Source organism: Hordeum vulgare, chromosome 7H (genome assembly GCF_904849725.1).
Source record: "Hordeum vulgare subsp. vulgare chromosome 7H, MorexV3_pseudomolecules_assembly, whole genome shotgun sequence".
NCBI classification, from domain to species: Eukaryota; Viridiplantae; Streptophyta; class Magnoliopsida; order Poales; family Poaceae; genus Hordeum; species Hordeum vulgare.
Window position 1 is genome coordinate 83,064,784 of NC_058524.1, and position 72,089 is coordinate 83,136,872.

At 43.3% G+C, this 72,089-nt stretch overlaps 2 protein-coding genes across 2 annotated transcripts; both read right to left on the reverse strand.

The window, feature by feature from the left end:
• Positions 1 to 23,855: 23,855 nt before the first annotated feature.
• Positions 23,856 to 24,918, reverse strand: LOC123408570 (26.2 kDa heat shock protein, mitochondrial-like). Its single transcript, XM_045101646.1, has 2 exons — positions 24,634 to 24,918; positions 23,856 to 24,522 (listed from the first exon to the last, which is right to left on the reverse strand). The coding sequence occupies exons 1-2, from the start codon at positions 24,827 to 24,829 to the stop codon at positions 24,125 to 24,127; spliced, it is 594 nt and encodes a 197-aa protein (XP_044957581.1). The 5' UTR covers positions 24,830 to 24,918; the 3' UTR covers positions 23,856 to 24,124.
• Positions 24,919 to 48,779: 23,861 nt separating this feature from the next.
• On the reverse strand, positions 48,780 to 49,861 carry LOC123407923 (26.2 kDa heat shock protein, mitochondrial-like). The gene is made up of 2 exons (XM_045101164.1): positions 49,575 to 49,861; positions 48,780 to 49,462 (listed from the first exon to the last, which is right to left on the reverse strand). The coding sequence occupies exons 1-2, from the start codon at positions 49,777 to 49,779 to the stop codon at positions 49,041 to 49,043; spliced, it is 627 nt and encodes a 208-aa protein (XP_044957099.1). The 5' UTR covers positions 49,780 to 49,861; the 3' UTR covers positions 48,780 to 49,040.
• Positions 49,862 to 72,089: the final 22,228 nt, after the last annotated feature.

Consider the following 72,089-nt stretch of genomic DNA (forward strand, 5'->3'; position numbering starts at 1 on the left):
AAGTTAGAAAGGGTTAATTCTGGCTTGGTTAACCTTAGTTGTGACTCTCGCGGGAATGATGCTAGCAGATGTAGTCGACGGGTATGATTGGACTCTTGGCTAAAGGGGGATTCTCAAATTTCCAAACTCTACCCTCCCTTGGACCGTTTTTTTTAGTTTTGTAGAAAATAAACAAAAATGATGAAATCTTCAAAAAATAAAATCCTTTGAAATGTAGTTAGGTTTTAGTGTCTAGTTGATATAGAAATTTTGAGATATGAATTTTGACCGTTTTTGAAAAAAAACAAATGTAAAACAACCATAAATTTTGCATACGACGTAAAAAAAGTTATTTCAAAAAGAAGTTTTTTTTCTAGAAAAATAAGAAAAAATAATTTTATTTAAAAATATTAGGTTGTTTTCATTGAAATTCACTATTATTATTACTTATTTTGTTTATTTTAATAATTGTTTGAATTCAAAAAATTGAATCATGTGACATGATATCAAGACCCCACGTTGTTTAGGATTGATAGCTTACTATTGTGAGGAAAACAACAAGTGCAGACTTGGCAATTAGGGGCGGTAGAACCAGAAAGTTAAGCGTGCTCGGGCTGAAGTGTGACAACCCGAGACCGACGTTCCAGAAGATTCCCCTTTTATTACGTTTTCGTCGTGTGGCTTATTTGTCTGTCGCTCTCATCATCGCATCATGCGCATCATCTGCATTGCATCGGCATCCCGTTGCCGCGAGTTTTCAAAACTTGCATCCGTTATTAGTTGTCGGTTCTCTCCGTGTTCGTCGTTGCCCATGTTGAGCCCGACCACACTCGCACGCGCCCGCGGCATCGTAAAACCTTGTTTTTAAAAGTGTGTATAAAACTTTCTCTGATTGGGTTGAAACTTGGCGTGCGGTCTTGTTTAGTTGTAGGTAGGCCGCGTGCCAATTTTCGTCGCAATCAGAGTCCGTCTGGTACCCGAACGGTCGACCGTAGCGGCACCATCTTCGGTTATTCGTCGGACGTTTTTTCGGTGTTTTAAAATACGTTGCCAGGTGCCCGTTTTCCCTCTCTTCTATGGCTAGCCTACTCTACACGGCCACTTAACCCGTCCTTGCGTGCGAGACCGTTCGATTCCGATCGCGCGGTTGAAACCCGGGCGAAAAACTTCTAAAACTAGCGCCCCCATTGTTATAAATAGACCTCCCATGCCATTTTTAGACAGCAAACCCTAATCCCCTCAAAATCCGGGCCCCACCTACCCTCCAGCCGCCAGTCTCCTCCTCCCAGCCGTCGCGGGCCTGCCCGAGCCCATTTGAGGCCCGTCGGGCCCAGAACCGCCGTCGCGTGCCCGAGCCGCGCCTCCCGCTCCCTGGCGCGGCGCCTCTCCTCGCGGTGTTGCCGCACAGCCAAGCGACCCCGCGCCGAAGCTCCGCCCTCGCGCTGCTGCAGGTGACCGGAGCCGCGGCCGCCAGCGACCAGCCCGGTGCCTCCTTGCCGCCTCGCAACCCGAGCTCTGCCATCTCGCCATGGACGTCGCCGTCGGCCGAGCTCTCCGCGCCTCCTCTCCAGATCCGGCACCCCGTGGCCAGATCCGCCGCCGCCCCCTCGGATACCGTCGCCGGAGCCCTGCCTCGCCGGGGCCAAATCTCGTCTACACCTCTGCCCATGCGGGAACGAGAGGGCACGACGAGCACGCCCGCCCGCTCGCTCGCTATCGCGTGGGTCGGCCTCCCATGCCGGTGCCTCGGCCCAGCGACCAGCTCGCCCAACCAGGTCGGCCTCCTCCAGGCGCGCCCCAAGCCGAGTGCCCTGAGGCCCATCTCCAGTGCCAGGCCGGCCTCGCACTCGGCCTGCCTCTTCTCCTTCACCTGGGCCACGGCCCACCAAGGTGAGCTCCCGAGCGCCCTATCCCATGCCCACGGGCGTCAATTAGCTATTATGCTCTATCAGATCAGTCCCGAGTAGTGTATTTAGGTTTTTCTGCGAATTAGATTTTTCAGAATAATGCTAGATATTAAAACGCCCGTAACTTTTATTTCGTGTATCGGATCGGAACGAATTATATATGTAAATTGAATAGTTTTTCGCGTAGATTCATATTTTGCAAATTGCATGCATATTTGAAATGGTTTGGCTTGCCGTATGCCTAGTTTTGCGTGCTGTCCCAATAGGGGATTGTCCCGTATTTATTTTCGTGCGTGTCCGGATTGCTCAAATCCCGTAGGTTAAATGCTCATGTTATTAGGGACCTTTTGCCATGTATTTTAGAGTAGTTGTTTGCATTTTTGTATGTAGGTTCCATCGCTAGTACATTATATCATGTTTAGGACATATTCTCGCATATACGTGTGGCGTTAGTTTTATTTTGCAACCCCACATATTATACATGTTTTCGGGGTAGAAAAATCCATAAAATTTAACTGTGCATTTAGTTTTAGCTTTTGAGCAAGTTAGTGCATGTGATATTTTGCCATGTTGCCCTTTTGTTTATTTTGTGGGATTTAATCCGTGCATGGTATGAATGACTTGTCAACTAGAGATATGCCCTTGGATGTGTAGGCTAGCCTCTCGTAATTTTGGTTGCAATAGAAATCCATGTTTAGGTGTTGTTTGCTTGTTGCCAACATGCTAGAAAATACTGCTGATTTGGAGATGATGAAATATTTTTAAGCCTGAAATCTGTTATATTTTATTGTTGTCTTTTCATGAGTTTATCTGGTGTTATGTAGCTCTTTTGAGGTTGGTGCAATGGAGTTAGTTGTAGTCCTTAAGATTCTATAGTATGCTGTAAATTTTTATGCCATTTGGTGCCCTGTAGCATATAGTTTTGCTGCTGTCAATATGCCTTCATATCGTAAACTGCACTGTCAAAACTGATATTTTCACTAAGTCTGAAACTGTGTGTGAGATGCCATTTTGTGAGTTCTTTTCCTAGTGATCCATGCTTCCATGTTAGATGTAGTTAGTAGTATCTTGTAGTGCATCTTTCCCTCTACTGTCTCATGCCTTGTTTCAGCATTTTGCATTTGTGTAGCTTGTTGTTCGGGGTGTAGAAAATGACATGTTGTTGTTTTGGGCAGATTGTAGCTAATTCTTGTTTAGCTTGTAGTTGTTGAACCGTTGCTCTATTTTGACCGTGTCCTATATGAAACTTGCTTAGAATCTCGTGGAGTTTCATATTATCTTGCTAGTTGTATGTTTTGAAATGCTTGTGACTGTCGTTGCACACATATTGCATTCATGCCATCATATCTTGCATTGATCATATCTTTTGAACTGTAGCTCCGTTGGAGATGTTCTCTAACTATAAATTGATTGATACGACGTGTAGTATCATGTGACCTATTTAATTTGTTGTTTCATAAATATTTAAAATTGTTAGTTCAGATCTGGACAGACTTATAAATTAACATATGAGGTCGTCTCGGAGATGCTATATGTCGTTTCCAACATTATTTAAAATGCCTAGATAGGTAGATTAATAATGCTTAACCTCTTGCCATGTTTAATAACATTTCATATTGCCGTGTACCTAATCGGGATAGAACTAAATAATTCGTATGTGGAGTTTTGTCAATATGCAACTCGTTGCATATCGAACTTCACTTAACGTGTAGTGTTGATTGTTGTGAATTGCCAAGCCATGTCTTGCATATGTTCAACCGATCATGCATCATATGTGTATTGCATCTTGTCATGCATGTGTCGTGGTGAATATCGTGTGTTTAAACCAGTTTTTTCTGGTTTGCATCGTCTCGATAGAGTTCCGCAAGCGTGTCGGAAAGTGAGGACCCGTTCGACCACATCGGTTCGTCTGCTTCACGGAGTCGTTCTTCTTCCAAGCGGGATCTCAGGCAAGATGACCATTTCCCTAGATACCATTACTATCATTGCCATGCTAGTTTTATCATTTATATCGCTATGTCTCGCTGACTACCACCTGTTAAATATAAGCCTCTCAACATTGCCATGAAAACCTTCAACCTGTTCACAACCTAGCAAACCACTAATTGGCCATGTTACCGCTTGCTTAACCATCTGTTAGCGTTGCTAGTTGCAGGTGCGGTTGCTTCCATGTGATAACATGGGTTCCTTGTTATATCACCATATTAATGCTATTTAATTTAATGCACCTATATACTTGGTAAAAGGTGGAAGGCTCGGCCTTTCTAGCCTGGTGTTTTGTTCCACCTTTGCCCCCTTAGTTTCGGCTATCGGTGTTATGTTCCATAATTGAGCGCTCCTAACACGATCGGGGTTGTTATGGGGACCGCCTTGATAATTCGTCTTAGATTAAAGCTGGTCTGACAAGGCCCATCTTTGGTTTTACATTTTCCTATAACTAATAAAATTGCATAGGGACCCGCCGGCACCCGCGGAGTAATCAATCAACCCCCGGGCCAGTGCTCCGCATGAGTGTTGGTCCACCCACCTAGTAGTCGGCGGTGGCACCTCGGGGCAACTCAAGCGTTTGGATACCGTCCACTATGCATAGACGGTTGTGTCCTGAGAACGAGATACGTGGCTCCTATCGGGTTCGTCGACACACCGGGTGGCCTTGCTAGATTAGTTTTACCTTTTACGAAATATCTTGTGCATCGGGATTCCAGTGAAACTTTGGGTAATCTCAGAGTTGAGGTTTTCCACTAAGGAATCCGACGAAGTCACGAGTTTCGTGATCGAGGATTTCTATGCGGCTTGTGGTAATTTGTGATGGACTAGTTGGAGCACCCCTGTCGGGTTAAATCTTTTCGAAAGCCGTGCCCGCGGTTATGAGGCAACGTGGAAACTTTGTTTAACACTGGTTCTAGACAACTTAAAGTTAACTTAATTAAAACTTGCCAACTGAGTGCATAACCGTGACTGTCTCTTTCGTGAGCTCCTTCTCCGATCGAGGACACGGTGAGGTTATGTGTGACGTAAGTAGGTGTTCAGGATCATTAATTTGATCATTAATCGTTGACGTCCGTTATGCGTAGATCAACCCCCTCTTTATTCTTGTACTCCTAAGTTAGCCACCTCAAATGAATGCTTAGTCATTGCTGCAACCTCACCACTTAACCATACCTCACCTATTAAGCTTTGCTAGTCTTGATACCTTTAGAAATGATATTGCTGAGTCCCCTGTGGCTCACAGATTACTACAACACCAGTTGCAGGTACAGGTAAAGGTTATTTGACGCGAGCGCGTTGATTGTTCATTTGGAGTTTCTTCTTCTTCTTCATCATCGATCTAGGATGGGTTCCAGGCCGGTAGCCTGGGATAGCAAGGATGGACGTCGTTCTTTTCTCGTTTGTTTTCGTCCGTAGTCGGACCCCGCTCTTCTTCATGATATTTATGTATTGTACTGATATGACTCTGATGTACCTTGTGGCGAGTGTAAGCCAATTCCATATATCTCATCTTTTCAGTACATGTACTTGTAACGATATCCATTCTTGCGAAACGACGAGATGCGCTTCTATCCCTGTCGAGGCCCTCGCGCCAAAATAAGGATAGGATCGCATTTTGGGCGTTACATGAAGGAGTGAGAGGATGGGTGATTGGTCGAGAAGTTAGACGATTTAGAATAAGTCCTCGGTGGGGATGGGTGATTAGAGATTAAATTGTCAAATAATTCAAAGATTTGAAAATTGGAATAAAACATTAAAAAATCAAAAATAAAATCAAAAATAAAATTTGAAAAAAATTCAAAAACAAATCTACCTTTTCGGGTGAAACAAAAATAAACAGGTGGAGCCTTTAGTCCCGGTTCGTAATAAGAACCGTGACTAATACCCCTCCCCCCTCGCTCCAGGCCCCGCCACGTGCAGGACCATTAGCCCTAGTTCGGGGCCGAACCGGGGCTAGCATTAGTCCCAGTTGTTTAGTCCCGGTTCATGAACCAGGACTAATGGCCAAACCAAACCGGGGCTATAGGCCCTTTTCCTACTAGTGCATGCAACATTTCCCCTCCCCCCCTCGCTCCAAGCCCCGCCACATGGAGGACCATTAGCCCCGGTTCGTGGCCGAACCGGGGCTACCATTAGTCCGAGTTGTTTAGTCCCGGTTCGTGAACCGGGACTAATGGCCCAACCGAACCGGGGCTATAGGCCCTTTTCCTACTAGTGCATGCAACATTTTTCCCTGTGGTGATCGTTTAAATTTGCTACAATCGGTGTCCAAATTTGCTATATTTGTCCACTAAAAAAGCTGCATATACGTTTGGTTGCAACCTTAGTTCGTCGGATTTTTTTGCTACAACCGTGTTAATTTTTGCTACAACCGGCATCATTTTTTGCTGCAACCGTTCACTAAAAAAGTTGCATACACGTTCGTTAGAGTTGCAACCCGAGTTCACCGGATTGTTTTGCTACAACTCTTATTTTATTTTGCTACCACGCTTCATCAGCTTTGTTTTTTTTGTTACGACCACGTTGATATTTTTTTGCTACAACTATACTTTTGTTGCAATAGTGGACAAAAATTGCTGCATCATGGACGAAATTTGTTGCATCGAGAAATTTTACTGCATGGAGATCTAACGGTGCGGCCCGCGTGCAGCTAGCGGATCGGGCGGTCCGCGCGCGGCCGGCCGAAAGTTTTGACCGACGCGCCGGTGGAGAGCACTGCCATGGCAAATTAAGGCCCTGCTTGGTTCATAAGTCCTAGGACATTTTTTAGTCCCAACTTATATGTCCTAAGTCCCTAAAAAGTTCCTACATGTTTGGTTCCTAGAACTTAACATGGACTAAAAGATCATATTACAACTATAAGTCCCTATAAGACTCTCCTCGAGAGTCTTTATTTCTTAAGTCCCAAATACCCATTTTAAGTCTTTATAAGTCCCTCCTGTTTGGTTTAGATGGGCCTTAAAGGGACTTATAAGTTCTAAGTCCCTAATAAGTTGATGTAACCAAACACCACCTAATTAGTCCATATCATTGAAATAAGTCTGATTATGAGATCTGTAATTTACGTCTATATTTAATGGAGGTAGTTGGATCCGAACTGTGTAAATACGTAACACATTTGCCGTGGCAAATAACGAGCCGTGTGATTGATGGACTATGTGCAATACGTGGCTGATAAATATGTGGAGCAATCGACCAAAAAAAACAAGACGTCTGATTGATGGACTGTGTGTCCAACACGGTGTTCATTCATATGATGATATCCTTTTTTGTATGTTCATCGTTTCTAATAGAACACGTACGTTGTCAGGGGAACCACACAAGGATATGCATGACGTAAAACAAAACAAAAAAGAAGTATAAACATAGTACGTGGCAGGGAAAATACATTCAAGATTAGCTAAGTGTAAGGTTATTTATATGGGGGGGTGATCTGGGCCGGCCCAGATTTTCGGCCGGCCGCGCGCGGGCCGCAGGATCCACCAACCCCGCGCCGTCCGCACAGTTGGATCCGCATGCAACATTTTCCTCCCTATGCAGCAAAATTTTGATGCCATGCAATAATTTTTTTAACGGTTGCAACAAAAAACAAAATTTGTAGCAAAAAATTTATCTACGTGATCGTAACAAAAAAACGAAGCTGATGGTACGTGGTAGCAAAAGTCAAACACCGGTTGTAACAAAAATTTACGTGACGTGTATGCAACTTTTTAGTGAACGGTTGCAGCAAAACATGATGACGGTTGTAGCAAAATTTAACACGGTTGTAGCAAAAAGTAAAAAACATCGATTGTAGCAAAAAATCCGACGAACTAGAGTTGCAACCAAACGTATATGCAGCTTTTTTACTAAGACAAAATATAGTAAAAAAACGATTGCAGCAAAAATGACGCAGATTGCAACATATTTAGACGAAAAATGTTGCATCCATTGACCGAAGAAGCGCGGATGGGAAAAATGTTGCAAGGGCCCGCGCGCGCCAGGGGGCGACCGGCGCGTCGGTTCGGCCGGCGCGCGGGTGGGAAACGATTCCCTATTTATATTCATATACATCAATGAGTATAAATATATAAAATAGTAGAACTTATTTTACTATTTCCAATCAAAATAAGCATAAAATATACAAACATTTTGAAAAAATTATTTCTTAGATGATTCATCTCAATATTGTATGCCAAGGCTCAATTAGCTTCTAAAGGGTATATATGGACTTGTGTTGAAAAATATACCATTTTATTGAATTTCTAAGCAACATCTTTGTATGTACAAAATAACATTCAGTGTTACATTCTAAAGAATGTCCATGTGTAATATGTCATTTATTCACAACAGAGGGACAAACATATTTTGCGCCAATAATTTAAATAAGATGAATAAGGATTTTCACAAATTATAAAATACATTTTAGTTGGCTTGCCTACTAATGAAGATATTTTTTGTTTGGCATAAAATAATAAAACAGTTCTTCATACCATTAGAAAGATGGTCTAAACATCATCTAGCCATTTGTCAAGTGGACCCGGATAACTATTTGGACCATAAAATATTGAATTTCCTTGCAACTACAAACAGTCAATGCAAAAATTGTTACTACACAATAACCAAACATCACACACAATTTGCGCGATAGCTCATGGTGTGATTTTATATAAGGAGGAAACCGGAGCAAGAAAAACTTGGGACGTTGTAACTTAAGAACAAAACTCTAGTGTTTTCAATCAATAATCCAAACTCTATGATCGAAGCAAAACCAGATAGACGGGGCTCCATTTTTATAATCTATATTAGCTTATAAAATTCAGCTTCTCAAGAATTTAAGAGTCAATGGCATGTGTCTTACGTTAATTAGATTTCACTTCGACCTACTAATCAACTTGATTGCGTGTTATTCTTACTACTTATCTCTATAGTCCCCGTGGTTAAAAATATGCTTACAATTATGGTTTATAGTTCAAGCGGCCCAAAAGTTATATCTTGCTACAATTTCTTGTGCTATGGACATGGATGGAATTCCAATCATTCACTCACAAACTAAAAATAATGAGGCAATGGCAATATATTATTAGCATAGTATTTTTGGTGGCAATAGATAATCATTAGTTACTAATATATGATCTAAATATATGCAATACCATATATTTACTTCTCGGTTAATTTTGATACACTAAATAGGATGCCTTCGCATTTGCGAGGGCCGCCCTGCTCGTTTAGTTGAAAGATGATAGTAGGTCTGGGTCCGTAAACTGGGATTGTCCTCATTGATGCGCATAAGGCTTATGTCCTTAATGCACTGCTCGGTGTGCTGAACCTCGAGCGTCGTTTGTGGATGTTGCGAACATATGACATACACGTTTTTAATGACTATGTGATAGTCCAGTGCGTAATTCTTAACGACTTAGAATTGAGGCGCCAAAGACGTTTTGAACGTCACGGAACATATGAGATGTTCCAAGAGATGAAATTGGGATTTAATGCTCGTGTCCTTGTTGAGAGGTATGAGACCTCCGACAAGATTCTTTGTCTACAAAGTAAGGAAGAAAAGCTCAATCGTTGAGCATGTGCTCAGATTGTCTGGATGCTACAATCGCTTGAATCGAGTAGGAGTTGATCTTCCAGATAAGATAGGGATTGACATAGTTCTCCAAAGTCACTACCACCAAGCTACAGAGCTTCGTGATGAACTATAACATATCAGGGATAGAGTTGATGATCCTTGAGCTATTTGCGAATCAAGTACGAGCATCAACTGTTGATTGTTAGTAGAACAACTAGTTTTGAGAATGGTAAGGATTAAAAGGGATGCTTTATGAAATGGCAAACCAGTTGCCACTCTAGTAAAGAAAACCAAGGTTGAACCCAAACCCGAGACTAAGTGCTTCTGTTATTAGGGGAACGGTCACTAAGGCAGAACTACCCTAGATACTTGGTAGATGAGTAGGCTGGCAAAGTCAACAAAAGTATATTGGATATACGTGATATTGATGTGTAGCTTACTAGTACTCCTAGTAGCACCAGGGTATTAGATACCGGTTCAGTTACTAAGTGTTACTAACTCGAAATTATAGCTATGAATTAAACGGATACTAGCAAGGGTGAGGTGACGATGTGTGTTGGAAGTAATTCCAAGGTTGATGTGATCAACATCGCACGCTCCCTCTACCATCGGGATTAGTGTTAAACCTAAATAATTGTTATCTGGTGTTTGCGTTGAGCATAGACATGATTAGATTGTGTTTATCGCAATACGGTTATTCATTTAAAGAGAATAAGGGCTACTCTGTTTATTTGAATAATACCTTCAATGGTCTTGCACATAAAATGAATGGTTTATTGAATCTCGATCGTAGTGATACACATGTTCATAATATTGATGCCAAAAGATAAAAAGTAGTAATGATAGTACCACTTACTTGTGGCACTGCCGCTTGAGTCATATTGGTATAAAATGCATGAAGAATCTCCATGCTGATGGATCTTTGTACTCACTCATTTTTGAAACGTTTGAGACATGCAAACCATACCTATTGGTATAAATGCATGAAGAAACTCCATGCAGATGGATCGTTTGGACTCACTTGATTTTGAATCACTTGAGACATGCAAATCATATCACATGGGCAAGATGACTGAAGGCCTCGTTTCCACTGAGATGGAACAAGAAAGTAACTTGTTGGAAATAATACATTTTGATGTGTGCAGTCCTATGAGCGTTGAGGCACGCAGTGGATATCGTTATGTTCTTACTTCACAGATGATTTGAATAGATACTAGTAGTTTACTTAATGAAACACACGCCTGAATTATTGAAAGGTTCAAGTAATTTCAGAGTGAAGTTGAAAATCGTCGTGACAAGAGGATAAAATGTCTACGATATGATCATAGAGATGAATATCTGAGTTGCGAGTTTGGTACACAATTGAGACAATGTGAAAATTGTTTCACATCTCATGCCACCTGGAACACCATATTGTGATGGTGTGTCCAAACGTCATAGCCGCGCCCTATTTGATATGGTGCATACTATGATGTCTCTTATCAAATTACCACTATCGCTTATGGGTTAGGCATTAGAGACAACCGCATTTAATTTAAATAGGTCACCATGTAATTCCGTTGAGATGACACCGTATGAACTATGGTTTGGAGAAACCTAAGTTGTCCTTTCTTAAAAGTTTGGGGCTGCGATGCTTATGTGAAAAAGTTTTAGCATGATAAGCTCGAACCCAAAGTGGATAAATCCATCTTCATAGGACACCCAAAACAGTTGGGTATTCCTCCTATCTCAGATCCAAAAGCAAAGTGTTTGTTTCTAGAAACGAGTCCTTTCTCGAGGAAAAGTTATTCTCGAAAGAATTGAGTGGGAGGATGGTGGAACTTGATGAGGTTATTGAATCGTCACTTCAACCAGTATGTAGCAGGGCGAAGGAAGTTGTTCCTGTGGCGCCTATACCAATTGAAGTGGAAGCTAATGATAGTGATCATGAAACTTCGGATCAAGTTACTACAAACCTCGTAGGTCGACAGGGTCACGTACTGGTACATAGTGGTACGGTAACCTTGTCTTGAAGGTCATGTTGTTGGACAACAATGAACCTACGAGCTGTGGAGAAGCGATGGTGGGCCCGGATTTCGGCAAATGGTTGGACGCCATGAAATCCGAGAGAGAATCCATGTATGAATACAAAGTGTAGACTTTGGAAGAACTACTTGATGATCGTAATACTATTAAGTAGAGATGGATCTTTAAAAGGAAGAGAGACGATGATGGTGAAAATCACCATTAAGAAAACTCGACTTGCCGCAAAGATGTTTCCGACAAGTTCAAAGAGTTGACTATGATGAGACTTTCTCACTCGTAGTGATGCTAAAAGTTTGTTGGAATTATGTTAGCAGTTGTTGTATAATTTATGAAATCTTGTAGATAGGATGTCAAAAACATTGTTTTCTCGACGGTTTTCTTGAAGAAAGGTTGTATGTGATACAACTAGAAGGGTTTTTCGATCCTAAGGATGCTAGCAAGTATACAAGCTCCAACGATCCTTCTATGGACTGGAGCAAGCATCTCGGAGTTGGAATATACGCTTTGATGAGTTGATCAAAGTTTTGGTTTTATACAAAGTTTAGGAGAAACTTGTATTTCCAAACAAGTGAGTGGGAGCACTATAGAATTTCTGATGAGTATATGTGGTTGACATATTGTTGATCGGAAATAATGTAGAATCTATGGAAAGCATAAAGGGTTGTTTGAAAGGAGTTTTTCATAGGAAAGCCTGGATTAAGCTACTTGAACATTGAGCATCAAGATATATGGAGATAGATCAAAGAGCTTAATAGAACTTTCCGCAAAATGCATGCCTTGACAAGTTTTGAAGGAGTTCAAAATAGATCGGCAAAGAAGGAGTTCTTGGATGTGTTGTAAGGTGTGAATTTGAGTAAGACTCAAAGCCCGACCATGGCAGAAGAAAGAGAAAGGACAAAGGTTGTCCCCTATCCTTTAACCATAGGCTCTATAGTATGCTATGCTGTGTACCGCACCTGATGTGTGCCTTGCCGTGAATCTATCAAGGGGTACAAAAGTGATCCAGTAATGGATTACTGGACAGCGGTCAAAAGTTATCCTTAGTAACTAGTGGACTAAGGAATTTTTCTTGATTATGCAGGTGATAAAAGAGTTCGCCGTAAAGGGTTACGTTGATGCAATCTTTGACACTAATCCGGATAACTCTGAGTAGTAAACCGGATTCGTATTGTGGAGCAGTGATTTGGAATAGTTCCAAATGGCGCATGGTAGCAGCATCAATAGGATGGTATAGATATTTGTAAAGCACACACGGATCTGAAAGGTTTAGACATGTTGACTAAAACCTCTCTCACAAGCAAGACATCATCGAACCCCAGAACTATATGGGTGTTAGATTCATTACTCTCACATAGTGATGTGAAGTAGATTATTGACTCTCGTGCAAGTGGGAGACTGTTGGAAATATGCCCTAGAGGCAATAATAAGTTGGTTATTATTATATTTCCGTGTTCATGATAATCGTATATTATCCATGATAGAATTGTATTGCTTGGAAACTCAAATACATGTGTGGATACATAGACAACACACTGTCCCTAGTGAATCTCTAGTTGACTAGCTCGTTGATCAAAGATGGTCAAGGTTTCCTGGCCAAAGACAAGTGTTGTCACTTGATAACGGGATCACATCATTAGGAGAATTATGTGATGGACAAGACCCAAACTATGAATGTAGCATATGATCGTGTCACTTTGTTGCTACTGTTTTCTGCATGTCAAGTATACATACTTATGACCATCAGATCATGCAACTCGCTGACACCGGAGGAATGCCTTGTGTGTATCAAACATCGCAACGTTACTGGGTGACTATAAAGGTACTCTACAGGCATCTCTGAAGGTGTCCGTTGAGTTAGCATGGATCAAGACTCGGATTTGTCACTCCGTGTGACACAGAGGTATCTCGGGGCCCACTCGGTAATACAACATCACAAACAAGCCTTGCAAGCAATGTGACTAAAGATTTGGTCACAAGATCTTTTATTACGGAACGAGTAAAGAGACTTGCCGGTAACGAGATTGAAATAGGTATGGAGATACCGACGATCGAATCTCGGGCAAGTAACATACCAAAGGACAAAGGGAATGATATACGGGATTGTGTGAATCCTTGACATAGAGGTTCAACCGATAAGATCTTTGTAGTATACGTAGGATCCAATATGGACGTCCAGGTACTGCTATTGGATATTGATCGGAGAGTGTCTCGTTCATGTCTACATAGTTGTCGAACCCGCAGGGTGTGGACACTTAAGGTTCGGTGACATTTTCGGTATAGTTGAATTACTGATGTTGGTCACCGAATGTTGTTCGGAGTCCCGAATGAGATCAAGGACGTCACGAGGAGTTCTAGAATGGTCCGGAAACAAAGATTGATATATAGGAAGTCTGTTTTTGGATTCCAGAAAGGTTTCGGGCATTGCGGGCAGTGTGCTGGGAGTGACGAATGGGTTCTGGGGGTCCACCTAGTGGGCCCACCATTCCCTCAGAGGGCCACATAGACTTTGGGGTGGCGCAACAGCCCCTATTGGGAAGTCCAATCAACCAAATAAGGCCCATGAGGAAAAAGGTGGAAAATCCAAAAGAGGCGGACAAGTGGGAGAGGAGTCCTCCACCAAGTGGAATTGGAGGAGGACTCTTCCCTCCTTGCTTCGGCCGAACCAAGGGAGGCTTCCCTTGGTGGGCAAGCCTCCTCCCTCCTTCCTACTATATATACTAGAGGTTTTGAGGGTTTTTATACACAATTTTCAGCCAAGTGGTGCCCTCTCCTCTAGATCGTAGTTCTTCCTCTAGATCGTTTTTTAGCAGCACTTAGGCGAAGCCGTGCTGGAATAGATCCACCACCATCGTCGGCACGCCCGCACGCCGCCGGAGAACTCATCCACCTCTCCGCCCCTCTTGCTGGATCAAGAACGCAAGGATTGTCATCGAGTTGTACGTGTGCTGAATGTGGAGGTGTCGTCCGTTCGGCACTAGATCAGGATGGATCGCGATGGGATCGCGGGACGGATCGTGATGAGATCGCGGGACGGACTGCGATTTGGATCACGAAGATGTTCCACTACATCAATCGCGTTATATACGCTTGCGCTTAGCAATCTACAATGGTATGTAGATTCACTCTCCCTCTCGTAGATGATCATCACCATGGATAGGTATTGCGTGTGCGTAGGAAAATTTTAGTTTCCCATGCAATGTTCCCCAACAGCATGCCCGCCGAGTTGCTCCGCCCCCGCGCCTGCCAGCAGCCCCCATCACCATACCGCCTTGCACTACAAAGCCAAGGCATGCCGCCTCCCTGGCCCCGGTGACCTCGCCTCATGGCCGGCTCGCCCTGCCGCCGCCGCCCTCTGGTCGGACGTGAGCAGAGGGACGATGGGAGTCGCTCACTTGCTGTGGGCCACCCCTCCCGCGCGCCTGGGCCAACCTCGCTCGTGCATGGGCCGCGTCAAGCCCACCTGCACCTACTTCTCCAAGTCCAGCCAACATGAGCCTCTGCGCCAGCCTACCTCCTCGTCGGGCTATGGCCCATGGTGAGCCTCCAGTTCCACCTCTCTTTGACGCCCGAGTGTGTAATAGCTACCCAATGCCTAGTTCCTGTTTCAAATTTGGCACATGCATGTGTTTTTTCGTATTCCTGGACATGCATAAATTTCAGGAAATGCATAATTTTAAAAATGCCTATGACTAATTATCATTGCATCACACGTAAATATCATAGATATGCAAAATGCTTATAATTTTGTGTATATTACCAAAATGCCTTTTTCAACCATGTTAAAATGTTTAAACTTGTTGTTTAGTTACATTTCCATAGATATCATATTAAAACAGGTTGTCTCGTAATTAATTAACCGTGGCTCCGATTAAAATTATCACCATATGTAACTTGACCAGAAAAATGTGTAGAACAACATGGTAACATTTATTTTGGTGTTTAACAACTATAAAGTTTTGTTATAGGCAGAACAATTCCAAATCTTCATTTGCATACGGGGTTTTTCCGGAATTGTTATTTGTTGTTCCGACCTCATATAAACTTGCCTAGAATTTTATGTAGTCTCGTATTATCTTAGTGCATCCATTATTAACATGTTGCGGCTCTCATTTGTGTAAATTTTGCATTCATGGCACATCATCTTGTGTTGCTCATATCTTTCAGACCGTAACTCTTTTTTAAATGATCTATATATGTAAGTCGACTAGAATGCCGTGTAGAATCACATGGACCACTTTATTTTTCTGTTTAATGAATATAAAATATGTTTAGTTTAGATCTGGAGTAATTTCGAAATTAACATGTGGGGTCATTTCGAAAATGATATATGTTGTTTCCGACCTCCAGGGTGAAATCTTTGTGAGAGTCGTGCCCGCGATTATGTGGCAACTTCGAAACTTTGTTGTAGGATCAAAAGTATGTCTAGAGGAGGCGTGATTAGACTACTTGACAAGGTCAAAAATCAGCCTTTCCCCAATTTTAGTTGAGGGGCAGATTTGGCAGTTAAGGCAAGTCAAGTACACCCTACACATGCAGTTCTAAGAGTGTAGCAGCGGAATGTAAAACATGCAAGTGTAAACTATAGGAGTAAGGTAGGAAGATCAAACTCATGAGGTTGGCACAACGATTTTTGGCATGGTTCCGATAGGTGACACTATCGTTCGTCCATGTTAGTGGAGACTTGAACCCATGGAGGGTAAAGACTGCGAGAGTCCACGGAGGGCTCCACCCATGAAAGGTCCACAAAGAAGCGGCCTTGTATATTCCACCACGGCTTCTGTCCACGGAGGACTAGCCTTACTCATAGTAGATCTTCACGAAGTAGGCAATCTTCTTGCCCTTACAAACATCTTGGTTCAACTCCATAGCACGAAGTAGGAGGCTCCCAAGCGACACCTAACCAATCTAGGAGGCACCACCCTCCAAAAGGTAATAGATGTGGTAGAACAATGAACTCCTTGCTCTTGTGCTTCTAAAGATAGTCTCCTCAATAGAAAATCACTCTTTCACAGAATAGGCATGGGTAGGAGAGATTTACTTGGTGGAAAGCAGTTTAGGGAGGCTAGAGATCAAGTTTCAAATGATTCGATTGGAATATCTTGGTCTCAACACATGAGTAGGTGGTTCTGTCTCAGAATATGCATCTGGATATGAAGTGTGTGCTTTGAGTGCTTCTCCCACGAATGAGAGGTGGGTGAACGGGTATATATAAGCAGCACACAAAATCCAACTGTTACACCAAAAGTGGCAAACTCGGTGACACTGAAGTGGCAAACTCGGTGGTACCGACATGCACTAAAGGCAACAACTTTTAAATCTCCGTGAGACTGATATATGAAACTCGGAGGGCCCAGAAAAGTGACTAATGGTCACATGAGCAAACTCGGTGACACCGCTACTCAAACTCGGAAATTTCGATTTTGTGTATCGAAGCAACCGAAAATTGGTCACCCAAATTCGGTAGCACCAATATGATTTTCGGTTGCATCGATTTGGTGGAAGTGGCTAGGGTTTCTGTCTCAGGTCAAACTCGGTGGGTCCAAAATATGAAAGTTGGTGGCACCGAATTTGAGTATGTGGTTTTGGACACAGTGGTTATGTGGGAAAATGACTGAGTATTTTGGTGGCTAACTTTGAGCACTTGAGCAACCAGTTTGTTTTAATACATCGTTCCCTTTTAATAGTATTGGCTTTCCTATGGACTCAAAAGTGATTTCTGACAAATATAAAATGAATAGTCTTCTAGCTTGAAGCTTGAGCCAATCCTAATCCTTTCTTGCATCAAGGGGCATCTCCACATAAGCCTTTAGCCAAAGCATCTTTTGAACTTTTCTGAAATATACTTGGATAAACATATTCGTCCAGTGATGCATATGTTGTGATAATTTATCAAAACCACCCTAGGGAGCAATTGTGCTTTCATTTGTTTAACACTCGGTCATAGCAAACTTGAAGTAAACTTAATTAATATATGTCAACTGTGTGCGTAACCATGATTGTCTCTTCTCATGAGTTCTGCATCTACAAGAGGACATGATGGGGTTTTGTTTGGCGTAAGTAGGTGTTCATGATCACTTTAAGATCATTATTAGTTCACGTCCATTTATGCGTAGATCATCCCCCTCTTATTCTTGTACTCATAAGTTAGCCACCTCAAATAAATGCTTAGTTCCTTGCTACAACGTCACCACTTAACCATAACTCACCCATTAAGCTTTGCTAGTCTTGATACATTTGGAAAATGAGATTGTTGAGTCCCTATGGCTTACAGATTACTATAACAATAGTTGTAGGTAAAGGTAAAGCAATACTTTGATGTGAGCGCGATGATTGTTCTATTTGGAGTTTCTTCTTCTTCATCATCGATCTAGAATGGCTTCTAGACCGGCAGGATAGCAAGGATGGACGTCGTTCTTTATTGTTTGATTTCGTCTGTAGTCGGACCATGCTCTTCTACATGATGATTGAATGTATTGCTATATTGTATTGTTCATGTTGTAGCTTGTGGCAAGTCTAAGCCAATTCCATATATTCATATCTTTTGTATATGTACCTGTAATGATATCCATTCTTGTGAAACGATGAGATGCGCTTCTATCGCCTTCGAGGCCCTCATGCCAAAATAAGGATATGATCGCATCTTAGAAGTTACATACACGTCATGGACATAGCGGTAAAATATGTGATGATATTTTCCGGGTATTTGGCTACTACCGCAAAGATGAAATCGATAGAAAAGTTCCATGTTCGCTATGCTAGGGGCACGTGATAGACGAACGGACAACTTATCCGGGTTCGTCTCGTTTTTATGAGCAACTTTCATGTACAAAGTATTTTCATCGAATTACAGATTATTTTATATTATTTTTTAAAGTTCTATTATTATTCTGAAATTAAACATATTTATTTTAATTACGAAATGCTATTATGACATCAGCCTCACATCATGCTGACATCATCAGTCAACAGCCCTTGTTTGATTGCTCAAACTAACCAGTGGATCCCACATGCCATACTCTCAGGGTTTAAGAGGTTTTAAATTAAAAATATTAGTTTTAATTAATCTAATTAATTACCATAATTAACTATTCTACTCCGTGTGTTCTAAATACTTGTTGGGGGAGAACTAGACCAACAACAAGTATTGTGGTAGCCGGTCAAAAAAACAAGTATTGTGGTACACTCGGAGTAATTACTTAGACAAAACAATCATAGGTTAATTAAGTTAACTAATTAACTTATTAATTAATTAATTAATTATATTATTTTTAATATATTTTATTTGTTCTAACAGCGGTGTGCCCCATTTGTAATTGTGTGTGGGGGAGGGGGATTAGCCCTTGTGTGGGGGGGGTATCCCAAAAGATCTCACGGGGGCGGCCGGGTCCAGCCGAGCCATGGCCATGGCTGGAGGGACATCGAGGCCGAGCAAAGGCCAGGAGGGAAGCAGCCTCCATAGCCACCGGTCGCGGGGTGAGCCGCAGCCGGAGCAGTGGCGACGTCGGGCACGGGCGAGCGGGGGCATGGCCACGCGAGGCCGGGGTGCGGGGCGTGCGCCGCGGGAACAGAGGCGCGCCACGGCGAGCGGGGGCGGTGCAGCGCGAGGGGGGCTGCGTGGTGAGTGGGTGGCCGACGCCGGGGGTTCGTTGGAGCGGCTGGGAGGTGCAGTATGATGTCGGGAGGGGCGACCGGAGGGATGGAAGAGAGGTGGTGTGCTCACTGCTTTTGGTGAGTAGAGGGGGTGGCGAGGCCCAGGGAGGCCAACGGGGGAGAGGGGACGGGGAAGATCCGATGGTGGCCGGTGCCGGTGGTTGACGGTGTCCGAAGTGGCACGGGGCTTCGGCCGTTTGAGGGGGCACGACATGGAGAGTTGCCGCCGAACTCGGGTGGTGAGGAGAAGGAGGGAGTGGAGAAAGGTTTAGGGTTAGGAGGGGGAGTGGCTTATATAGGCTTGGGGTGAGTGACCGGCTGGGTGGGATTGGCTGGGTTGGTCGTGGGGGTGGCTAGGCCATGGCCGCGGGGGGAGGTTTTCCCTTTTTCTTTCTTTTTTCTTTTTTTATTTTTTTAGTGAGAAAACACTTTTCTAAAAATATGTCACTTTGACAAATATTAAAGTTATAATATTTGACAGTGCCACAAAATGTTATGGGTCCTTTTGAATTAATTTGAATACTTCATAATTTAAAAAGGAGATTTAATAATTGATTTTATCATTGTTTTGTTTATTTTGAGGCACGAGAAGACTTGATAAAATATGGTGTCATACTTTATAATTACCTTGTGAAATTTTGCAATCCAACCATGATTTTAGTTTTGAGGTTTGCAAAAAATTTAAATCCATATTTCAAAAGAATTTGACTTGCAAAGGAAAATGAATTAGAATTTGATTCCCAAAGTGATCAGACATGGATTAGCAAAATAAATTAGCTTAACCATCAAAATATTGTGCTAGCCGAGAAGGAGGACAGCAGCCGTTTTCCATTTTTTTTCTCTTTTAGGTGGATCCCACTTGTGACATGTTCATAAGTCACCATGCAAGGGTCACTCCAGCGAAAAAAGTTTTTTCCTCCATTCCTAAATATAAGGCTTTTTAGTGTTTTCACTAATGGACTACATACGATGTAAAATGAGTAAATCTACACTTTAAAATATATCTATATACATCCGTATGTAATTTTCTAGTGCAAACTCTAAAAAACTTGTATTAGGAACACAGGGAGTAGAATGTATGTAAGACACACAGCCAAAGCGTAGTGATTTAATAGAAGAAAGGAAGAAATGAACACCATCAAAAACGTTTTTGATGTAAAACTGAAAACCAATTAATGAAATAGAAGTGTAAAAATCCAAATTTCGTTGTATGCATTTCCAAGTTGCCTTTTCCGACTCCATACCAAAATTATGTTTGGTTTATCATCAAGAAAACCACAAAACAAAAAAAATTCACAAAGCACGAGATAAACAAACAAATTCCCATCTCATATGGTTGTTCGCACATAGAACGTTGCAACAACAAAATGAAACGGTTACTATTCTTAAGGCCTTTTTCGGTTAAGCCACTCCCTAGGTGGACTGGAGGGGATTTGTGGGGAATTTGATCTAGATGGGATTTAATCCCTCCAAATACGTGTCAATCCCACCCATATGTGATGGAACCAAACAAGGCCTAAAAGAAGTAAACAGAAAACATTCACTGAACCATCAAATCAGTTCATCACATTAAACATGAGAAATGTCGAATCATGAGAAATCAAGTCACACATGTGGATGTTCACGCAAAACCGTACAACTACAAGTTGAACAGAATATTCAAGGAACAACAAGCAAAAAACAACTAATCAGTAACTGCTCATTCACCAACTCGCTTCATGACGTCAAGCTTCGAGATCAATCGTTTTTTATTTAGAGAATATGCATGAAAGCAGTGCATCAGGCCAAACTAGAGACAACAACAAAGTTCACCACTAAATTAGGATACATGACCAAATTCACCACCAAATCAGTTCATCATACGCCAAACTTAAGGAGATCACCAAGGTTTCATGACCAAATTCACAACCAAATCAGTTCATCATAGGCAAACTTGAGGAAATCAACAGAATTTCATGACCAATTTCACCACCAAAGAAAGTTCATCACATGCCGAACTTGAGGAAATCAACAAGTTATTGACCCCCCCCCCCCCCAGAAAGAGAGTTCAACTCTAACGATTTCTAGTGATTTATGAACATCAAGTAAAAGAAAACCATAGCAACGATAAAACAATAACATGTTCCACCATCATATTTGCTTGCTGCTTCAAATCGATCATCTGCTTTAGTTTCTTGTTTATTTTCTTCAGTTCCCCATTCAGGTCCATCGTTGGATCGGTTGTGTCGGCCAAATGAGGGGCGGGTTCCATAGCAAGTGGCTTCCATCAAAATTGAGCTCTTGGGTTGATCCCTCCAATTTTAACCTCTCAACGTATTCATTGAGCCACTGAAATGCCCACATTTCTTCTGAACCTGAAAAGCGGGGCTCGGCAGCGCATCAACCATAGATTCACCGCCCAAAATTAACGAAAAAAAGAAAGAAATCGGAAGAAATTAGAACATACGATTGGTGAAGTACACAGATCTAACATGTCCCGGTTGTGGCCTCCTCAAGCATTTCACGAACTCGTGCCCACGGTTGCCATTTTCTTCCTTCACACAAGTCAAACGCTTCAGAGGTTCCATGCGCGGGCAATTGGGCCATCTTGTCAACCGTAGTGGACCATACTACCACCATGATTGGTGGGAGGTCGATATCGAGCTAGACATTACTTATGGGCCGATGTTGCCATGCTTCGTCTCCGGAAACGAGGAAGAAGAGGGTGGGGGAAAGGAAAGGGTAAGGGCAGGCAGAAAAGGGCCGACTCGGGCTCGTGGCTGGCTCGGGCATGCTGATAAGCACGGGCATGCTGATGTGGATAAGTTGTGGGTCCCGCAGGCATCTGAGTAATTTGTGGGTCCCGCGTTGATGTGGATAACCTGTGGGTCCGTGTCATAGCACAAATCGCTAATCCCTTGTGTCTTCCGTTTTACAGTTAAAGAGGATCATGTCGCATAGGAGCTATACTTGCCAACAAAAACGTTGCACGGGAGCTATTTTCATACACTATGTTGAATAATTTTCAATTTACATCAAAAACGTCGCACATGAGCTATTGACCCCGGCAAAGTATGAGATAAACAAATGTCCATCTCATTTACCTGAAACGGCTATTGTTCTTATAGGTAAACATGCAGGATAAACACAAATATTTCACGCAATAGCAAACAATAACCATGCATTAGTAACTGCCAATTGACCGCTAAATCAGCTCATCACGTCTTATTGAGGAAATCAACAAAGTCCCTAGGTCCGTCATGCATACTCAAATTCCCTTCCGTTTGTCTTGTCATGCCATATAACATTGTTCACACAACAACCGTCCAACAACAAACACGAACAGTTACTGTTCTGACAAACAAAGTACAGAAGATCAATACCACGTAATATTGAGGAACATACACAAATTCAACATAAATCAAGTAATCACGTAAAACTTCAGGTAAACAAGTTATTGACGCCCCTCCCCCCCCCCCCCCCCCCCAAAAAAAGAATTCATGAGCAGTTTGATTTTTTGTCCAAAAGAACCACTTGCTCAATCGAATTGCTAAAAAAGACGAGTTCCGATTGAAATTAATAGAAAAGACACTCGGATCGTGACGACACATGCGCCAACCGACATGTGGCACCTGCCGCCACGGACGGAGGCAGCAGCACTGCTCACATCATTGTTCATGTGAGGCCCGGTTTACAAGGGATGAAGAGTATTCTTAAAAAAAAGCAGAAAAATTAAAGAAAACTGAATTTCTTTTAGCAGCAAAGATGATCGAGTGTTCTAGCTGGGTGCAAAATTTCAGATTATTTGGTGTATTTTTTTCTGTTTTTTGGTTTTCTTCGAAAATACTGTTCATTTTTGGATGAATAGTAATGTCGACGTATCCGACTGATCAGTGTTGTCACCTCTAGGCGTGGCGTCAGGTGCCACGTTTCAGCTGACGCCTACCAACACGGTCGAGGAGGTCTTTTTTTATCAATTTCATATAAGGAGGGTCTTTTCTAGCAATTCGATTGTGCATGTGGTCTTTTTAACAAAAACTCGACCAATTTCACTACCAAATCAGTTCATTACCTCAGGTTAGAGAAAATTAATAAAGTTTAATGACGAATTTTCACCAGCAAAGTAGTTCACCATACGGTTTTTTTTTTTTAAATCAACAGAGTTCAGGATCAGCTTCTCCACCAAAGTACAGTTGATAATGTCACAAATAGGATAAACACAAAACATTCAGGGAACCACCAAATCAGTTCATCACATTATACGTACATGAGTAAATCAACGAAGTTACAGTTCTTAGAAAAACAAACAAACAGCCATCTGATGGGATTGTTCACGTAGAAGTTACTGTTCTTGCAAGAAGTTAAACTCCAGTTGTAACATCAATAGGATAAGCACACAAAATTCTTCAGAAACTCCATGACGTGATGAAATAGGATAAGCACACAAAATTCTTACTGTGGTGAAATAGGATAAGCACACAAAATTCACGGAACAGCAAGCAAAAATCATCAATCAGTAACTGGCTAACTGCCCGTTCACCAACTCCATGACGTCAAACTGGAGGGGATCAGTCAATTTTTCAGAGAGCTTAAAGCAAAAGCTGTAACTCCATGACGTCTAACTGTCCAGCTTTTTACAGAGAGCTTAAAGCAAAAGCAATGCAGATCAAGGACGAGAAAGGATAGACATGCGAGACTAACTTGAGACAATCAACAAAGATCATAACCAATTTCACTACTAGATTAGGCCAAACTTAAGGAGATCAACAAGGTTTCGTGACAAATTTTAGCACCAAATCAGTTCATGATATGCCAAACTTGAGGAAATCACCAGAATTTCATGACCAATTTCACCACCAAAGCAAGTTCATCACAAGCCGAACATAGAGGAAACTAACAGAGTTCATGACAGACTTCACCGCCAGACCACTACCTAGTCGAACTCGATCCAAGACGCTCAACGAAGCAAAACAAGGAAGAAAGACACCAAAACATGACCACATCAACAAGGCGTCCTCTATGAGCAGTGGAACAAGGAGGACTACTCGACCTTGACGTGGAAGACGTCCTTGCGCTCCTCCTCCAGCTTGAGCAGGGTGACCCAGAGCATGCCATTCTTCATCTCGGCCTTGATCTTGTCCATCTTGTAGGCGTCAGCGGGGATCTCGATGCGGTGGTTGTACCTCGGCACCGCGGAGTCGTTGTCGCCGTCCCAGGGCTGCTTCTCGCCCTCGCCCTTGATCACCAGGATGTTCTTGTCCGCGCGCACCTGGACGTGCTCCTTGGTCAGCCCCGGCATCGGCACCTTGAGGTACACCGCGCCGTCGTCCTCCTTGGCCACCCAGCGTCCGAGCCGCGACGCCCCAGCAGTGGAGGAGAGGCCGGTCTGAGAAAGCAGACGGGCGATGCCGGTCGGCGCGCCGAGCGGGTCGAACACGTCTGCAGAATCGACATCGAGGACGGCAAAAACAGATCAGAACCCTGCCTCGCGATGTGAAGAACGAACGCAAAAGGACGGCAGAGGAGAGGTCACAGGCGGGGAAGACATACCCTGCGAGAATAAGCTGGGGAGGACGAGGTTGCGGTCGTCGTCGTCGTCGTAGCGGATGGCCTCCTTGATTAGGGTGTTGTACGGGCGGCGGTCGGCGGTGATGGCGGTGGTGCTGAGGGGGCAGAAGGCCACGGGAGCACCGGACTTGAGGAGGCTGGCCGGCGCGGCATCCTTGCAAGCGACGGCGGAAGCCATGGTCTCTCTCTCTCTCTCTCTCTTCCCTCTCTTCTCTCTCCCTCTGCTTTCTCTCTCTCTCTCTCTCTCTCTCTCTGCGGTGATGAATTTGGATTCCTGTGGTGACTGGTGAGCGAGACGGGGTGCGAAATGGAGGGGGGTTTTGTAACGGAGGAGCGGGAGAGATTTCTTGGGGGAGGGGATGGTGAACTGGGTTTAGAAGCTTCTCGAGAGATCGGTTGGCGCCTCGAGCATTCCAGAAAGATCGGGAGGCCACTGCTGTACGATTCGTGCTGCTTGATGTACTACGATTAGGGTCACATGGGTGGTTCTAACTTTTGATCTGCTCAGCCATATGTTTTGCTTTTCAAAGTTGGACTACTTTTGCAATGAATTCCTGCCGTTTGGTGGACTTGATTCCTTCGGCCATATGTTTTGCTAGGCTCGCATTGAAGCAAAAGACAGCTGCATTTCATATGCCAATACATTGCCAACCTAATAACACTGTTTGGTTTGCTAAATTCTGCAAGTTCAGATTACACAAGGCTCCTAGGTCCGAAATGACAACATGAAAATAAATATGAAGTAATCGTACTATAAAACCGTGTTAAGTCTACACAATCTATCCTTGTATAATGAACCACTAAATCCAATGTTACACTCTTTTTCGAAAATAATATTGGGCAAACGTCATATTTGTAGCAAGTTCGAGCGAACATTCTACTATGCCATCAGATCAGACGCATGAATCTTAGCCCAGGAAGTATTACCACAGTAGATTCAAAACTCGTAAAATGGACATAAAAAATGGCGTGAACGCTATCCTAACCAAGCAGAGCCGATGGGCCCATCGGACTGGCCACTGGGTAAAGCATCCAAGTGGGAGATATAAGATTGAATCCCAAACCCTCCTTTTATTCTATTTTTAGTTATACAAGGTGCCAAAAATAATAAATATGGCAGATTCAATTAAAAAGTTAACTTACCATATGGCAAATTTTAACCATTTCTTTTGTAATATTCCACATGTCAAGTTTTTTTGTACACATGGAAAAAAGTATTACTTCTCATGGTTCCATAACAAATCATAATATTTTTTTAATTCCAAACATGGCAAACTTAGTCTTTTTGTAATGCTACCATGGCAAGCTTTGGGAATTTTTATCAATTATTTTCATGGTAATTTTGGAATTTGTTTTCTACTTTCGCACATGGCATTTTATTACTAAGAGGATGGCAATTTTATTATTATGTGGGCATGGGAATTTTATTATTGAGAGCAAGGCAATATTATTTATTTTTTTAGATCATACTAACTTCATGGGTGAGATTTCTATGTGTTTTGAAAATGAAAATATAGAGCAAGGCAAACTCCTTGTATGAATCTTTTGACTAATATGCAGACTTGACATGCACAATCTTATTTTCTGTTTTTGTTGGTTTATTTTTTTACATTTATATTGGCCTTTTTGCCATGTCACTATTTTTTTTGGTAGGCTACCATGGCATTTTGTTTGCACTTTTTCAATATTGTTGTCTATGCCTTTTTCAACATGAGAAAATATTTCGTTTTTAGTTGATGGCGTTTTTTTTTAAATTTCAGCTATTTGGGCCAAGCTCTTTTTTCCTCTGCACCATAATTATCTCGGCCAGGTTGGGGGTCACGCAAAAACACGCTTGTAGCAACTAAAAAGGTTTACTCGATCGTCCCTGTCCCAACACACGATTTGTTTCCTGGTGGGTTCCTGACGTCCGCGAGATATTGCGGTTCCTTTTCTAAGAAACACCAAGTGTGTTTACTTCGATCCCCCGGCTGCAATGGCATCTAGCTCGGTCAGGCTAGCGTCAGACTCTTCATCTTTTCCATGTTAGCAGTCGGTGGTCTCTGGTCTAGGCCTCTCACAGTCACGTGGCTCCTCTTGCTCCTCCTTGGGAGGCATTGCGCCACCTAGGGCGGAGGAGCCAACTCAATGGATGGCACACATGGAGGGCTAGAGGAAGCTTGGCAAAAGGGTCGATACATTCGACTAGAGGGGGTGAATAGGAGACTAGACATTTTAATCTCAGATGTTGATTTTAGGAAAAAGACGAATAAATAGAGTTCTCTAGATATATAATTAACTAGATGAACAATCCTATATGGCAAGCAAGCTCAAAGCAAAGTAAGCTAGGGAACAATATAATTGGCAAGCCTAAGAGCATACAAGCCAATGTAAAGTGCGGGAAAGGATTAACCACAAATGAGCCGAAGACATGAATTTTATCCCCGTGTTCACATTTCTTTTGGGAAGTGCTAATTTTCGTTGGAGCCATGCCCGAGCCATGACTTCTAGAACGCCACAAGAGACTCGTTGTATTCTCCTCGGGTCACCCCCTCTCTCCCTTCTGGAACACACCCTTCTCCTTTCTGGAACACACCTCTCTCCTTTTTGTTGATGATGGAGTCATGATCTCTCCTACACACCTAGACTCATCGATGTGACAATAAAATGAAATATTGTGCGGTAACGCTATATACCGGCAGATCCATAGTGACTCGTTGCCATTTGGAGATTAGTGCAACACGGTTTTGTATAAAAATCAAGTCATTTTGCTTAGGAAATACACAACAATACAAAAGGGACAGGGGTCCAGAACATCAACCTTTTATCAGGTGACAACGTGAAGCGTGAGAGAGGCGCACTGCATGCGCAAAGCATTGTCTCCCAACTAAAGACTTCGTTTATTTTTTCTCATATCAGTTTGAGTGACTCATAACTTCATAACCGATGTTCCAATTTTAAAATTTATATATTTGAACTCATGTTGCAAAGACCTTCCAAACAAGACCGATTTTTGATACTTTTTAAATGAGTTTGAAATTGATAAAACATATTTCATATATTTCACTCTATTGAAAACTTGTGAATAAAATGATTTCAATCAGTTTCACAAGCTGACATTTCAATTTTTGTATTTTATTTTCAATTTCAGAAGCTACATTTGACTTGCACTAACTTATTTCAAAGAAAATCACATTTATTTCAATTGCACATTTTTGAAATAACACAATTGACTCCTTTGAAATAAGCCATTAATCATTTTCAAATAATTAGTATCACATGCTGACGTTACATTTCACTCTTCACTAACTTGTTTCACAACAATCACAAATATTTGAACTGCACATTCTTGCAAAAACATATTTCACTCTTTTGAAATAAATTGTTACACATTTGTTAAATCAATTTCACGTGTTGACATTACATTCAATTTCCATTGGCTTTTTTCAAAACATTCACATCTACTTCAATTTATAAAAAAACATATTCCACTCTTTTGAAATAAACTATTACACGTTATCATATATAATCAGTTTCACATATTTGCTATGATTGCGCTCTTCACTCGCGTGATTCACAAAATCAAATCTATTTCAATTGCACATTTTTGTAAAAACATGTCTCACTCTTTTGAAATAAACTGTTACACATTTTCAAAAACTAAATTTCACATGTTCACTTTTCACTGGCTTGTTTCAAAAAAGACAAATCTATTTCAATTATGCATTTTTGAAATATAAACATAATTCTTTTGAAATAAACTGTTACACCTTTCTAAATATCAATTTCACAATTTGACATTTCAGAGTAACACATTTCACTTTTTCAAATTAGTCAAAATGTATCCAAGGTTGATCTTGTTCTAAAGGTCTTTGCGCAAGCAGTTTAAATATAAAAAACTTTTAAAAACAATCTTAAAGTTTAGAAGATACGAGTTATTTTAATTGTATACGATAAAAAAAGTCTACGGATTTGTTTGGGAGAGAGAGAATAACTATATTGACAAAAAGTAGTTGATGAGTACATGGCTACCTTGGATACGACAAAAAATATTAAATATTTGCATATTTGTGAGGTGATTTCTTATAATAATTATTTAATAATTTATTTATATTATCCGGAACAAAAATAGTTCACCTACTTTTACTCCATGCCTAAATGCAGAATTGTCGAACACTTGCACGAACCACATGTGAAGATAAAGAAAGAGGAAATAATTAGATGTTGTTCAAGAAATCATATCACATCAAAGAAAATGATTATGTGTTGTTCAAGAAGTTTTATCACGTCACTTTTAGCTCAAGAGAAGATAAAGTCCAAGTCTCTCATATTCTGGATTGAGATTCACACTGCACACACACCTGTCTCAAAACGTTAACAACGTTTGTATACGAACTCTGAATTGGGTTATTATTTTTTGTTTGAAAGTAGATTTTATCTACATTCCAACCCAACTGAAATCATTTTAAAATTAGTATGCAACATGGAGATAATGACGAAACAATCTGAGATTGCACCAGAATCCAAGTCAAACTATAACTTCAAAGGTGTTGCATCACCTCCACTTGGGTCCATGGGCCTTGTACGACCTAGGATTGGTCTTAGGCTGCCTTGGGATGTCCTCCCTCCTCCTTGCACGTCATCCTTTGCTCCTATATAAGTATATCAACCTATTAGCTTTTTGCTTGAGATTTGTTTAGTTAAAAGTTAGTCATTGCAACTATGTGTACTTCGTTTGTGTTCAACGACCAGACCAAAACCGCTTTTGAATCCCCATTCTTATCAATACTTCATATATATTCGCAATTTTCAGATTGTTTTTATCATATTCTTGCTTGTTCTTCGATTGCTAGCAGAAGAGACCTTCGTGGTCAGGTTGATCGTGCTCCGACGTGGTCAGTAACTTCTTGGAGTTGGTATAGCGATTGCTAAAGCGCAACATCATGCACGTTTGTAGTCGGATCGACAAAGTCGTCTCCACAAAATCGATAGCCACCATCTCATCGAAAGATCGGGACCCTCGCCTCTATCAAGTGGTATCAGTTTTCAGGTTGCTCGATGAGAATTTCCAGTTATACCTAGATTAGGTTTATTTTTCTTACCTATTGCCCAAGAAAAAGCCACAAAATAAGAGTTAAATCTATTCATCCTTTGTCCAAGCCAATCTGAGCCCTTACACTTTTCTTTTTAGTGCTTGCATAGTTGAATTATCGGTTGCATTGTCGTGTCAAGTTGTTGGTCTTAGTGTCTAGTTCCTTTAGAGTTTTGAGTTCAATTCACATTAGTCACACCACCGCTACATCGTCATCCCTCCCGTTCTCCCCCACCACCATACATCAATTTCATCACGTGCACCAATTGTTCATTGTCATTATCATACTTGAGGTCGTTCACATCTGTGCTTGATCCAATCTGCATCTTATTTGGTTGTTAGAGAGAAGAAAAAAAATAAGATAAAAAGAGAGACGAAAAAAATTAAAAAGTGAGAGAAAAAAGGGAGAAGAAAAAAAACAAATTTCAGATCTATCTAGACTCAATCCCGTATTTGAATTCGGATTGGAAACTCTTTTATGCAGTGTTCAGTAAAACAGGTGTTTCTTCCTCATCCGAAGCCTGTTTTGGCTCCACGAGTGCTCAAATTCGAGCTATCGACGAGCCGAATCTGAATAGTTCATCAAGCTAGTACATTATGTCACCTCCAAATCGGCTTCTAAATAGGACTTTTTGCACTTCAAAGGTCGCGAACACAGTTTGTCAATTATTTTTAGGTTCGTTCCCGAATTTTTTGACTCCTGATACGAAATCAAAATTGAGTGATTCTTTTTGTAGTGATAAGTTTGGGTCAGTGGAAATCTTGAGAAAAAATATCACAAAACATTTTTGAAGTAAAACCAAAAACCAATAACTGAAACAGAAGTGTAAAAGTCCAAATTTCGTTGTGTGCACACTCCCAAGTTGCCTTTTCGGACTGCATACCAAAATTATGGTTGGTTTATCATCAAGAAAATCACAAAAAAAATGAAATCACAAAGCACGCGAGATAAACAAGCAAATGCCCATCTCATATGGTTGTTCACACATAAACGCTACAACAACAAAATGAAACAGTTACTATTCTTACAAGAAGTAAACAGAAAACATTCACTGAACCATCAAATCAGTTCATCACATTAAACATGAGAAATATCGAAGCATGAGAAAGTCTGTTCACGCAAAACCGTACAACTACAAACTGAACAGAATATTCAGGGAACAGCAAGCAAAAAAACAATCAGTCAGTAACTGCCCATTCACCAACTCACTTCATGACGTCAAGCTAGGAGATCAATCATTTTATATTTAGAGAATAAGTATGAATGTTTAAAACAATATAGATCAAGAACGAGAAAAGATAGACTAGCTAGACTAGCTTAAGACAATCAAAACAGTTCATCAGGCAAAACTAGAGACAAGCAGCAAATTTTTTTTTTTTTGAAATGAGGCAAAAGACTTGCCATTCTCATTGTTTTTTTTAAATTGCCCCATTCAATAATGGAAAACGGGCCAAAAACGATACAATCCAACCCAAATGACATGGGTACCATCGGCTAACCTGGCCACCAACATGGAACAGAGAGCTGCAAAGAAGAGAAACATCCGCTGAAGAGTCGCAAATGTCATCGTCATCACCGGTTGCCCTTGAACGGACGACTCCGACTTCACTGTAGAGCTCCATCATTGAAGCCAACCCATAAACAGTTGCATAGAAGCCGAGACGGCACATACCAACACAAGGCCACACGCGCGAGCGACCGACAACTCCGATTTTGATGACGAGCCTCACAAGGGAAATATGCAAGACTTGCGCCGATCGTGCCCTCCGCCTCCGACCACTGAGTCTATGTCAACATCGCCGCATGGACCCGCTCCACCGCAGCTTCGACTTCAGAGGAACCAACAAACCCACGAAAGAGCACCATGAACATGTCGGGAAGAACCGACTACCAAAGTCCATGCCGCGACCCAAGCTCCTCCCGACGCCATCATCGTTGCCACAACAGGAACAAGCGCCCCGCCTCAGCAAACCACGCGGCCAAGATGCTGCCATCCACCGGTCTCCCCGTCGTGGCCGGCTCCGAGACGATGCCCAAGGAGGAGAAAGACGAGAAGACGCCTCATCATCCGATCCAGCAGATCTGAGCTATCCCTCCCGAGCCAACGTCATGGGAAGAGGGGCACACTCCAAGACGACGCTTCCAAGAAAGGTCGCGGCACCCGCGGGCGTCGCTGTCGTCGGCTCCGATGAGGATCAGACGAGAATTTCTCCTGGAGATGCACCAACCACCTAGCACCAACGACCAATGTCCACCAACCACCATCCCTGCTGAGAGCAAACTCACTCTCGACGCGGGATCCCTTGATCCACCACACCCGGACGCGCACCACCACCCCGGCCGTAGCCGCCGTCCACCACCACAGCATCAACATGACCACCACCACCGTAGCAACCAACTCTGCGTCGAAGGGGAAAAGCACCTAGGTCGAAGACCAGATCCAGATCGGAGTCACCCAAGCAAGCAGCATAAAAGCTAGCACTAGTAGAAAATAGGGCTTTGGTTCGGGCCTGGCCAGCCCATTAGTCCCGGTTCTTCACGAACCGGGACCCATGGGGGGCATTAGTCCCGGTTCATGAGCCCAAGGGGGCGGCCGGGGCATCGTGGGCATTGGTCCCGGTTCGTGTGGACCCATTTGTCCCGGTTCTAGGCACGAACCGGGACCAATGGGCCGTGCTCCTGGCCCACATCCATTGGTACCGGTTCATGCCTTGAACCGGTTTAGAAGGGGGGCTTTAGCCCCGGTTTATGCCACGAACCGGGACAAATAATTTGCCTATATATACCCATCGCCGCGGCAGAGCACTCTGTTTTTTTCTCGTCGGCGAGGGGAGGGCATTTGGGTGCTCTAGCTTACCTCCTATGCACATGAGGTGTTCGATGAAATGTCCGAGCCACACTAGTTAAGCTTTCTCCTCTCGAAGCTCGACCTCGGAGCTCCATTTTTCCCGAGATTTGTCTAGATTTAGCGGTCCGTCAAGCCCCGGCCCCGTTTTCACCGCTGGGGCACGTCCATGTGTACGTCCGCAATGTCGTGTGCAAGCTCCTCCGCAGACAGTGAGGTAAGTCGATTTGGATTTTCGGTTGACATTGGATTTGGGGATTTCTCATCTAGGGTTTCGCGGGATGGGCTGTAATATGCGCCTTTCTGGCTCGTAGGTGGATGGCTGCGGGATTGTGCAGTTCCAATCCGAATTTTTCATTCCCAATCCAAGTTTCTACGGCCTTGAGGAGCGCTCGAATCACCATTGCCCGGGGCATGGGCTAATTCCTGCTCGTCGTGTTTCTTGGGGTGGAGCAAGCACGGGAAGAAGGTTTTTGGGTTGTCCACTCGATGTAATTCCTCAAAACATCATTTGGTACTCTGTTTTCATCGATTTATTGCAAAGTTATGAATTTCACCTAATTATGTGAACTCTGATTTAATAGCTTCCTCATGAGTGTGATTGGGTTGTTTGGATTGACCCCCCTCCCACTGAGCTAGTGGGGCAAGCTTTTGAGGAGCTCCATGGTGGCCTTGAACGTAGTTGGATCAAAGCTAGTAGGATGGAGAAGAAGGTTATGGATCTGAACAATGAAAACAAGAAAATGCAATTGAAGTTGCAGAAAAGGAATGAGCTCATGGGGACAATGGGTTTTCTCTTTGTTCTTGGCATCATCATTGTGGCTAGTTTAGTTTCTATTTGATCTAAGCAAACCAATTAAGTGGAGTGTGTGTGTTATGTTTCTGCTAGTGTGTTGTGCCCTAGATGTAATTCTATCATTTGTGCACTGTTGTGAACTTGAACAAATGTAATGTTGTGCCCTAGATGTAATGGATATCATGTGTTGTGTTAAAATTGTCACCACTGCCAACTTGGAACCTTTTCAGAGTTCATTTCAAATGCTTTTCAATTTTATGGTCTTATAGCTCAAAATAATCAGTAAATGCATGAAAAATAACAAATGATGTCAGGAAGGGTTGTAAATTGTTGATGTGGCTTTGAATGGTGCATTTTGAACACAGAAAAATATGGAGTTCAAATAAGTTCAAAAAAATGAAATCCCTTTGTAACAGACGAGTTTCTGTATGAAAACAGTGGATCTGAATAATCTTGGGTACACTGACGAACCGTTCGTCCTAGCCAATGATGTGGCACTGGTTATCTATGTGAAGGACATGTCTACCATACCGAGAAAAAGAAAAAAATAAGGAAGCGAATACATCATACGATGAGCCAAAGCGTCACATAGTTCTTTCAGGAAAAAAGGACATCGTGGGAGTGGAGGGCAAGACAGACATGTCCGAAGATTATGAAAAGTTTTATGAAATTCCTCCCTTCAAAGTCAAGGCTGACCCAAGCATCCTGATAAATGATGAAGATTATCCATGGTTACGGCGCAATAAGGAAAGGACACAAGCGAAGAAAAAGTGAAGACTTTTTCCACAACTATTATGATGATACCATGCCAACTTTCAACCTTTTTGTAGTTCATTTGAAATGCATGTTGTAACAGACAAGTTTCCGTATGAAATCCTGATACTTCGAAAGAGATTGTTCGTTTTGTACACGAAGTGCATCCAATTTTTGCCGTAACCCTCTCAACTTTATTGCGTATGCTATGTGGATGAAATGATGATACCATGCCAAAATAAAAGATAGGCGCAATGCTCACCTGCACGTTGCTTAGCTTCAAGCCAACGTGTAGGTGAGCACTGCGCTTCTCCCTTCATCGTCTCTACGCTCAAGGCTTATAAACCGCTGTGAGTGCCTCTCGCTTGGCGAGGTGGGACTAAAAAACAGCTGCAGAAAGAATCAACTAAAAAACTCTTTTACCGGTTCATGCCACGAATCGGTACTAAAAGGTGCTCGTGGGGCCCCAGCCTTAAAACATGTACCAAATAAAATGCCTTTGTAACAGCCTTAGAACCGGTACTAAAGGAATCAACTAAAAAGCTTTTATAAACCTCTAGTATTATTGAAACTAAAATTATATAGAATTTTGTTACAAACTTTAATAGCAAAAAGAATTATCATAAAAGAAAATAAATAAGTAATTAGAATTTTCTTCAAAACATTAAAAGCAAAAAGAATTATCATAAAAGAAAATAAATAAGTAATTAGAATTTTGTTACGAACTTTAATAGCAAAAAGAATTATCGTAAAAGAAAATAAATAAGTAATTAGAAACAAAAAACAAAGCAAAAAATAGGAAAAAAAATTAAAAACAGTGCCACCACGGCCTGCATGTTGGGGAACGCCGCAAGGGAAACAAAAATTTTCCTACGCGCACGAAGACCTATCATGGTGATGTCCATCTACGAGAGGGGATGTGTGATCTACGTACCCTTGTAGACCGTACAGCAGAAGCGTTAGTGAACGCGGTTGATGTAGTGGAACGTCCTCACGTCCCTCGATCCGCCCCGCGATCAGTCCCACGATCTAGTGCCGAACGGACGGCACCTCCGCGTTCACCACACGTACAGCTCGACGATGATCTCGGCCTTCTTGATCCAGCAAGAGAGACGGAGAGGTAGAAGAGTTCTCCGGCAGCGTGACGGCGCTCCGGAGGTTGGTGATGATCTCGTCTCAGCAGGGCTCCACCCGAGCTCCGCAGAAACGCGATCTAGAGGAAAAACCGTGGAGGTATGTGGTCGGGCTGCCGTGGAAAAGTTGTCTCAAATCAGCCCTAAAACCTCCGTATATATAGGTGGGAGAGGGGGGACCTTGCCTTGGGGCTCAAGGAGCCCCAAGGGGGTCGACCGAGCCAAAGGGGGGAAGGACTCCCCCCCAAACCGAGTCCTACTTGGTTTGGTGGGTGGAGTCCTTCTTTCCTTTCCCACCTCCTCCTTTTTTTCTCTTTGATTTTTCTTCCAATGCGCATAGGAGCCTTTTGGGCTGTCCCACCAGCCCACTAAGGGCTGGTGCGCCACCCTCCAGGCCTATGGGCTTCCCCGGGGTGGGTTGCCCCCCCCCCCCGGTGAACTCCCGGAACCCATTCGTCATTCCCGGTACATTCCCGGTAACTCGAAAACCTTCCGGTAATCAAATGAGGTCATCCTATAAATCAATCTTCGTTTCCGGACCATTCCGGAAACCCTCGTGACATCCGTGATCTCATCCGGGACTCCGAACAACATTCGGTAACCAACCATATAACTCAAATACGCATAAAACAACGTCGAACCTTAAGTGTGCAGACCCTGCAGGTTCGAGAACTATGTAGACATGACCCGAGAGACTCCTCGGTCAATATCCAATAGCGGGACCTGGATGCCCATATTGGATCCTACATATTCTACGAAGATCTTATCGTTTGAACCTCAGTGCCAAGGATTCGTATAATCCCGTATGTCATTCCTTTGTCCTTCGGTATGTTACTTGCTCGAGATTCGATCGTCAGTATCCGCATACCTATTTCAATCTCGTTTACCGGCAAGTCTCTTTACTCGTTCCGTAATACAAGATCCCGCAACTTACACTAAGTTACATTGCTTGCAAGGCTTGTGTGTGATGTTGTATTACCGAGTGGGCCCCGAGATACCTCTCCGTCACACGGAGTGACAAATCCCAGTCTTGATCCATACTAACTCAACTAACACCTTCGGAGATACCTGTAGAGCATCTTTATAGTCACCCAGTTACGTTGCGACCTTTGATACACACAAAGCATTCCTCCGGTGTCAGTGAGTTATATGATATCATGGTCATAGGAATAAATACTTGACACGCAGAAAACAGTAGCAACAAAATGACACGATCAACATGCTACGTCTATTTGTTTGGGTCTAGTCCATCACGTGATTCTCCCAATGACGTGATCCTGTTATCAAGCAACAACACCTTGTTCATAATAAGAAGACACTGACTATCATCGATCAACTGGCTAGCCAACTAGAGGCATGCTAGGGACGGTGTTTTGTCTATGTATCCACACATGTAAATGAGTCTTCATTCAATACAATTATAGCATGGATAATAAACTATTATCTTGATACAGGAATTATAATAATAACTATATTTATTATTGCCTCTAGGGCATAATTCCAACAGTCTCCCACTTGCACTAGAGTCAATAATCTAGCCCTCACATCATCATGCGAATTACATTGTAATAAATCTAACACCCATACAGTTCTGGTGTTGATCATGCTTTGGCCGTGGAAGAGGTTTAGTCAGCAAGTCTGCTACATTCAGATCCGTGTGCACTTTGCATATATTTACGTCCTCTCCTTCGACGTAGTCGCGGATGAGGTTGAAGCGTCGTTTGATGTGTCTGGACTTCTTGTGAAACCGTGGTTCCTTTGCTAAGGCAATGGCACCCGTGTTGTCACAGAACAAGGTTATTGGATTCAGTGCGCTTGGCACCACTCCAAGATCCGTCATGAACTGCTTCATCCAGACACCCTCCTTAGCCGCCTCCGAGGCAGCCATGTACTCCGCTTCACATGTAGAATCTGCTACGACGCTTTGCTTGGAACTACACCAGCTTACCGCACCCCCATTAAGAATAAATATGTATCCGGTTTGCGACTTAGCGTCGTCCGGATCTGTGTCAAAGCTTGCATCAACGTAACCTTTTACGGCGAGCTCTTCGTCACCTCCATACACGAGAAACATCTCCTTAGACCTTTTCATGTACTTCAGGATATTCTTGACCGTTGTCCAGTGATCCACTCCTGGATTACTCTGGAACCTACCTGCCATACTTATGGCCAGGCTAACGTCCGGTCTAATGCACAACATTGCATACATGATAGAACCTATGGCTGAAGCATAGGGGATGGAGCGCATATGCTCTCTATCTTCATCAGTTGTTGGGCACTGAGTCTTACTCAATCTCGTACCTTGTAAAACTGGCAAGAACCCCTTCTTGGACTGTTCCATTTTGAACCTCTTCAAAACTTTATCAAGGTATGTGCTTTGTGAAAGTCCTATAAGGCGTTTTGATCTATCCCTATAGATCTTAATGCCTAGAATGTAAGCAGCTTCTCCTAGGTCCTTCATAGAGAAACTTTTATTCAAGTAATCCTTTATGCTCTCCAAAAACTCTACGTTGTTTCCAATCAGCAATATGTCATCCACATATAATATTAGAAACGCCACAGAGCTCCCACTCACTTTCTTGTAAATACAAGATTCTCCAACCACTTGTATAAACCAAATGCTTTCATCACCTCATCAAAGCGTTTGTTCCAACTCCGAGATGCTTGCACCAGTCCATAAATGGATCGTTGGAGCTTGCACACCTTGTTAGCATTCTTAGGATCGACAAAACCTTCGGGTTGCATCATATACAATTCTTCCTTAAGGAAACCGTTAAGGAACGCCGTTTTGACATCCATCTGCCAGATTTCATAACCGAAAAATGCAGCTATTGCTAACATGATTCTGACGGACTTAAGCATCGCTACGGGTGAGAATGTCTCATCGTAGTCAACTCCTTGAACTTGTGAAAAACCCTTTGCCACAAGTCGAGCTTTATAAACGGTCACATTGCCGTCAGCGTCCGTCTTCCTCTTAAAGATCCATTTGTTCTGAATAGCCTTGCGGCCCTCAGGCAGTACCTCCAAAGTCCACACTTTGTTCTCATACATGGATCCTATCTCGGACTTCATGGCTTCTAGCCATTTGTTGGAATCTGGGCCCACCATTGCTTCTTCATAATTTGCAGGTTCATTGTTGTCCAACAACATGATTGATAAGACGGGATTACTGTACCACTCTGGAGCAGCACGTGGTCTAGTCGACCTGCGTGGTTCGACAGAAACTTGAACCGGAGTTTCATGATCATCATCATTAACTTCCTCCTCAACCGGCGTCGCAACGACAGAGGTTTGCCCTTGCCCTGCGCCACCATCCAGAGGGATGAGAAATTCGACAACCTCGTCAAGTTCTATCTTCCTCCCACTCAATTCTCTCGAGAGAAACTCCTTCTCGAGAAAAGCTCCGTTTTTAGCAACAAACACTTTGCCCTCGGATTTGAGATAGAAGGTGTACCCAACTGTCTCTTTTGGGTAACCTATGAAGATGCACTTTTCCTCTTTGGGTTCCAGCTTTTCACGCTGAAGCTTTTTGACATAAGCATCACATCCCCAAACTTTAAGAAACGACAACTTTGGCCTTTTTCCATACCACAGTTCGTATGGTGTCGTCTCAACGGATTTTGATGGTGCCCTATTTAAAGTGAATGCAGTTGTTTCTAATGCATAACCCCAAAACGATAACGGCAAATCGGTAAGAGACATCATAGATCGCACCATCTCTAATAAAGTACGATTACGAAGTTCGGACACACCATTACGCTGTGGTGTTCCAGGCGGTGTCAGCTGTGAAACAATTCCACATTGTCTTAAGTGAGCACCAAACTCGAAACTCAGATATTGATCCCCACGATCAGACCGTAGGAACTTGATCTTCTTGTTACGATGATTTTCAACTTCACTCTGAAATTGCTTGAACTTTTCAAATGCTTCAGACTTGTGCTTCATTAAGTAGACATAACCATATCTACTCAAATCGTCAGTGAAGGTGAGAAAATAACAATATCCGCCGCGTGCCTCTACGCTCATCGGACCACACACATCGGTATGTATGATTTCCAACAAGTCACTTGCACGCTCCATTGTTCCGGAGAACGGAGTTTTAGTCATCTTGCCCATGAGGCATGGTTCGCACGTGTCAAGTGAATCAAAGTCAAGTGACTCCAAAAGTCCATCGGCATGGAGTTTCTTCATGCGCTTTACACCAATATGACCTAAGCGGCAGTGCCACAAAAATATGGCGCTATCATTGTTAACTCTAACTCTTTTGGTCTCAATGTTATGTATGTGTGTATTGCTATCAAGATTCAATATGAACAATCCTCTCACATTGGGTGCATGACCATAAAAGATGTTACTCATAGAAATAGAACAACCATTATTCTCTGACTTAAAAGAGTAACCGTCTCGCAATAAACAAGATCCAGATATAAAGTTCATGCTCAACGCAGGCACTAAATAACAATGATTCAAGTTCATAACTAATCCTGATGGTAACTGAAGTGAAACTGTGCCGACGGCGATTGCATCAACCTTGGAACCATTTCCTACGCGCATCGTCACTTCATCTTTCGCCAGCCTTCGTCTATTCCGCAGTTCCTATTTCGAGTTGCAAATATGAGCAACATAACCGGTATCGAATACCCAGGCACTACTACGAGAGCCGGTTAAGTACACATCAATAACATGTATATCAAATATACCTGATTTTTCTTTGGCCGCCTTCTTATCTGCCAGATACTTGGGGCAATTGCGCCTCCAGTGACCCATACCCTTGCAATAGTAACACTCTGTTTCAGGCTTAGGTACAGCTTTGGGTTTCTTCGTCGGATTGGCAACAGGCTTGCCGCTCTTCTTTGAATTACCCTTCTTGCCTTTGTCGTTTCTCTTGAAACTAGTGGTCTTATTCACCATCAACACTTGATGCTCTTTACGAAGTTCAGACTCTGCGACTTTCAGCATCGCAAACAACTCGCGGGGTGATTTGTTCATCCCTTGCATGTTGTAGTTCAACACAAAGCCTTTATAGCTTGGCGGCAATGATTGAAGGATTCTGTCAGTGATAGCCTCTTGCGGGAGTTCAATCCCCATCTCAGCTAGACGGTTTGAGTACCCAGACATTTTGAGCACATGTTCACTAACAGACGAGTTCTCCTCCATCTTGCAAGCATAGAATTTATCGGAGGTCTCATACCTCTCGATCCGTGCGTTCTTCTGAAAGATAAACTTCAACTCCTGGAACATCTCAAATGCTCCATGACGCTCAAAGCGACGTTGAAGTCCCGGTTCTAAGCCATACAAGACTGCACATTGAACTACGGAGTAGTCCTCCTTACGTGCTAACCAAGCGTTCTTAACATCCTGATCAGCCGTAGCGGGTGGTTCATCTCCTAGCGCAGCATTAAGGACATAATCCTTCTTCCCAGCTTGTAAGATTAGCTTAAGATTACGAGCCCAGTCTACAAAGTTGCTTCCATCATCTTTCAACTTAGCTTTCTCTAGGAACGTATTAAAATTCAGGGTGACTGTCGCGTGAGCCATGATCTACAACACAAATATATTCAAAGTGGACTTAGACTATGTTCAAGATAATTAGAGTTTAACTTAATCAAATTATTCGCTAAACTCCCACTCAAAAAGTACATCTCTCTAGTCATTTGAGTGGTTCATGATCCACTTACACTAGCTCAAGTCCGATCATCACGTGAGTTGAGTATAGTTTCAGTGGTAAGCATCCATATGCTAATCATATCATCTATATGATTCATGATCGACCTTTCGGTCTCATGTGTTCCGAGGCCATGTCTGCACATGCTAGGCTCGTCAAGCTTAACCCGAGTGTTCCGCGTGCGCAACTGTTTTGCACCCGTTGTATGTGAACGTTGAGTCTATCACACCCGATCATCACGTGGTGTCTCGAAACGACGAACTGTAGCAACGGTGCACAGTCGGGGAGAACACAAGTTCGTCTTGAAATTTTAGTGAGAGATCACCTCATAATGCTACCGTCGTTCTAAGCAAAATAAGGTGCATAAAAGGATTAACATCACATGCAATTCATAAGTGACATGATATGGCCATCATCACGTGCTTCTTGATCTCCATCACCAAAGCACCGGCACGATCTTCTTGTCACCGGCGCCACACCATGATCTCCATCAACGTGTCGCCATCGGGGTTGTCGTGGTACTCATGCTATTGCTACTAAAGCTACATCCTAGCAAAATAGTAAACGCATCTGCAAGCACAAACATTAGTATAAAGACAACCATGTGGCTCCTGCCGGTTGCCGTACCATCGACGTGCAAGTCGATATTATCTATTACAACATGATCATCTCATACATCCAATATATCACATCACATCGTTGGCCATATCACATCACAAGCATACCCTGCAAAAATAAGTTAGACGTCCTCTAATTTTGTTGTTGCATGTTTTACGTGGTGACCATGGGTATCTAGTAGGATCGCATCTTACTTACGCAAACACCACAACGGAGATATATGAGTTGCTATTTAACCTCATCCAAGGACCTCCTCGGTCAAATCCGATTCAACTAAAGTTGGATAAACCGACACTTGCCAGTCATCTTTGAGCAACGGGGTTACTCGTAGCGATGAAACCAGTCTCTCGTAAGCGTACGAGTAATGTCGGTCCAAGCCGCTTCAATCCAAAAATACCGCGGAATCAAGAAAAGACTAAGGAGGGCAGCAAAACGCACATCACCGCCCACAAAAACTTTTGTGTTCTACTCGAGAAGACATCTACGCATGAACCTAGCTCATGATGCCACTGTTGGGGAACGCCGCATGGGAAACAAAAATTTTCCTACTCGCACGAAGACCTATCATGGTGATGTCCATCTACGAGAGGGGATGTGTGATCTACGTACCCTAGTAGACCGTACCGCAGAAGCGTTAGTGAACGCGGTTGATGTAGTGGAACGCCCTCACGTCCCTCGATCCGCCCCGCGAACCGTCCCGCGATCAGTCCCACGATCTAGTGCCGAACGGACGGCACCTCCGCGTTCAGCACACGTACAGCTCGGCGATGATCTCGGCCTTCTTGATCCAGCAAGAAAGACGGAGAGGTAGAAGAGTTCTCCGGCAGCGTGACGGCGCTCCGGAGGTTGGTGATGATCTCGTCTCAGTAGGGCTCCGCCCAAGCTCCGCAGAAACGCGATCTAGAGGAAAAACCGTGGAGGTATGTGGTCAGGCTGCCGTGGAAAAGTCGTCTCAAATCAGCCCTAAAACCTCCGTATATATAGGTGGGAGAGGGGGGACCTTGCCTTGGGTCTCAAGGAGCCCCAAGGGGGTCGGCCGAGCCAAAGGGGGGAAGGACTCCCCCCCAAACCGAGTCCTACTTGGTTTGGTGGGTGGAGTCCTTCTTTCCTTTCCCACCTCCTCCTTTTTTTTTCTTTTCTCTTTGATTTTTCTTCCAATGCGCATAGGGCCCTTTTGGGCTGCCCCACCAGCCCACTAAGGGCTGGTGCGCCACCCTCAAGGCCTATGGGCTTCCCCGGGGTGGGTTGCCCCCCCCCCCCCCGGTGAACTCCCGAAACCCATTCGTCATTCCCGGTAACTCCGAAAACGGACTCCGAACAACATTCGGTAACCAACCATATAACTCAAATACGCATAAAACAACGTCGAACCTTAAGTGTGCAGACCCTGCGGGTTCGAGAACTATGTAGACATGACCCGAGAGACTCCTCGGTCAATATCCAATAGCGGGACCTGGATGCCCATATTGGATCCTACATATTCTACGAAGATCTTATCGTTTGAACCTCAGTGCCAAGGATTCATATAATCCCGTATGTCATTCCCTTTGTCCTTCGGTATGTTACTTGCCCGAGATTCGATCGTCAGTATCCGCATACCTATTTCAATCTCGTTTACCGGCAAGTCTCTTTACTCGTTCCGTAATACAAGATCCCGCAACTTACACTAAGTTACATTGTTTACAAGGCTTGTGTGTGATGCTGTATTACCGAGTGGGCCCCGAGATACCTCGCCGTCACACGGAGTGACAAATCCCAGTCTTGATCCATACTAACTCAACTAACACCTTCGGAGATACCTGTAGAGCATCTTTATAGTCACCGAGTTACGTTGCGACGTTTGATACACACAAAGTATTCCTCCGGTGTTAGTGAGTTATATGATCTCATGGTCATAGGAACAAATACTTGACACGCAGAAAACAGTAGCAACAAAATGACACGATCAACATGCTACGTCTATTAGTTTGGGTCTAGTCCATCACGTGATTCTCCTAATGACGTGATCCAGTTATCAAGCAACAACACCTTGTTCATAATCAGAAGACACTGACTATCTTTGATCAACTGGCTAGCCAACTAGAGGCTTGCTAGGGACAGTGTTTTGTCTATGCATCCACACATGTAAATGAGTCTTCATTCAATACAATTATAGCATGGATAATAAACGATTATCATGATACAGGAATTATAATAATAACTATATTTATTATTGCCTCTAGGGCATAATTCCAATACTGCATACGACTAGAAACCGATTACTAGCGCCAGGATGCAGGCCCGCAGTAGGCCCAATAGGCCCACAAGCATATAGAGTGATTTTAGGTCCGTAAGCCTGGAGTAGAGAGGAGCTCAAAGTGGTTGGTTCGGCAGGGCTTATAAACCACTCCGAGCCCCTCTCGGCTTGCGAGGTGGGACTAAACATAGCACCGCACCGCGCCAGCACACGCCTTTTGGTCCCGGTTGGTGCCACCAACCGGGACTAAAGGGGTGCATTGGTACCGGTTTGAGGCACCAACCGGGACCAAAGGTCTCTGTTTCCCGCCCTTTGGGCTGCTGAAAAGAGGCCTTTGGTCCTGGTTTGTGGCACCAACCGGGACCAAAGGTCTCTGTTTCCCGCCCTTTGGGCTGCTGAAAAGAGGCCTTTGGTCCCGGTTTGTGGCACCAACCGGGACTGAAGGGGTGCATTGGTCCCGGTTGGTGCCATGAACCGGGACCAATGCTGTGTCTATATAAGCAGCACTCGCGAAAATTTGGTTCAGTTCGTTCTTCCCCGCCGCCCGACGCCGCCAAGCTGCCCGTCCGTCTCCGCCTCATCGTCGCCGTCGTCGCCCCGCGCCGTCCCGCGCCGCCCCGATGTCGTCGCCGCCCCCCACCCCGTGCCCCGCGACGCCGCCGTCCCCTGCCCGTCGCCGCCCCGCCCCGGCCCGCGCTGCACCTCACCGTCGACCGTCGCCGCGCCGCCCCACCCCGCGCCGCACCTCGCCCTCGCCGTCGCCGTCCCCGACACCGTCGCCGTGAGCAAAGATTTTTTTTTCTGTTAAAAGATTTTTTTTTGATGATGTTATTGTTGAATATGCATGTTTGTATGTTCATATATATGCAAAGATCGAATATTTCAATTTTTTATGATTTTTTTCTGTTCATAGAATTTTTATGATTTTTTTCTCCTGTAATTTTGTTCATAGAATTTTAATGATTTTTTTTTCATAGTATTTTCTTTGTCAATTTATGTATATGTTCATATTGTGTATGTATAGGAAAATTGTGCATGATCAAAGTCACTTATGAATATGTTCATATTTAGGATAGAGGAAAAAGGAAAAAATAAGAAGAGAAAGTGTTAAATATAATTAGTTAGAAAAATAATAGAACTATAGTTAAACTAGTTTATTTTTAGTAAGTACTACTTTATTTTATTTATAGTAAGTGCTTCATATATAGTTGAACTAGCTAGTTGATTTAATAAACTACTTTATTTTACTATATATAGAAGTAGATTGTTTTTAGTAAGTACTACTTTATTTATTTATAGTAAGTGCTTAGTAGTTGAACTAGTTGATTTAATTAATAAAACTATTTTATTTAACTATATATAGAAGTAGTTCCCGCATCGACGTCGACTTGTTGTTATATATAATCGTGACACACTTTATTTAACTATGTATGATGATGATTAATTAGTAGGACTTGTTGTTATATATGATGATGCATGATGCGAGCATGAAGAGTTATTATATATATATGTTCAATTCTTTCGATATATATAGTGTGTCACGATTATATTGTTGTTTACACACATTTACCACATTAAAACAGGAAATGTCTGACGATGGATATTGCGAATGTGAATATTGCGGCGACTCTCGGGGTATGTGCGACATGCCTCACCTGCGAGACGATAGGTTCTTCAACATGAAGCTTGACGAGAACGGCGACATGTACCTCCCTTGCCATGCAAGAAGATATGTGTTGGAGAGGCTCGGTTTCGAAGACCACGAGAGAATTGAGACGATGAGCGCTAAGCTGAGGACTATACATGGTCACACATTTGTTATCCAAGTATTTAATTCAGTTTTTCAAACAGAATTTGGGTGCCCAAAGTGGGAAGCTCTTTGCAAGGCATATGGATTTCAGAAGGGAATGGAAATCACCTTCGATCTTCGTCCTGAAGATAATATGCCAGACAACATCGACATTTGGGTGGTTGTCGATGATATGCTTCCTGTTTTACCTCCATGTGAGTTTCTCAACCATATTTGTCAAGTAATTTGCATTTATATTTATAAATAGTTGGTGTAGTCAACCTGTTTTCCTCTCGCAATTTACATGTCATGTGGTGTTCATCGTCTATTAAAACTTTGGCCACACGTTGCAGGTTCCTAGTTATTGGGTCATAGTTATAATTATATCATGTTACATGTTGTACAAACAACAGCAACAACCCAAATTGTCCTTTGAATGATCGTAGCACATGTGGTCGTTTTGAATGGTTTATATAATGCCCACATTTTGTGGACAATTACAAATTTCTAAGTATCTTTGAAACATTAAATTATTACAAAATTTGGGTGGTTGTCGATGATATGTTTCCTGTTTTACCTCCATGTGAAGTAATTTGCATTTATATTTAGAAATAGTTGGTGTTCATCTATATACTAAATTTGTTAAATTATAATTTACAGCTTATTTCGTTGCTTCGACTGAATTACGAAAATTAATTGACACGACACACTACACGTATGGATCACATCTAACTTGGGAGGAGAAGGATGATCTTCTCCACTTTCTTGTTGCTGGTGTTCTGGCTTCTAGGGATACCTTCCCGTATCATTTTGGAATTGGCCAAAATTATTCATTTTACATGCCACTAGTGCATAGGTTGAGTCCAGATGACATTCGCCGAAATGTCTTGGTAAGAGTTTCCTAATTAAGTACGCTCCACTATTGCATAAATGGTGTTGATTACATTGCTAACTAGGTTATTATTATGTTCTTCAACAACAACTGCCACATGATGTAGTGCCTCCGTTAATGGACCCAGAAGGTCAAATGAGAATTAGAAGCCCGCTGAGGGCTGAGTTCTATGCTCCATACTTGATTAACTTCAAATCAAGATAAAAAAAGACTCCAAATTGAAGCATGGAAAGAAATAAAGAAGGTTCGCAAGCCACAAGTTGGAGACCGTTGGATCTCTGTGATTCATCATGGAGCCATAGGTCTTATTCTGTTTTATGACATTATATCTAAGAGCGAGGACTAGGTCTTATGAGAGACAAGTTATTATAGTTTATATTATTACTTGACATGATCGATTAATTAGGATGCATGATGCATACGATGACTATATATATATTATGATGTTTCTGTGTTTTATTTTATGTGTATCATATGATAACTTGATATATGATTAAGTTGATGATGAGTTGTTAGATGATCGATTAGAATACTATTGGCATTCGACGAAAATGATATGAAATGATATAGTGTAAAAAAGATGCATATATGTGCATGTAACTCGTGTCTACATTTTGTAAATATGTTCGACAAAGCACGACGGATGACCAAGCACGGAGATATATAAGAGAGGACATTTTTCTCTATTAGCTAGCTAATAACAACCTAAATTAACACCTAAACCAGCCCCTTTAAAAAAAACATCAGCTCCAGCCAGGTGCTGACGCATGGATGCCTTTTGGTCCCGGTTGGTGTCGTCAACCGGGACTAAAGGCCCCCCTGCCTGGCCTGGCCGCAGCGGCCACGTGGAGGCCCATCTGTCCTGGTTCGTGTAAGAACCGACACTAAAGGCAAAGGGCATTAGTAACGACCTTTTTGTCCCGGTTCCGAAACCGGGACAGAAGGTCCTTATGAACCGGGACAAAAGGCCCTTTTTCTACTAGTGTAGCAGGGCTGACACCCGCACACGCCGCGCGCGCCAGAGTCGTCGCGCCCATCATGCCCAGCCAGTTGTCGCGCCCGACTTGCGCCAGCCGCCGTCGCGCCCGACCATCGATCTGCGCCCCACGCGCACATCTGAAGCTTAGTGCCGCCGCACGCAGCTCATGACGCACGCCGTCCATGCCTAGGCCATGCGGGAGCTAGGACCGAGGCCGCCGCCCCGGCGCCCCACCGCACCACACCGCTCCCGAGAGCATGCGCACCGCCGCTTCCAGACGACCGAACATCCCCACCCACCCCACCCCCCTTTGGGAGCGAGGCCCGCCGCCACCGCGGCAGGGGCCAGCGGCAATGGCGGAGGGAGGAGAGGACGGGGGAGGGCCGGCGACGGGTGGCTAGATTTCCGTCGAGCCGCCCGAGCTAGGCGACGCAGGGTCGGGGAAGAATGCATGGTTCCTTTGAAATAGTGATAATCAAGAAAGTTCACCACTAAATTAGGATACATGACCAAATTCACCACCAAATCAGTTCATCATACGCCAAACTTAAGGAGATCACCAAGGTTTCATGACCGAATTCACAACCAAATCAGTTCATCATAGGCCAAACTTGAGGAAATCAACAGAATTTCATGACCAATTTCACCACCAAATAAAGTTCATCACATGCCGAACTTGAGGAAATCAACAAGTTATTGACCCCCCAAAAAAAGAGTTCATGACCAGTTTCACTATCAAATCAGTTAATTACCTCAAACTAGAGGAAATCAACAAAGTTTAATGACGAATTTTCACCAGCAAAGTAGTTCATGATGCTTTTTTTTTTTGGAAAATCAACAGAGTTCAGGATCAACTTCTCCACCAAAGTACAGTTGATAATGTCACAAATAGGATAAACACAAAACATTCAGGGAACCACCAAATCAGTTCATCACATTATACGTACATGAGTAAATCAACGAAGTTACAGTTCTTACAAAAACAAACAAACGGCCATCTGATGGGATTGTTCACGTAGAAGTTACTGTTCTTGCAAGAAGTTAAACTCAAGGATAAGCACACAAAATTCACGTAACAGCAAGCAAAAATCATCAGTTCACCAACTCCATGACGTCAAACTGGAGGGGATCAGTCAATTTTTCAGAGAGCTTAAAGCAAAAGCTGTAACTCCATGACGTCTAACTGCCCAGCTTTTTACAGAGAGCTTAAAGCAAAAGCAATGCAGATCAAGGACGAGAAAAGGTAAACATGCGAGACTAACTTGAGACAATCAACAAAGATCATGACCAAATTCACTACTAGATTAGGCCAGCATGCCAAACTGAAGATCAACAAGGTTTCATGACAAATTTTAGCACCAAATCAGTTCATGATATGCCAAACTTGAGGAAATCACCAGAATTTCATGACCAATTTCACCACCAAAGCAAGTTCATCACATGCCGAACATAGAGGAAACTAACAGAGTTCATGACAGACTTCACCGCCAGACCACTACCTAGTCGAACTCGATCCAAGACGCTCAACGAAACAAAACAAGGAAGAAAGACACCAAAACATGACCAAGGCGTCTCTCAGACTCTCCTCCATGAGCAGTACCACCACCAGGACTACTCGACCTTGACGTGGAAGACGTCCTTGCGCTCCTCCTCCTTCAGCTTGAGCAGGGTGACCCAGAGCATGCCATTCTTCATCTCGGCCTTGATCTTGTCCATCTTGTAGGCGTCAGCGGGGATCTCGATGCGGTGGTTGTACCTCGGCACCGCGAAGTCGTCGTCGCCGTCCCAGGGCCGCTTCTCGCCCTCGCCCTTGATCACCAGGATGTTCTTGTCCGCGCGCACCTGGACGTGCTCCTTGGTCAGCCCCGGCATCGGCACCTCGAGGTACACTGCGCCGTCGTCCTCCTTGGCCACCCAGCGCCTGAGCCGCGACGCCCCAGCAGTGGAGGAGAGGCCGGTCTGAGTTGCGACGCCCTCCATCAGAGACAGCAGACGGGCCATGCTGGTCGGCGCGCCGAGCGGGTCGAGCACGTCTGCAGAATCAACATCGAGGAGGGCAAAAGCAGATGAGAACACTGCCTCGCGATGTTTAAGAACGAACGCAAAGAAACGGCAGAGCAGAGGTCACAGGCGAGGAAGACATACCCTGCGAGAAGAAGCTGGGGATGACGAGGTCGCGGCCGCTGTAGTCGTCGGCGGCGGCGTAGCGGCTAAGCTCCTTGCCCTGGGTGCCGTACGGGCGGTGGTCAGCGGTGACGGCGGGGAATGGGAGCGCGCAGAAGGCCACGGGAGCGCCGGACTTGAGGAGGCTGGCCGGCGTGGCACCCTTGCAAGCGACTGCGGAAGCCATGGTCTCTCTCTTTGCTCTCTTCTCTCTCCCTCTTCTTTCTCTCTCTGCTGTGATGATTTTGGATTCTTGTGGTTGGCGAGACGGGGTGCGAAATGGAGGGGGTTTTGTAAGGGAGGAGCGGGAGAGATTTCTTGGGAGAGGGGATGGTCAAGTGGGTTTAGAAGGTTCCAGGGAGATCGGATGGGGCCTCGAGCCTTCCAGAAAGATCGGCAGGCCACTGCTTTACGATTCGTGCTGCCTGATGTACTACGATCGGAGGCTATGGATGAAGGTGATTATTGATCTGCTGTGGTACGCAACGCAAGAGAAGTTCCCGCGAGATCGGTTGAGTGATTTGCTTTCTAAAGCCGGGGGTGTGCGGTGTGCTTGGCGCTTGGCAATAAAGCAATCAACGCCAAAAAAAAAAGGTGCAATAATTCTTGTATTAATCAGGGATTACAATCACAGTTTTTGAATACTTTGAACTGCTTACCACATGTTCCATGTGGTGGGATTACAATCACTGTTGACAGCGTCCCAAACATCCTCCGGGACAAACGCAAACCAGCATACCGCAGTTCGGACATGAGACCTATCAAAACCAACGGATGACGAGAAGAATTCTGAATCAACACAGTTTTCTTCATAATTAAAAAAGGGCAAATGTACGCATTGTGAAAATTCAGGCAATTAACCGAACTTTCTTTGATGTCAAGACATACATGGCTTTATTTTATCCGCTGTTATTTAATACAATTTCCGTTAAAATGATATATTTTGTGTGTTTAAAGTGTAGAGTTTATGACCATTATCCCACAACTTGATGACATCTAACATCACACATTTTGGTGGATTCGCTACTCATAATTTAAGAAATAATAAAATAGAGTGAGGTAGGAACAACCACACATCTCTTCGGTTAATCGGACCAAAAAGATGTGAACAAGGCCTCCCATTCTTGGCCTGGTTGATTTATGTGCTTGCTTGGAATGGACACTAAACTGAACCGTTTTCACCTCTAAATAGATTTTGTGCTAAACACTTGGCTAGAAGAAAAACAAAACATACGCATGCGCACTTAAAAAAACATATGCATGCAGAATTCCGTGGCTCCGTGCACGCACAACGAAACAAAAGGCGTTGGTCAACGTAGTCACAAACGAAGTACCGCTGACGGTTACCAAGGGCTCCTTCGATCTTGCTAGCGATGGCGGCGCATCCCTAGTTTCCTCTGCTACGTTTGAGGACGGCGATCCCCACGATCCCGTTCCTCCTTTTTCTCCGCCGCTCCCGCACTCTGCTCTCTCCGACATCTACGCGCAGTCGTGTGTGGTCGTCCCCAAGATGGCGGAGGAGGAGGCGAACTATGGAGTTATTGTTCCTCGTGGTGCTTCGGCGCCAAGAGGAGATTTGTCGATCCGCGTTTTGGATCAGGCTGGCAAGGGTAAAGCGTTTGTTGCGAAGGAACCTGCATCATCTTCTGCAGGGGACAACGCTGCGGCGATGTTTGGTCGTCTCAACCTCACAACTCAGGAGTCTACGGCGTTTGTTCTCAACGAGGATGATGAAGATTACCCTGGCTGTCCGACATGGGTGCTAGTTGGAAAGGTTTTGGATCCTAACACTCTTCATATTTCAACGATCAAGGCTGCTCTTAGACCTGCGTGGGGTAACCCTAGGGGTCTGGAATTTCAACCGTTGGGAGCAAACAGATTTCTGGCTGAATTTGGGAGCAAGGCAGACAAGGATCGGGTGAGTGAGGGATCGCCATGGACGATTAGCAAGCACCGTATTTTGTTGAAGGAATTTGATCCGTCCCTCAAACCCAGTGATGTCTGCTTTGATACTATCATGATATGGGTTTGTATTCTGAATCTCCCTTTTGTACTAGTGAATGATGATCGTGGCAAAGCTTTGGCATCCACGTTCGGCAAAGTGGAGAGGATGGATGTCGATGACAGAGGGCGTGCATGGGGTGACTACCTGCGTGTAAGGATCTCTACAGATGTCAATCAACCATTGATGCGATGTGTATCAGTGTTTTCTCAGAAGCGGAGAGTGACTGATGTTTACCAGGTGAAGTATGAGCGACTGCCGTTATTTTGCTTTTCCTGTGGCTGTGTGGGGCACTCGTCTATTGTGTGTCCAACGCCAGGGGAACGTGATGCTGAGGGTCTCCTTCCGTATCATAGCTCCAGAATTTGTGTCCCTGATGACAAGAAGAAGAAATATTCAGGGGCTAATTTGGGCCAGCATTCGTATTCTAAGAATACCAAACTAGGGTCAAGTGATGGTGTTAAGGCACCAAATAATGCGCCATCTAGGGCGCGTGGTAAGGAGACTTTGGGTGAGGGTTTTCCAAATCCGAAACAAAGGAAAGCAAGGGGCCAATCGTGCAAAGATCATTGCATCTCCGGATGTGCATACGCTGGTAGATGGCTCGGCACGTGCCACGGGTTTAGGGAAGCTAGCTCAAATTACTGGGCAGAAACAAAAGGTGTATCAGCCGAAAGTGCAGGTGCAGTAAGAAGTGCAGGATACTTCCCCGCTACCCATGATTCTGGTCAGTAACAAGGGGACACCGATTGCGTTTCAGACAGACACGGCTGCGGATGACCAGATTTCAGCGGTAGAGAAGAATAAGAAATAGAGAACTTCAACAACATCCCGATCGGCGGATCAGGCAGAGGCTGCGGTGCAGCCCTGCCAGATGCAATGAATCTATTACGCTGGAACTGTCGAGGGCTTGGGTCGGACTCGACAGTTGGTGAGCTTCGCTGGTTAGTGAGGTTCTTCCGACCTTCCTTCATCTTCCTCTTCGAAACGAAGATGAAGGATTCCAGGGTTCAAAATTCCATGTGGTCTCTCGGATATTCTGGTAGCTTTGATGTTAGCAGTGTTGGTCTCAGTGGTGGATTAGCTTTGTTTTGGCAACAACCATATATTGTATCTCTTAAGGGTTTTAACTCTCATTGCATTGATGTGGTTATATCTACGGAAGAGTGCATTCCCTGGCGTGCAATGTTTGTGTATGGTGAGCCTGATCGTGATTTGTGTCATGACTTTTGGAAGTTGTTATCTCGGCTGCGTTCAGAATGGAGGGATCCGTGGATTTGTTGCGAAGATTTTAACGAGGTTCTATGCAGTGACGAACATCTTGGGGCCACCGAACGATTAGATGATCAAATGTCTTTGTTCCGTGATTGTTTGGATGAATGCACACTCTGGATCTGGGTTTTACTGGCCCAAAATTTACATGGAATAATAGACAGGTTGAAGATGGTGGTGAGAGTCAGGCTTGACACAGCTCTGGCGAATGGCGAATTTATGGAATTGTTTAACAACTACAGGGTGGAAAATGTAATCACTACCACGTCTGACCATTTTACCATTGTAGTCAAGCTTTCTACACTGGCTGAGGAGATGCGGGCAATGCCGGTGCAACAACAATTTCGGTTTGAAGCGGCTTGGCTTAGAGCATGATGACCCACAAGTATAGGGGATCAATTGTAGTCCTTTCGATAAGTAAGAGTGTTGAACCCAACGAGGAGCAGAAGGATCTGACAAGTGGTTTTCAGCAAGGAAAAATCTGCAGGCACTGAAATTGTCGGTAACAAGTGATTGTGTGGTGAGATGATTCGTAGCAAGCAACAAGTAACAAAAGTAGAAACGGTGTAGAAAAGTGGCCCAATCCCTTTTGTAGCAAGGGACAAGCCTGGACAAAATCTTATAGGAGGAAAAACGCTCCCGAGGACACACGGGAATTTCTGTCATGCTAGTTTCATCATGTTCATATGACTCGCGTTCGTTACTTTGATAGTTTGATATGTGGGTGGACCGGCGCTTGGGTACTTTCCTTACTTGGACAAGCATCCCACTTATGATTAACCCCTCTCGCAAGCATCCGCAACTACGAAAGAAGAATTAAGACACAGTCTAACCATAGCATTAAACTAGTGGATCCAAATCAGCCCCTCACGAAGCAACGCATAAACTAGGGTTTAAGCTTCTGTCACTCTAGCAACCCATCATCTACTTACTACTTCCCAATGCCTTCCTCTAGGCCCAAATAATGGTGAAGTGTTATGTAGTCGACGTTCACATAACACCACTAGAGGAAAACAACATACAACATATCAAACTACCGAACGAATACCAAATTCACATGACTACTATTAGCATGACTTATCCCATGTCCTCAGGAACAAAAGTAACTACTCACAAAGCATAATCATAATCATGATCAGAGAGGTAATGAGTAGCATCAAGGATCTGAACATAAACTCTTCCACCAAATAATCCAACTAGCATCAACTACAAAGAGTAATCAACACTACTAGCAACCTTACAAGTACCAATCGGAGTCGCAAGACGGAGATTGGTTACAAGTGATGAACTAGGGTTTGGAGATGAGATGGTGCTGATGAAGATGTTGATGGTGACGAGTCCCCTCTGATGAGAGGAGTGTTGGTGATGACGATGGTGACGATTTCCCCCTCCGGGAGTGAAGTTTCCCCGACAGGATCGTCCTGCCGGAGCTCTAGATTGGTTCTGCTCAAGTTCCGCCTCGTGGCGGCGGTGAAACCACGAAAAAGCTCCTATGTGATTTTTTTCTGGATGAAACCCTCCATATAGCAAAAGAGGGGGGCAGTGGGCTAGTAGGCTGCCCACAAGCCCCCATGGCGCGGCCTGGGGGGGTGGCCGCGCCGTGCAGGCTTGTGGGCACCCCCTGGTGCCCCTCTCGCACTTCTTCGGCCCAGTATTTTTGATAAATTGGGAAAAAATTCTCGTTGATTTTCACGGCATTTGGAGTTGCGCAGAATAGGTATCTCAACTTTGCTCCACTTTCAGGCCAGAATTCCAGTTGCCGGTATTCTCCCTCTTCATGTAAACCTTGCAAAATAAGAGAGAAAAGGCATAAGAATAGTACCGTGAAGTGAAATAACAGCCAAAGAAGCGATAAATATCAACATGAAAACATGATGCAAAATGGACGTATCAACTCCCCCAAGCTTAGACCTCGCTTGTCCTCAAGCGAAAGCCTAGCTCACTAAATATGTCCACAAGTTTAGGGAGAGAGGTGTCGACAAAACAAGATACGAACATGCATGCATCATGATCAAGATCAGAACAGCAATACCAACATATAATCTCTCATGCTAAAGTGATAATTCCTTCACAAAGTAAAGCATGGATCAAGAACCTTACCGAGAAGTAACAACCGATAGCCTTTAGTCATTGAAGCAATTGCAATTTATCACAACATGAGAAAGAGTCAAATAAGAGATGTAAAGCAAATCCACATACTCAATCATTCTTTCATTTTCTACAATTGCTACAACTCACGTGGTACTCATGAGATCAAAGTTTTAGTTGAACACAGAGAAAGATAGGGGCTTATAGTTTTGCCTCCCAAGTGCTTACCTCAAGGGTAATGTCAACAATAGTAATTAATGAATGCCTACCTCCAAGTTGACATATGAATATAGATCTTTCCCAAGCATATGACGCTAGCCAAGATAAGGCGAAATAAGGAATTGGTGAAGATCACCATGACTCTTTCAAGGGAAAAAAGTAAAGGTACAAGATAGGCCCTTCGCAGAGGGAAGCAGAGGTTGTCATGCGCTTTTGAGGTTTGGATGCGTGTCCTCTTAGTGCGGAGGAACGTCACTTTATATTGCCTCCTATGATAAAGAACTTTATTATGAAGTCTATCGCTTTTATGTCTTCCTCATCACAGGTTCGTATAAAGCTTATTTTCCACGCACTAATAGATCATACATATTAGAGAGAAATTTTTATTGCTTGCACCGACAACTTACTTGAGGGATATTATTCAATCCATAGGTAGGTATGGTGGACACTCATGGCAAAACTGGGGTTGATGGTTTATGGATGCACAAGTAGTATCTCTACTTGGTGCGGGAGTTTTGGCTACTATGAGGTGGAAGCAATCGTCACATGCTAAGGGATCTCTAATCATATAACATTGTTCAGAGCCAAGCAAACACAATTCATTATGTTGTCTTCCTTGTCCAATATCTACTTTTAGGCATGTAATAGCTTAGTGAGTGTTCACAATCATAGATGGTGTCAGAGATGATATATTTATATGTGAACCTCTCCTTCTTTATCACTTCCTATTAATTGCAACAATGACCAAGGTCTACGTTTGCCTACCCTCAACAAGTTTCAATCCTCATTCTTTTTATATGTGAAGCCATCACTTCCCATAAGATCATTACATGATCTTTCATGCTTTTGTTCTATTCTCACTCTTTTGATCATGGCAAGAGGCAAAGCCTTTCAACTAAGACACTGGCTCACGAGAAAGAATACATCGGGGGTGACACAAAGCAAAACTCAAGACTAAAACACTAAGACTTTTAAACTACTAGAGAAAAAGAAAACTGAAAAGGAAAACTAAAACAAAGGTAAAGGCAAAAGATGTGATGGTGATACGATACCGGGGCAACTCCCCCAAGCTTGGCACAAGCCAAGGGGATTGCCCATACCAATGCTCAGTTGTCTTACTTTGGTGGTGATGGTGGTGTTGTTGCAACATGAGTTTGATCCTCCGTCTTCCAAGGCATAGGTGCTCCATCATGGAAAGATGAACGAGTCTCCGGAAACCTCAAATCTGCAGCCAACCGTATTGATTTAAATCTATACTCATACTCACAGTTTTGGTTCCGCAGGTCATAGATCTGGCCCTGGAGTTGATCAATCATGTCATAGAGCCTGCAGAGATGCTTCCCAATGTCATTGGCATCAATCATGTGCTTGTTGGTGAACTCCGTGATCATCATGTGGTTGGCGTTGAGTCGACGCTCCACCATCCCTTGGCACTTGAAGACTTGTTGCTCCATTACTTCGAGCCTCGTCTCCATGCTTCCGGTCTTCTTAGGCCCCTCAACATCATGGATGTGCAACATCCTCTCACGCATCTCGATAGATTGAGGGTGTTGCAGCACTTCCGTGAGGTAGGGATTGATGACCTTCTCGAAGATCTTGTCCTTCGGAGCTTTTGGGGAAGTCATAGCGATCTAGATCTGCAACAGAAGCAGGCTCGAAACAAAAAACAGAGGAAATCTGCGTGATGCAGGGGTCAGACCAAACGGGAGTATATATAATGATTTTTTCCAGACCAGAAGGAGTACCCCGCATGAAAACGGAGTCCGGGAGGCGCACGAGGTGGCCACAAGCCCTCACGGCGCGGCCAGGGGGTGGGCCCGCGCCGTGCAGGCTTGTTGCCTCCTCGCGCACTTTCCGGACTACTTCCAATTTTTGTATTTTTTCAAATATTCCAAACGGAGAAAATTTCCTATTGGAAAAGTTTTGGACTCTGTTTTCCTACCGAATCACATACCTCTTCGTTTTCGGAGTCTGAAACAGGCTGATAAATATCCCTTAGGTATTCTTCCGGTGTTATGGTATTGATAATATTGCTTTCAACATTTATGGGAGTACCTGAGATATAATGCTTGATTCTCTGCCCATTTACCACTCTCGGACAATTACCTTCCGTTTTGTTGATCTTGATAGCACCGGAACGATATACTTCCTCAACAACATTGGGACCTTCCCATTTAGAGAGAAGCTTGCCTGCAAAGAATCTTAAACGAGAGTTATATAGCAAGACATAATCACCTACATTGAACTCACGCTTTTGTATCCTCTTATCATGCCACCTCTTAACCTTCTCTTTGAACAACTTGGCATTCTCATATGCCTGAGTTCTCCACTCATCAAGCGAGCTAATATCAAATAACCTCTTCTCACCGGCAAGTTTGAAATCAAAGTTGAGCTCTTTTATTGCCTAATAAGCTTTATGCTCTAGCTCAAGAGGTAAGTGACATGCTTTCCCGTACACCATTTTGTACGGAGACATGCCCATGGGATTCTTATAGGTAGTTCTATAAGCCCACAGTGCATCATCGAGCTTCCTAGACCAATTCTTTCTAGACCTGTTTACAGTCTTTCGCAGAATTAGCTTAATCTCTCTATTGCTTAGCTCTACTTGACCACTGGAGTGAGGGTGATAGGGAGACGCAATTCTATGGTTGACATCGTACTTAGCGAGCGTTTTACGGAAAGCACCATGAATGAAGTGTGAACCACCGTCGGTCATTAGATATCTAGGGACTCCAAATCTAGGGAAGATAACTTCTTTCAGCATCTTGATAGAGGTGTTGTGATCAGCACTACTAGTGGGGATAGCTTCTACCCACTTAGTGACATAATCAACAGCAACTAAGATGTGAGTATACCCATTGGATTTTGGAAAAGGTCCCATATAATCAAAGCCCCAGACATCAAATGGTTCTATGACAAGTGAATAGTTCATAGCCATTTCCTGACGCTTGCTAATATTACCTATTCCTTGACATTCGTCGCAAGACAAGACAAACTTACGGGCATCCTTGAAGAGAGTGGGCCAATAGAAACCTGATTGCAATACCTTGTGTGCACTTCTATCTCCCGCATGGTGTCCTCCGTAGGCCTCGGAGTGACACTTCTATAGGATCTGTCCATGTTCATGTTCACGTACACAACGTCTAATAACACCATCTACTCCTTCCTTATAAAGGTGAGGATAATCCCAAAAGTAATGTCTCAAGTCAAAGAAGAATTTCTTCTTTTGCTGGTACGTGAAACTAGGTGGTATGTATTTGGCAACGATATAGTTTGCATAATCGGCATACCACGATGCACTAGGTGAAGCATTGATGACATTCAGTTGCTCATCAGGAAAGCTGTCATCAATAGGTTGTGGTCATCAAGAACGTTCTCCAACCTAGACAAGTTATCTGCTACTGGGTTATCGGCACCCTTTCTGTCGACAATGTGCAAATCAAATTCTTGTAGCAAGAGAACCCATCTGATAAGTCTAGGTTTAGCGTCCTTATTCTCCATGAGGTACTTAATAGCAGCATGATCAGTGTGAATAATGACTTTGGAATCAACTATGTAAGACCTGAACTTTTCACATGCAAACACGACTGCTAAAAATTCCTTCTCCGTAGTGGCATAGTTTCTTTGGGCACTGTCTAGAGTTTTACTAGCATAGTGAATAACATTCAACTTCTTATCAACTCTTTGCCCTAGAACAACACCAACAGCATAATCACTAGCGTCACACATGATCTCAAAAGGTAAGTTCCAATCAGGTGGTTGAACAATAGGTGCAGTTATCAAAGCCCTCTTAAGTATTTCGAAGGCTTCCTCATAATCATCGTCAAAAACAAAAGGAATATCCTTTTGTAAGAGATTGGTAAGAGGCCTAGAAATCTTAGAGAAGTCTTTAATGAACCTTCTATAGAAACCAGCATGATCGAGGAAACTTCTTATACCTTTGATATCTGTGGGGTATGGCATTTTCTAGATTGCATCAACCTTAGCCTTATCGACTTAAATACCTCTTTCAGAAATTTTATGTCCTAAGACGATGCCTTCATTAACCATAAAGTGGCACTTCTCCCAATTCAATACAAGATTGGTGTCTTTACATCTTTGCAAGACTCGATCAAGGTTGCTGAGACAATCATCAAAGGAAGACACGTAAACGGAAAAGTCATCCATGAAAACCTCGACAATCTTTTCACAAAAGTCAGAGAATATAGCCATCATACATCTTTGAAAGGTGGCATGTTCATTACATAAGCCACAAGGCATACGTCTATAAGCAAAGTTACCGAAAGGACAGGTGAAAGTGGTTTTCTCCTGATCAGATTGTGCAACTCGTATTTGGGAGAAACCAGAATAACCGTCTAGAAAGCAGAAGTGTGTGTGTTTGGACAGCCTTTCGAGCATTTGGTCGATAAAAGGCACAGGGTAATGATCTTTCCTAGTGGCCTTATTCAATTTCCTAAAATCAATCACCATCCTATAGCCAGTAATAATCCTGCGTGGGATCAATTCATCCTTATCATTAGGGACAACGGTAATGCCTCCCTTCTTAGGGACGCAATGCACCGGACTCACCCAATCGCTATGAGCAACAGGATAGATAATGCCTGCTTCCAGGAGCTTTAGTATTTCTTTTCTTACTACCTCTTTCATCTTAGGATTCAATCTCCTCTGATGATCAGCAACTAGTTTGAAGTCAGGATCAGTTTTAATCTTGTGTTAGCATAGGGTAGGACTAATGCCCTTAAGATCATCAAGAGTATATCCAATAGCAGCACGGTGCTTTCTCAGAGTTTTTAGTAACTTCTTTTCTTCCCGCTTTGAGAGGCTAGCACTAATAATGACAGGATATATCCCTTTTTCATCAAGAGAGGCATACTTAAGTGTATCAGGCAACTATTTAAGCTCGAACACAGGACCCTTTGGTGGGGGTGGATCCCCAAGCAGTTCAACAGGCAAGTTATTCTTAAGGATAGGATATTGTTCTAAGAGAACTCTATCTATCTCATCCCTTTCATCCATATGCATATCATTTTCATGCTCAAGCAAGTATTGCTCTAAGGGATTAGTAGGAGGCACGACAATAGAGGCTAGGGCAATAGTTTCATCCTTACTAGGCAACTCCTTTTCATGAGGTTGTCTACCAAACTTAGAGAAATTGAACTCATGTGACACACCTTCAAAGCCAACTGTGGCAGTTTGCTTCTCACAATCAATATGAGCATTGACGGTATTGAGAAAAGGTCTACCAAATATGATGGGACAAAAGCTATCTTGTGCGGTAGCAAGAACGAGGAAATCAGCAGGATACTTCGTTTTACCGCACAAGACTTCAACATCCCTAACAATTCCCACAGGGCAGATAGTATCTCTATTGGCAAGCTGAATAGTGACATCAATGGGTTCTATCTCAACAGGTGCAATCTCATCTTTGATTTCATCGTATAAGGATTGAGGTATTGCACTAACACTAGCACCCACGTCACATAAGACATGATAACAATGATCTCCTATCTTAACAGAAACCACAGGCATGCCAACAACAGGCCTGTGTTTATCTCTAGCGTGAGGTTTAGCAATTCTAGCAGCATCTTCACAGAAGTGAATATTACGTCCCTCAACTTCTTCAGACAGAAGATCTTTGATAATAGCAATGCTAGGTTCAACTCTAATTTGCTCAGCGGGCGTAGGTGTTCTAATGTAGCCTCTACGTATGACAGTTGAAGCTTTAGAATGATCCTTTATCCTAACAGGGAAAGGTGGTTTCTCAATGTAAGCACTAGGAACCACATGATCATTATAGGCAATGACTTTCTCTGCAACTGGAGTGGGTTTAACTACATTGACTTCTAAAGGAGGATGAAATTTAAACCACTTCTCTTTGGGGAGATCAATATGGGCAGCAAAGGATTCACACAATGAAGCTACTATCTCAGAGTCAAGTCCATACTTAGCGCTAAAGTCACAAAAAGTATTTGTCTCAACAAAGGATTTAACGCAATCAAAAGTGAAATTCATACCTGACTCCCTACCTTCTTCAAGCTCCCAATCTTCAGAGTTGCGTTTAATTCTCTCCAATAAATTCCATTTGAAGTCAATATCTCTCTTCATAAAAGAACCGGTACAAGAAGTGTCAAGCATGGTGCGATCATCATGAGAAAGCCGAGCATAGAAGTTCTGAATGATAACTTCTCTCGAGAGCTCATGATTGGGGCATGAATATAGCATTGATTTAAGCCTCCCCAGAGCTTGATCCATGCTTTCTCTGTCACGAGGCCAAAAATTGTAAATATAATTCTGATCACGATGTACTAAATCCATAGGATAAAACTTTTGATGAAATTCCAATTTCAACCGATTGTAGTCCCATGATCCAGTATCATCACATAGCCTATACCATGTCAACGCCTTATCCTTCAAAGATAAAGGAAAGACCTTCTTCTTGACCTCATCCTCGGGCACACCCTCAAGCTTAAATAAACCACAAACTTCATCTACATATATTAGATGCAAGTCTGGATGTGATGTTCCATCTCCTGTAAAAGGATTAGCCAGCAGTTTCTCAAGCATACCCGAAGGAAGTTCAAAGCAAATATTTTCAGTAGGTGCAGCAGGTTGAGGAGCAACTCTCTGTGCTTCCGTTCGAGGTGAAGATACCCCCGAACAATCCCCTCAAAGGATTAATATCCATAGTGACAAGTGACAACAAATTTCAGTACACTATATGAATGTTTCCTTACCAAGTTCCACTTACCAAAGGCGCTTCACTCCCTGGCAACGGCGCCAGAAAAGAATCTTGATGACCCACAAGTATAGGGGATCAATTGTAGTCCTTTCGATAAGTAAGAGTGTCGAACCCAACGAGGAGCAGAAGGATCTGACAAGTGGTTTTCAGCAAGGAAAAATCTGCACGCACTGAAATTGTCGGTAACAAGTGATTGTGTGATGAGATGATTCGTAGCAAGCAAAAAAGTAACAAAAGTAGCAACGGTGCAGCAAAGTGGCCCAATCCCTTTTGTAGCAAGGGACAAGCCTGGACAAAGTCTTATAGGAGGAAAAACGCTCCCGAGGACACACGGGAATTTCTGTCATGCTAGTTTCATCATGTTCATATGATTCGCGTTCGTTACTTTGATAGTTTAATATGTGGGTGGACCGGCGCTTGGGTACTGCCCTTACTTGGACAAGCATCCCACTTATGATAAATTAGGAATTTTCACGGCATTTGGAGTTGCGCAGAATAGGTATTTCAACTTTGGCCCAGTACCAGGCCAGAATTCCAGTTGCCGGTATTCTCCCTCTGCATGTAAACCTTGCAAAATAAGAGATAAAAGGCATAAGAATAGTACCGTGAAGTGAAATAACGGCCAAAGAAGCGATAAATATCAACATGAAAACATGATGCAAAATGGACGTATCAGAGCACCAAATTATCGGGAAGTAATGGAAAAGGCTTGGGTAGAAGGGCAGGACAGCTCTATGTCTCTGTAGTCCAGATGTGATAAACTACGGCGTCTCTCCGGTTCTCTTAAGAGGTGGAGTCATGATTCTTTTGGTTCTGTTCATAAAGGAATTCTCAAATTACAGCGGAAGTTGAAGGTGCTATGGGGGTCAACGCAGGCTAATATTAATGAGATACGAATGATAGAACAATCCCTATGTGAACTTTTCGAGAGGGAAGAGGTAATGGCATGTCAACGTTCAAGGATAGACTGGCTTCATGAGGGCGACAGGAACACTGCGTTCTTTCATGCACGGGCTTCGGCGAGGAGGCGCACTAATAGAATTACTAGCCTTTCACGTGATGATGGATCTATGTGTGATAATATGTCCGAAATCAAAGGTATGGTCCATAATTTTTATGCTCAATTATTCAGTTCGGAACCATGTCCATTGGCTGCTTCTGTCCTTGATGCTATTCTTCGCAAGATCACTAATGAGATGAATGACGCTCTTTGTAAAGAGTATACAGATGACGAAATAAAAACTGCTTTGTTTCAAATGTGCTCCACGAAGCCACCTGGACCAGATGGTTTCCCGACTCTTTTTTCTCAAACACATTGGAATTTCCTGCAGATGGAAATTTGTAGCGATGTCCGAAGTTTCTTGACTGGAGGAACCATCCCCACTGGTTTTTGTGATTCAGTGATTGTGCTCATTCCAAAGATTAATAACCCACAACATCTCAAGAACTTTCGGCCAATTAGTCTGTGTAATGTCCTTTATAAACTCGCCTCGAAGGTACTCTCAAACCGACTTAAAGTTTTTCTGTCAAAGGTGATTTCTGAGAATCAAAGTACTTTCATTCCTGGTCGTCTTATCACGGATAATGCCCTTATTGCTTTTGAAAGTTTACATACGATAAGATCTCAAAGAGTGAAGAAGCCTTACTTTGCTCTCAAGATTGATATGATGAAAGCATATGACCGTGTTGAGTGGAATTTTCTTCGTGGCTGCCTCTCTCGTTTGGCTTTTGCTGATTCTTGGATACACTCGGTGATGAAGTGTGTTACTTCTACTCGTTATGTTGTCCGGGTCAACGGAGATCTCACAGAGCCTGTGGTGCCAACCCGGGGTATTCGTCAAGGTGATCCAATCAGCCCCTATCTCTTTCTTCTTTGTACTGAAGGACTGTTATGTTTGCTCAAACAGCAGGAGGACCAAGGTGTGCTACATGGCATTAAAAATGGTCGACTTGGTCCTACTATTTCCCATTTACTGTTTGCAGATGACAGCATTTTCTTTGCAAGAAGTGACAGGAGGAATGTGGAAGCTTTGAAACATACCCTTTATCTCTATTGTCAGGGTTCTGGACAAAAGATTAATTTGGAAAAGTCATCTATTTTCTTTGGTAATGGTTGCCCGGAGGTGATCAAGAATGAGGTTAAACATATCCTTGGCTTTTTCAATGAGTCACTCCAAGATTCTTATCTTGGCATGCCAACAGAAGTGGGGCGATCAACTACTCCGACTTCCAAATATTTGTATGATCGGATGTGGAAGCGTATCAATGGTATGTCTGATCGACCTTTGTCTAGGAAAGGAATAGAGATTCTTTTAAAATCTGTGATTCGGGCGATTCCAACATACGTTATGAGTTGTTTCCATCTACCTATTGGTACTTGCGAGCAAATGAGGAGAGTCATTGTTGATCAGTGGTGGGGTTTTGCTGATGGTAAAAGAAAGATGCATTGGCGATCATGGGACTGGTTGACATGTCCAAAAGCTATGAGAGGTCTTGGTTTCAGATATATGAGTATGTTTAATCAAGCTATGTTAGGCAAACAATGTTGGCGGTTACTCACAGAACCAAATTCCCTAAGTGCTCGTGTTCTTAAGGGGCGTTATTTCCCAAATACAGATTTCTGGGATGCTAAATGTCCACGGCCTGCTTCCTATACTTGGCGGAGTATACTTCATGGCATGGAACTTGTCAATAGAGGAGTCCGATGGGGGTGTGGGTAACGGTGCTACCATTAAGATTCAGGAGGATCATTGGATCCTTGGTGTGAATCCTCAGTGTTTGCAGTTGTTGTCTCCTCTCTCGGCTGGCCAGAGGGTGAATTCGCTCTTTGCTGATGATGGCTTTACTTGGAACATTCAACTAGTCCGATCAGTCTTTGAGGAATCGATTGCGGATCAAGTACTACAACTTCCCATCAGTCGTTTTGGGGACACTAACTTTGTATCGTGGCCGCATACCCGTTCTGGTACATACTCGGTCCGGTCTGCCTATCATTTGGCCAGGATGACAAAGATGATCGCATCGCACAGCAATTCAGGTCATGGTATGTCTTCTAATCTCCAAAGTGATGATATATCGTGGAACAAAATATGGGCGATCAAGGCGCCGGGGAAGATGTTGATAACTATATGGAGATTCGCTCATGATTGCTTGCCAATAGGAATGCAACTACACCGGCGACATATTCCTGCATCTAAGGTTTGTGTCCATTGTTTTGTTGATGAGCACGTAGAACATGCATTGCTATTTTGCCCTTATGCACAAGTGGTTTGGTCTGATGTTAAAGATTACTTCAACTTGCATCTTTGTCGGAAAGGATTCACAAATTGCAAAACATGGATCTTTGATTTTTTGGCTCGTTGTGATGATCTTGCTCCTACAGTTCTTGCAGTCACGTGTTGGCATATTTGGGATGCTCGAAATAAACTCCGAGAAGAAGATATTACTCAACATCCTTCTAGTCTTGCTCTGAAAATTAAAGCTTATGTTGACATGATAGTGGAGCATTTGTTCATTACCACAACCAACCATAGGTGTGAACCCTCTACAACAGCATCCTGGGTTCCGCCGCCGGCAGGTAAGGTGATGATAAACGCTGATGCTGCCCTTTTTACACATGACAGGAGCATGGGGGCAGGAGTGGTGATGCGAGAGCATTCAGGTTCTTGCATTGTTTGTTGTGGTATTGGTGTTCCTGATGTGATCCTTCCTGAGCTAGCGGAGGCCATTGCAATTCAGAGAGGCTTGCAATTTGCATTGTGTGAAGGTATTCAGGAGGTCTTACTTGGTTCTGATTGTTTGACGGTTGTCCAGCGTATCAATTCGCTCAGCCAGGATCGATCTATTTGTGGTCCTGTGATTCATGATATCAAGCAATTTAGAGCTTCGTTCACTAGTTGTTCTATATTTCATGTGCGTCGGGAACAAAATGTTGTTGCACATTTGTTGGCTCGATCATGTAATCAGCTAGAGTGTCTTGTTTGGCGTGGTGTGTCCCCGGAATGCATCCGGGAAACTATTTGTATGGACATTATGCCATGATCTATAAAATGGGTGTGTTATCAAAAAAAACATATGCATGCAGACCTTTTCTAAAAAACAAGAGAACAGGTTGTACAATTTCCTATCATTCTAGGAGAGTAGATATAAAACATAGTTGACACATTTGCATTTTTAATAACTATAATTGAACCATATAGAACGGGAAAATCATATATCTATTCCTTGTTGTATTATATGCTTCTAAAATATTAGATAAATGAATCAAATATGGATGGCGCGGCAACATGTGCCACCAGGATCTCGTGTAGTATTATTACTAGAAGGATTGAGCACACTTCGCTGCATCGGTTGTGTTGTTAGGATTTCATACATAAAATTATTTGGTTTGGTGTGTGGGGGGGGTATTGAATTGTTTTTTTTATAATATGATATTTTGATTACCTCTTTCCGGAGGTACAATGATGTGTTATCTGCAAATTAACCCACATGTAACGTGGGATGTTTCTTGCAGTCGTGATCACATTTATTATATTGGTGATATAATGCCGCATGTTGGTATATATATTTTTGTGAGGTGATAAGAAGGTGTGATACTAATGTACATTTATAAGTTGGTTATCACAGATTGATTGGAGAAATCATTGACTAATCAAACTCGTGAATCAAATTGAAAACTGAACTGACTTTTTTGAGCCCCTGTAGCGACCCGACTCAACGAGTCAAGCCTCTGGTGTTTCTGTACCATCCCAAGATCATGCTGGTACACACACAGTACATAATGTATATATTCAAGAGTGCAATCACACAGCTTTATTAATCGAAATCTCATAAAGAGTACTTTATTACAATAAAGGAGTACAATAAAGTGGCTGAAGGCCAACTCATGAGATTATCTAACGAAGACTAAGCGGAAGCATCAGGTAGACGAGTCCATCCGACTCCAAGGGCATGTCGCTGAGCGTAGAACGTAGCCTCACTCCTGGTCGGAAAAGTACTCTGCAACATTCTACGCTCTACTTTTCCGACCAGGAGTGAGGCTACGTTCTACGCTCAGCGACATGCCCTTGGAGTCGGATGGACTCGTCTACCTGATGCTTCCGCTTAGTCTTCGTTAGATAATCTCATGAGTTGGCCTTCAGCCACTTTATTGTACTCCTTTATTGTAATAAAGTACTCTTTATGAGATTTCGATTAATAAAGCTGTGTGATTGCACTCTTGAATATATACATTATGTACTGTGTGTGTACCAGCATGATCTTGGGATGGTACAGAAACACCAGAGGCTTGACTCGTTGAGTTGGGTCGCTACAGAGATGGTATCAGAGCACATGTTGACTGTAGGACGTGACCCTAGAAACTGGAAATTTCTTAGGAAAGGATCTCTCAAAATTTCTATTTTTCAAGAACACCTTTTACTTCTCATCTCTTCTGATTTCATCAAACGTTCTCTCTCACCTCAAATAGTTAGACAATACCCTTACCCCTTTGACCACGTGAAGGATTAACCGACTTCTACTTCAAAGTAAAGAGGATTTCACCACGCGTTTGAAGAATTGAAGCTACACCCATTGAAGACTCTCAACACCCGAAGAACTCAAAGACCCTGAAGTGTCCGAATAATTATATGACCATTAGAAGTCCAAACCCCTTTTATATACCCACGTTAGATACAATGATTTGTGAACCGTCTTTGGTGTGTGTTTTCCGACGGCCACAACAAAAACCCATTCTCAAAAATATTGCTTGTATTGTGTGTATCTCTCTCTCTTACCCGTCTCATCCCCAAAACCTCAACCCTACCAGATGGAGTATGAAGCTGGACTTGTAGTCTCTGGACCAATGACCCAGCTGGAAGCTGATATATGGATTCAAAACATGGAGAACCACTTCGGGAGCAACTTAATCTCAAGGAAGTATGAAGTGGAACACGCTCTTCAGTACTTTACCCAAAGTGCTGCTATCTGGTGGAAAATGCACCATGCCATACAAGGATTTAGCGGAGCAGAAACTTGGGACGAATTCAAGAAGACTCTGTTAAGATCCCGTCTCATTCGAAGTGCTATGATAATCCGAAGGAGAAGACTTGTGCATGCAAGATCTGTGGAGCAATAGGACACACCCAGGAAGAACACAAGGATGGATGCACTCATTGTGAAGAAAATCACCCAGCTGAGGAATGCCCAACTAGTCAGGTGACTTGTTTCTTGTGTAAAGGAACCACCCACTACCCAGCTCAGTGTCACATTTACCCCAAGGTGCAACAAGTTGTCAAGCTGCAGAAAGATGCAGTGAAGGAAACACTCAGGAAGAAGATTCTAGAAGAGGCGGTGATGAACGAATATATTGAAGACCCTGATGGACAAGATCTGACCAGATTTTTCTCCAATGCATGCTACTCATGTGGAGAAGAAGGACATTATTCACAGGACTGCACGAAGAGAAGCCAAGAGTATCTGGGATACTTCCCGACGGAAGAAGTGGAGTTTGATCCACTTGAAATAGAAGAACTGGCCAAAGTAAAGGAGTCCGGAAAGAAGAAAAAGTACCCTCGGAAGAGCCAAATCTCTGTGGATATAGACCTGAGTCATGTCAGATGTTACAAGTGTATGAAATTTGGCCACCACAAATACATGTGCTCAGGAAGGAAGCCGGGAACCCAAGGAGCAAAAGCAGAAGCTAAGAAGCCTCGAGACTGGTCAGAACTCATTTGTTTTTGTTGCAAGGAAGCAGGACATTTTGCTAGCAATTGTCCACAAAGGAAGAAAGCTAAGAAGGAGTAGTTAAGTTTTGACCGCGGCAATTAGTGTAATATGAAGAACTCTTGTTTTTCATGAGATCATGGAGTGAAAATTTTTGTAACAGAAGTCCCTGAGATTGTAATAACATCATGAATAAATGGAATTTATTGTCTCATGATTGCCTATGTTGAAAATGTATGCATTGTTTCTCTATGAGCAAAGATCTCTGAACAATTATGAGGATATGAGAAAATATGGTCTATGCAGACATGAGTATAATTCATTTAAGTGTGGTAGTAATCAGTAAAACCCACAGGATCCATTGAGTAGGAGTGTACCATGATTACCAAGGAGACACATACATTCCTCTGAGTACCTATTTACTGACACCTGCAGATGACAACTCTCTACGAGTCATTCCTCAAGGGCCCAGAAACGATCATGACCCTGACCAGTGAGCATGATTACCCGAAAATCCTGAAGGACATGATGAAGCACATTCACCTTGAAGGAGATGCAGTCTACAAAGGCTACCCATTTGTGGAAAATGGAGTGGAACTTTGGTATGTGGAAGTACACCTCCACCATGTGAAAGGAGTTTGTCCAAAGACTATGGGGGAACAATTTTTCATTTCACGTTTACCACAAGCAACCTTCTTTGATGCTGTTCGTGAAGCTGCCATGGAAGCCATACGTCAGATTGGAGAAATACTTGAAGCAAGACTCCGTCATACCCAGGAATACCTGAGTGAAGTATGTGCAGAGATGATGGAGATGAAGCTCATGACCACCATGATGAAGGAAAAGATGGATGATTCCAAGGAGCACCTCGGAAAGTTCGAGTGGAACTAAAGTACCTCCAAGAGAGGCAGATGAATAAAGTTGGCAGAAATGCTCGACCATACCGAACCATGTGGATGGCAGCATTTGTAATAGAGTACTTTTGAATTGGAGTTTTTGAAAAGAAATTAAGGATGAAATAAAGGATTGATTATGAAATGAATATGATGGATCAGCAAACGTTTTCTTAGGAGCATACGAAAACCTGAGAGTTGTCAAGATACGATAGATGTTTCATTCAGCTTGCAGAACCAATGGATTATCCGAACTTCGTTCGTGGACAAGAGAAATTCTGCAACGCTTGTGAGGATGCCCAAGTGTTAGAATGCGAGATTTGCTAAACCTTGTACAGAGAAATGATTTGGGTGCGGAATGGATTGATCACCATGACGACTTACTCTTATCATTTATCTTGCTATTCGGAATGGTAAATCTGAGAGACTTACCCATATAGAGAGACGACGTTCTTTGAAGCTTTTGTTTAAGCCTTAGAATGGTATGATGAAAGCCCCCTGTACATGGCATTTGTTGTCACGCGTAGGAATTTTTACGGTGAGTATGAAACCAAGACCCCTTTCTCCGCAGGATAACCACAAATGGTAGACCACCATGAGAACCATCGATATGTTATTTAGAATTGACCACGAGACTGACAGTTAAGAAGACCCAGTAACGGAAGAAGCTTATATCAACGAGAGAGCATCACCAAAGGATTTAATATGAAGACTGTGCGATGTCAGTTGCCAAAACCCACAGGATCATTAAAGCATTTATAGGGACCAGTATCTCTCATTTTAAGTGTGGTAGCATCCCACCTTGCCGGAGATTGGAATTGTTAGAAGACCCCCGAACCCTAACCTTTCTTTCTAGCCTCTTCGAATCTCGAGGACGAGATTCATTTTAAGTGTGGTAGTTTGTAACATCCCAAAATTATAAATTTTGGAATGTTAATATAATTATTAGATTGATTGTTTGTTTGTTTGCTGAGTGACTGAAACTTGTGTGAAATTTGAAACTTTTCGAAACTTTTGAACGAGAGGGAATAAAATGACTTTCCCCTTCTCCGGTGAATTCAAATTAAAGCTTTTAAAAGCAACGAGAGAAGATGACATGACTTCTTCAATTATACAGAATTTGAACGGAGATATTTGCGTTGAATTCTTTTGCTTTTCCATCGCGCGAGAAATGTCCGGAGAAAACTCTCTTGCACGCAAGAGAGAGAGCGGAGGAAAATGACACTCCAAAAGTGCGGGCAAATCTATGAAATAATTGAGCAAAGAAAACCAAAAGTTCTTTTGCAAAAATAATTGCAAAAACAAATAAAGCAAATTGGGAATTTCTGAAAAAAAAACATTTTTAAAAAGTTTTTATTTTGGCTTTAAAAAATTGTTATTCGGGTAGAGATTCTTTTTCTGAATTTTTTGATATATAATGCCATATATAAATATATTGATTTATTTTCTTTCTTTGGCTTTTATATTTTTCTGTTTGAAAAGGCTTAAAAAAAGGAAAATTTTCTTTTTTTTCTTTTTTTTTCTTTAACCGCCACTGGCCCGAGCCCCTTTTTCCCTGGGATCGAATCCCTTGAAACCTGCTGCCGCCCCCTGCCTTTTCCCTCCCTCCTCCTCACTGCCAAGTGGCCCCCCACCACCCGAGCATCTCCCTCCCCACGTCGGCCCTTTCCTTCTCCTCTCCCCTCGTCTCTTTCCTTTTCCCTTCTGCCCGAGACCGAGGCTTCCCCCACCTCACGATCTCCTTCCCCAGCGCCCTCCCTCTCCTTCCTTAACACCCCGCCCCCATGGCCTATATAACCCCAGCACCTCGGCCACCCCGTTCCCAACCCTAGCCGCCCCGCCGCCGCCTCCCCTCTCCCGTGCCGCCGCTGCACCCCTCCACCACCCCACCTTCGGCTGCACCACCGCCGCCAACACCCCGTCACACCACCCCGTCGCTGCACCCCTCCGCCACCCCACCTACGGCCCACTCCACCGCCGCCCCCCTTGCCACCCCGCCACCCCCTGCTGCACCCCCTCCACGAGCTGCAGCCACTGCCCACCTTCGGCACCCCACAGGAGCAGCACCCTCTCTCCAGGAGCCTCGCCCGAGCTGCCCCGAGTCCCCCGAGCGCCTCCCCGAGGAGGAGCACCCCCGTCGCCGCTGCCCCATCCTCTCCACGCCCCGGAGCTCCCCCTCTCCCTCGCCGGCGACGCCATCTTCCTCCCTCGCTGGTGCAAGCTACAGCCAGCAGGTAGTCTTCTCCCTCCTCTTTATGTTTTTCCTTTGATTACTTAGTAGCCCTTAGATCCCATGCAACGGCTGAGATTAGATCCTAACGTACCCCTTCGGTCTAACTCAGAAAGCCAACGGTTTTTATTCCCACTTAAGAATTAGCCAGTAGCTTTTGCTAGCCATAGGAAGTTTGCTCCAAACCAAGAAACAAACAGCAACCGCAGCTTGCCACGTGTACCCTTGTTAGTACTAGCTAGCTGCAGTTTTTCTGTCAAAAATAGCAAAAAAACAGAAACTTTCAATCTTGTTTTGGCCACAACTTTTGATCCCGAAGTCCAATGACATTGATTCTTTTTCCAGTAGCTCA

Excerpts from the sequence above, each read along its gene's own strand:
- LOC123408570 (XM_045101646.1), bottom strand. The coding sequence starts at position 24,829 with ATGGCTTCCGCCGTCGCTTGCAAGGATGCCGCGCCGGCCAGCCTCCTC. Across the intron at positions 24,523-24,633 it reads CCCCAGCTTATTCTCGCAGG|ACGTGTTCGACCCGCTCGGC; the intron begins GTATGTCTTCCC and ends TCGATTCTGCAG.
- LOC123407923 (XM_045101164.1), bottom strand. The coding sequence starts at position 49,779 with ATGGCTTCCGCAGTCGCTTGCAAGGGTGCCACGCCGGCCAGCCTCCTC. Across the intron at positions 49,463-49,574 it reads CCCCAGCTTCTTCTCGCAGG|ACGTGCTCGACCCGCTCGGC; the intron begins GTATGTCTTCCT and ends TTGATTCTGCAG.